The following is a 72089-nucleotide window of genomic DNA, read 5'->3' as shown; positions in this document are numbered from 1 at the left end:
GGTTACAAAACATGATCATCTCATACAATAAAATTTAGAATCATGTCTTGACCATATCACATCACAACATGCCCTGCAAAAACAAGTTAGACGTCCTCTACTTTGTTGTTGCAAGTTTTACGTGGCTGCTACGGGCTTAGTAAGAACTGTTCTTATCTACGCATCAAAACCACAACGATAGTTTGTCAAGTTGGTGCTGTTTTAACCTTCGCAAGGACCGGGCGTAGCCACACTTGGTTCAACTAAAGTTGGAGAAACTGACACCCGCCAGCCACCTGTGTGCAAAGCACATCGGTAGAACCAGTCTCGCGTAAGCGTACGCATAATGTCGGTCCGGGCCGCTTCATCCAACAATACCGCCGAACCAAAGTATGACATGCTGGTAAGCAGTATGACTTATATCGCCCACAACTCACTTGTGTTCTACTCGTGCACAACATCAACGCATAAAACCTAGGCTCGGATACCACTGTTGGGGAACGTAGTAATTTCAAAAAAATTCGTACGCACACGCAAGATCATGGTGATGCATAGCACCGAGAGGGGAGAGTGTTGTCTACGTACCCTCGTAGATCAGAAGCGGAAGCGTTAGCACAACACGGTTGATGTAGTCGTACGTCTTCACGGCCCGACTGATCAAGCACCGAAACTACGGCACCTCCGAGTTCTAGCACACGTTCAGCTCGATGATGATCCCCAGACTCCGATCCAGCAGAATGTCGGGGAAGAGTTCCGTCAGCACGACGGCGTGCTGACGATCTTGATGTTCTACTGTCGCAGGGCTTCGCCTAAGCACCGCTACAATATTATCGAGGATTATGGTGGAGGAGGGCACCGCACACGGCTAATAGATCTCAAGGATCAATTGTTGTGTCTAGAGGTGCCCCCCAGCCCCCGTATATAAAGGAGCAAGGGGGAGGGCCGGCCGGCCAGGAGGAGGCGCGCCAGGGAGGAGTCCTACTCCTACCGGGAGTAAGACTCCCTCCTTTCCTTGTCCAACTAGGAGAGGGGGAAGGAAGGGAGAGAGGAGAGAAAGGAAAGGGGGCGCCGCCCTCCCTCCTTGTCCAATTCGGACTAGAGGGGGAGGGGCATGCAGCCTGCCCTGGCCGCCCCTCCTCTGCTCCACTTTGGGCCCATGAGGCCCATTAACCCCCGGGGGGTTCCGGTAACCCCCGGTACTCCGTTTTATATCCGATAACTCCCGAAACCATTCCTGTGTCCGAATATAGTCATCCAATATATCAATCTTTATGTCTCGACTATTTCGAGACTCCTCGGTATGTCCGTGATCACATCCGGGACTCCGAACAACCTTCAGTACATCAAAATATATAAACTCATAATGAAACTATCATCGTAACGTTAAGCGTGCGGACCCTACGGGTTCGAGAACAATGTAGACATGACCGAGACACGCTCCGGTCAATAACCAATAGCAGAACCTGGATGCTCATATTGGCTCCTACATATTCTACGAAGATCTTTTATCGGTCATACCGCATAACAACATACGTTGTTCCCTTTGTCATCGGTATGTTACTTGATTTGATCGTCGGTATCTCAATACCTAGTTCAATCTCGTTACCGCCAACTCTCTTTACTCGTTTCATAATACATCATCCCGCAACTAACTTATTAGTTGCAATGCTTGCAAGGCTTATGTGATGTGCATTACCGAGAGGGCCCAGAGATACCTCTCCGTCAATCGGAGTGACAAATCCTAATCTCAAAATACGCCAACCCAACAAGTACCTTCAGAGACACCTGTAGAGCACCTTTATAATCACCCAGTTACGTTGTGACGTTTGGTAGCACACAAAGTGTTCCTCCGGTAAACGGGAGTGCATAATCTCATAGTCATAGGAACATGTATAAGTCATGAAGAAAGCAATAGCAACAAACTAAACGATGAAGTGCTAAGCTAACAAAATGGGTCAAGTCAATCACATCATTCTCCTAATGATGTGATCCCGTTAATCAAATGACAACTCATGTCTATGGTTAGGAAACATAACCATCTTTGATCAACGAGCTAGTCAAGTAGAGGCATACTAGTGACACTCTGTTTGTCTATGTATTCACACATGTATTATGTTTCCAGTTAATACAATTCTAGCATGAATAATAAACATTTATCATGATACAAGGAAATAAATAATAACTTTATTATTGCCTCTAGGGCATATTTCCTTCAGAAATTTGGCAAATGGATGTCAAAACTGCATTCCTGAATAGATTTCTGGAAGAAGAGTTGTATATGATGCAACCAGAAGGTTTTGTTGATCCAAAGGGAGCTAACAAAGTGTGCAAGCTCCAGCGATCCATTTATGGACTGGTGCAAGCCTCTCGGAGTTGGAATAAACGCTTTGATAGTGTGATCAAAGCATTTGGTTTTATACAGACTTTTGGAGAAGCCTGTATTTACAAGAAGGTGAGTGGGAGCTCTGTAGCATTTCTGATATTATATGTGGATGACATATTATTGATTGGAAATAATATAGAATTTCTGGATAGCATAAAGGGATACATGAATAAGAGTTTTTCAATGAAAGACCTCGGTGAAGCTGCTTACATATTGGGCATTAAGATCTATAGAGATAGATCAAGACGCTTAATTGGACTTTCACAAAGCACATACCTTGACAAAGTTTTGAAGAAGTTCAAAATGGATCATGCAAAGAAAGGGTTCTTGCCTGTGTTACAAGGTGTGAAGTTGAGTAAGGCTCAATGTCCGACCACTGCAGAAGATAGAGAGAAAATGAAAGATGTTCCCTATGCTTCAGCCATTGTCTCTATCATGTATGCAATGCTGTGTACCAGACCTGATATGTGCCTTGCTATAAGTCTAGCAGGGAGGTACCAAAGTAATCCAGGAGTGGATCACTGGACAGCAGTCAAGAACATCCTGAAGTACCTGAAAAGAACTAAGGATATGTTTCTCGTATATGGAGGTGACAAAGAGCTCATCGTAAATGGTTACGTTGATGCAAGCTTTGACACTGATCCGGATGATTCTAAATCGCAAACCAGATACGTGTTTACATTAAACGGTGGAGCTGTCAGTTGGTGCAGTTCTAAACAAAGCGTCGTGGCGGGATCTACATGTGAAGCGGAGTACATAGCTACTTCGTAAGCAGCAAATGAAGGAGTCTGGATGAAGGAGTTCATATCCGATCTAGGTGTCATACCTAGTGCATCGGGTCCAATGAAAACCTTTTGTGACAATACTGGTACAATTGCCTTGGCAAAGGAATCCAGATATCACAAGAGAACCAAGCACATCAAGAGACGCTTCAATTCCATTCGGGATTTAGTCCAAGTGGGAGACATAGAAATTTGCAAGATACATACGGATCTGAATGTTGCAGACCCGCTGACTAAGCCTCTTCCACGAGCAAAACATAATCAGCACCAAGGCTCCACGGGTATTAGAACCATTACTGTGTAATCTAGATTATTGACTCTAGTGCAAGTGGGAGACTGAAGGAAATATGCCCTAGAGGCAATAATAAAGTTATTATTTATTTCCTTGTATCATGATAAATGTTTATTATTCATGCTAGAATTGTATTAACCGGAAACATAATACATGTGTGAATACATAGACAAACAGAGTGTCACTAGTATGCCTCTACTTGACTAGCCCGTTGATCAAAGATGGTTATGTTTCCTAACCATAGACATGAGTTGTTATTTGGTTAACGGGATAACATCATTAGGAGAATGATGTGATTGACTTGACCCATTCCATTAGCTTAGCACTTGATCGTTTAGTTTGTTGCTATTGCTTTCTTCATAACTTATATATGTTCCTATGACTATGAGATTATGCACTCCCGTTTACCGGAGGAACACTTTGTGTGCTACCAAACGTCACAATGTAATTGGGTGATTATAAAGGTGCTCTACAGGTGTCTCCGAAGGTATTTGTTGGGTTGGCGTATTTCGAGATTAGGATTTGTCACTCCGATTGTCGGAGAGGAATCTCTGGGCCCTCTCGGTAATGCACATCACTCAAGCCTTGCAAGCATTGCAACTAATAAGTTAGTTGGGGGATGATGTATTACGGAACGAGTAAAGAGACTTGTCGGTAACGAGATTGAACTAGGTATTGAGATACCGACGATCGAATCTCGGGCAAGTAACATACCGATGACAAAAGGAACAACGTATATTGTTATGCGGTCTGACCGATAAAGATCTTCGTAGAATATGTAGGAGCCAATATGACCATCCAGGTTCCGCTGTTGGTTATTGACCTGAGACGTGTCTCGGTCATGTCTACATAGTTCTCGAACCCGTAGGGTCCGCACGCTTAAAGTTCGGTGACGATCATAATTAGGGTTTTTGTGTTTTGATGTACCGAAGGTTGTTCGGTGTCCCGGATGTGATCACGGACATGACGAGGAGTCTCAAAATGGTCGAGACATAAAGATTGATATATTGGAAGACTATATTTGGATATCGGAAACGTTCCGGGTGAAATCGGGATTTTACCGGAGTACCGGGGGGTTACCGACCCCCCCCCCCGGGGGGTTATAGGGCCTACATGGGCCCTAAGGGAGAAGAGGAGGGCCGGCCAGGGCAGGCCGCGCGCCCCCTCCCCCCTAGTCCGAATAGGACAAGGAAGGGGGGCGGAGCCCCCCTTTCCTCTTTCTCCCTTCCCCCTTCCTTTTCCAACAAGGCAAGAGGGGGGAGTCCTACTCCCGGTGGGAGTAGGACTCTTCCAGGCGCACCCCTTGGGCCGGCCGCACCTCCCCCTCTCCCTCCTTTATATACGGGGGCAAGGGGGCACCCCATGACACATAAGTTGATCTTCGTGATCGTTCCTTAGCCGTGTGCGGTGCCCCCTTCCACCATATTCCACCTCGGTCATATCGTAGCGGTGCTTAGGCGAAGCCCTGCGTCGGTAGAACATCATCACCGTCATCACGCCGTCGTGCTGACGAAACTCTCTCTCAACACTTTGCTGGATCGGAGCTCGAGGGACGTCACCGAGTTGAACGTGTGCAGAACTCGGAGGTGTCGTACGTTCGGTACTTGGATCGGTCGGATCGGGATGACGTACGACTACTTCCTCTACGTTGTGTCAACGCTTCCGTTGCCGGTCTACGAGGGTACGTAGACAACACTCTCCCCTCTCGTTGCTATGCATCACCATGATCTTGCGTGTGCGTAGGAATTTTTTTGAAATTACTACGTTCCCCAACACAAAAAACCTAGACATAATCATTCATTCCACCTATTCTTTAGGGACATCTCCGCAAACTCACAGGCATACCCGTAAAGGAAAGGCAAGGAAAAATAGAGACAGAGATTTGTCAGTAACTATAACTTTCGCTGGATTACTTTTTTTGTTATTGGCAGCAAGAACCAAAGCCCATTCAACAATAATAACGCTCACTGGATTACGTGCTTATTCTCTTCTTTCTCCATAGATAAGATGTATCAGTAATTATATAATGTAATAATTCAACCATAACGCAAATGAAAATCAGGGGGTTTTTGAACATATAGCATCCATATAATTAACTCCATCGGTGCTCAACTTTTCGTCAATCAAAACTTACTCCTTGTTGAAAATTTGTACCACAACAAAACTATCTTTTCTACCCTGATGGGTAAGAAAGAACACAAATCACTGGATCAATCACGATTGACCTATTCTCAAATCCCATTGAGACCTCATGTGGAAACAATGGAGATTTCATCTAGAGAAAAAAGATCAATGAAGAACATTACTCCGAACTAATTATCTACATCAGTTCCCACCTACTTAGTCTTCCAAATCCCTATTTATGAAAAATCCGCAGAAAGGAAAACAAAATTTTCATATCTCAGCGGCCATAAACAACATGATGTATGAGCTTTTCCTAAGACATTAAGTATCATGCCAATTATCTCGACCTCTTTAATGAAATCAATGTGTTAAATGGTAGAGCAGGGAAGTTTGGCATTTAGGGTACTCTCATACATGTTGATCAATTGAGGCCTTCGGGTAGACATGCAGAACTAATGGATGACTAACTCAGACGCCGGCTAACGGATAATGGTTAGCATGGGTTTTCTTAAAACCACAATCATGGACACTTCCACTAATTCAGCAAAACATGAGGTTGGTGGATCACTGCCGTGTCAGCAATAACGTACAAAAGAAGTCTGTGCAAACTTCTGAATATTGCATAATATATATATGTGCCATATATGTACTGCAGAAAATATTAATTTAGAAAAAGTATGAATTTGATATGTACCTTAATTGCAGAAACCATCTTTTCTATGCAGTCTCGTTAAAGAGGGGGTTGGGACGGAATGCCGATGGTTGCGGAAGCGGCGCCGGATCAATACCATCACCCGTCGGAGCACAACTACATACGCCGGACCTGACCTAGCCAAGGAAAAGGTCCTAGAGTTTGGGGCCGCAGTCCACCATGCCTGAGCGGAGTTAGAGGAGAGGCATGTAGTGGGGAGATGTGGGAGCGGTTGCGCCAACAGGGCGTCCAGGAGGAGGGTTGTGCATTGGATGAGGTGGAGAATGTCAGACAATTCTTTTCACCAAAGAGAAGTGAAGAAGTTGGGAGAGTGTGGTTTCCCGAAGGCTCGTAAGCACATGTGTACCTCCACGTAACTTCCCACATGATACTAAGAAAAATCAAAAAAGGAAAAACATTGATCGCTACATGCTTTAATATTATGAAGAAAGAGGAACAATCAACAACACTACTCTGAACTAATTATGTACATCAGTTCCACTTATTTAATCTTCCAAATCCCTATTCTTGCAAAATCCGCATAAAAGGTAAACCAAACTTTTCATATCTCGGCGACCATAAACAACATGATGCATGAGCTTTTCCTAATACATTAGGGATTAAGCCAATTACCTCAAACTCTTTAGGGCTCATTCGGTTTGGAGGATTTCATAACATAAGAATTAGGACTAGTATAGGAATTTTATAGGATGGCACTTGCCATCCTAAGGAATTGACTCGCCTCGTTCCTACATGCAAAATGAGCTTTGAGTGGATGTGTAATTTCCTCCAAAACACAGGAAATGAATAGTATTCCTACGAAATTCCTGTACACATTTCCTACAAACCGAACGCATCTATAGAAAATTTTCCTCCGGGATCCTTGTTCATATGTGTTTCCTATGAAAATCCTCCAAACCGAATAGGCCCTTAGTGAAATCAACATGTGCTAAAAAGTAGAGCAGGGAAGTTTGGGATGTAGGGTACTCACGTACATGTTGATCAATTGGGGCCTTTGGGTCGACGTGTATAACTAATGGGTGACAAACTCAAATGACGCCAGATAACTGCCATCTTAGCAATAACGTACAAAAGAAATTCGCGGAACTAACTTATGAACATTGCATAATATATATGTGCATATACTGCAAACAAAAAACAAATTAGAAACGGTGTATATTTGATATGTACCTGAATTGCAGAAACCATGTTTTCTACGCAGTGTCGTTAAGGATGGGGTCCGGAGGGAACGCCGGTGGTCGTGAAAGTGGCGCTGGATCAGCAACATCACTCGTCGGAGCGCAACTACATCTGCAAAGGCTGACCGAGCCCAGGAAACGGGCCCACGGTCCACTGTGGCCGAGTGGAGTTGGAGGAGAGGCATTTAGTGGGGAGATTGGAGAGCGGTTGCGCCAGCGAGGCAGCCATGCGGCCACAGCGTAGCAGGCGGAGGGTTGTGCGTTGGCTGAGGGGAATAATGTCGTGCAGTTTTTTTTACCGGGGTGAAGTGAAGAGGTCGGCGAGTGTGGCTTCCCGACGGCTCGTAACTAAGCAGAGTAAAGTAAGCACCTGTGTCCCTCTATGTAACTTCCCACAAGAAAATAAAGAAATAAAATAAAAACGAGAAAAACCACGCGCTTTAATATTCCGAAGAAAAAGGAACAATCAAGAACATTACACTGAACTCATTATGTACATCCGTTCCCACCTACTTAGGGGATGTTTGTTTTCAGTGACTTTTTTGTGTAGGGACTAGAAAAAGTCCCTCTTAGAGATTTTTTTTACCAAACGGGGGGACTTTTTAGGGACTAAACTAGACATTTGGGACTAAATGAAGAAGACTCTCAAGGAGAGTCTTTTTGAGACTTTTTGGGACTTTTCCAACAATGCCCCTCCATGCACCCATTGGCCCACCACCCCGTGGTGTTGTTTGATTATTATTTTCCTATATACTAGGGGCAATATGGTCATTTAATAATCTCTAGGAAGGGACTAGGGACTTTTTAGTCTCTGGAAACAAATATGAAGAGACTTTTTAGGGACTAGGGACTTTTTAGTTGGGACTAAAAAAAAGCTTAGGACTAGAGAACCAAACTCCACCTTAGTCTCCTAAATCCCTATTCTTGCAAAATCCGTAAAAAAGGAAAACCAAAATTTTCATATCTCAGCAGCCATAAACAACATGACGTATGAGTTTTTCCTAATATATCAGGGATGCCAATTACTTCAAACTATTTAATGAAACCAATATGCTAAAAAGTAGGGCAGAGAAGTTTGGAATGTAGGGTACTCTCGCGTACATGTTGATCAATTGCGGCCTTGGCGCAGACGTGCAGAACTAATGGGTGACCAATGCCGGTTAACTGATGATGGCTAGCACGGATTTTTTTTCAAACCACAATCACGGACTCTTCCATGCATTTTAGCAAACCATGAGGATGGTGGATTACCGCCATCTCAGCATTAACCTACATTTTCTTGCGCAACTAACTTCTTAAATTTGCATAATACATATGTGCCACATATGAACTGCAAAAACATCAAATTAGAAAAAGTATGCATTGGATATGTACCTTAATTGCAGAAACCATCTTTTCTATGTTGTCTCGTTAAGAAGGGGGTTGGGAGGGAATGCCAACATTCGCGGAAGCGGCGCCGTATCAGTACCATCACTCGTCGGACCGCGACTACATCTGCCGAGGCAAACCAAGCGTGTTGTGGTCTACCATGGCCGAGCGGAGTTGGAGGAGAGGCGTGTAGAGGGGAGGTGGGGAGGGCGGAGCAGACGAAGGGTTGTGCGTTGGCCGAGGCGAGAGAATGTCAAGCAATCTTTTTAGTACCGAGAAGAAATGGAGAGGCAGGTGAGACTGGTCTCCGGAAGTCTTGTAACCTAGCCGGCTAAAGTAAGCATCTATGTCTCTCCACGCAACTTCCACTGGTAGAAAAAGAGGCTTCCGTCCAGCCCCATTAGTCGCGAAACTGTAGGAACCGCGACTAATGAAGTCTTTAGTCGCGGTTCGGCAGACGAACCGCGACCAAAGGCTTGGGCCAGGGCGCTCGGTGGCCAGCTGGTGCACGTGAGGGGCTTTAGTCGCGGTTGGCCAGGCCAACCGCGACTAAAGGTGCCCAAAGGCCTTTAGTCGCGGTTGGCCTGGCCAACCGCGACTAAAGCTCCTCCCCTATATATACCAGTTCAGCGCACTCACTTAGCCATTTGGTGCCACTTCTCTTCACAAGGGGGTGTAGGTTTGCTTTTGGTTCCTCTTATGCACACAAGGTGTTTGATGAAATGCCCAACAGCGTGAAACAAACATGATATGAAGTGTTGGAGCCACACTTGAGGTTCCTCCTCGATCGCGGTTAGCAACTTGAACCTTTCATGCATGTGTGTCATTGATAAAATATGCATGTGTGTTGTTCATTGTTTAATTTCTATTGTTTATAGCTAGTTACTTTAACAAATGCATGATGGTTAATTATATATTTTATATTATAATAATGCAGATGAATCGGCAATGGATGTACGGTAACCGACTCTCCCGCGAGTTCACTACGGGTTTGAAAGATTTCCTCGTAGTGGCTAATGCGAACAAGCAGAAGGGTTTTGTTATCTGTCCATGTGTTTGAGCAGTATGAAGGTCCCGTCTGGATGCCTGAGCAGTATGAAGGTCCCGTCTGGATTCTCGTCCAATATAAAGGGAATAATAAACATGGCGGAGAAAAAGTTCCAAAACCTGAAGTCTCACGACTGCCACGTGATTATGACGCAATTGCTTCCGATTGCTTTGAGGGGGCTCCTGCCGGAAAATGTTCGAGTAGCCATTGTGAAGCTATGTGCATTCCTCAATGCAATCTCTCAGAAGGTAATCAATCCAGAAGATCTACCACGGTTACAGAACGATGTGATCCAATGTCTTGTCAGTTTCGAATTGGTGTTCCCGCCATCCTTCTTCAATATTATGACGCACCTCTTGATTCACCTAGTCGAAGAGATTTTCATTCTCGGTCCTGTATTTCTACACAATATGTTCCCCTTCGAGAGGTTCATGGGAGTATTAAAGAAATATGTTCGTAACCGTGCTAGGCCAGAAGGAAGCATCGCCAAGGGCTATGGAAATGAGGAGGTAATTGAGTTTTGTGTTGACTTTGTTCCTGACCTTAAGCCGATTGGTCTTCCTCGATCGCGGCACGAGGGGAGACTAAGTGGAAAAGGCACGATCGGGAGGAAATCAACGACATGTATGGACGGCCATTCTCTGACTGAAGCACACCACACTGTACTGACCAATTCCAGCTTGGTGGCTCCGTACTTTGAGAAACACAAGAATATTTTACGCTCGGACAACCCGGGGAAGCCTGAATCCTGGATTAGGAAGGCCCACATGGAGACTTTCGGCAGTTGGTTGAGAAAACATTTAATGAATGACAATGATGTTGTAGATCAGCTGTACATGTTGGCCAAGACACCATCTTTGACTATAACGACTTCCCAAGGGTACGAGATAAATGGGAATACATTTTACACGATCGCCCAAGATAAAAAGAGCACCAACCAAAACAGTGGTGTCCGCTTTGATGCAGCAACCGAGAATGGGCAAAAGGTCACATATTATGGTTACATAGAGGAGATATGGGAACTTGACTATGGACCCTCCTTTAAGGTCCCTTTGTTCCGGTGCAAATGGTTCAAGCTAACAGGAGGTGGGGTAAAGGTGGACCAGCAATACGGAATGACAATGGTGGATTTCAACAATCTTGGTTACCTTGACGAACCATTCGTCCTAGCGAAAGATGTCGCTCAGGTTTTCTATGTGAAGGACATGAGTAGCAAACCGAGGAAACGGAAAGATAAGAAAACGATCAGTACATCATGCGATGATCCAAAGCGCCACATTGTTCTTTCAGGGAAAAGAAACATCGTGGGAGTGGAGGACAAGACAGACATGTCAGAAGATTATAATATGTTTGCTGAAATTCCGCCCTTCAAAGTGAACACCGACCCAAGCATTAAGTTAAATGATGAGGATGCTCCATGGATACGGCACAATCGTAAGCAAGCAGGGACACAAGAGAAGAAATGATATGTAATAATTTATTGTACCAAACTTTGTTGAATGAATCATGTGAATTATATTACCCGTGATGTGTTTGGTGTCCATTTTCGAATGATTCGAGATACCACTGATGATACATGAAATTTGGAGTGATTTAGTCATACTCCTGCCTAGGCGTATAAAATTTTGAATTGAATTAGTTTTATTTTTCTGAATTTTTGATATATTATTTGTATTTTTAACATTTTGAATTGAATTAGTTTTATTTTTCTTAATTTTTTGATATATTATTTGTATTTTTAGAATTTTGAATTGAATTAGTTTTATTTTTCTGAATTTTTTGATATAATATTTGTGTTTTTAACATATTGAATTGAATTAGTTTTATTTTTCTGAATTTTTTGATATATTATTTGTGTTTTTAACATATTGAATTGAATTAGTTTTATTTTTCTGAATTTTTTGATATATTATTTGTATTTTTAACATTTTGAATTGAATTAGTTTTATTTTTCTTAATTTTTTGATATATTATTTGTATTTTTAGAATTTTGAATTGAATTAGTTTTATTTTTCTGAATTTTTTGATATAATATTTGTGTTTTTAACATATTGAATTGAATTAGTTTTATTTTTCTGAATTTTTCGATATATTATTTGTATTTTTAACATTTTGAAAAAGAAAAAGTATTTTAAGAATAGCTTTAGTCGCGGTTGGCCTGCCCAACCGCGACTAAAGGTCGTTGCGCGCGGGAACAAAAACCCGCCAAAAAAGCCCTTTAGTCGCGGGTCGCCTCCCCAACCGCGACTAAAGGTTACCCTTTAGTCGCGGGTCGCCTCCCCAACCGCGACTAAAGGTACCCTTTAGTCGCGGGTCGCCTCCCCAACCGCGACTAAAGGGGGGGGCTATAAATACAAGGGCCCGAACCCCTTCTCGTCTTCTCCGAATCAACACCGCCGCCGTCGCCCTCGCCCTCGACGCCGCCCGCCGTCGCCCTCGCCCTCGACGCCGCCCGCCGCCCCCGACGCCGCCCGCCGTCGCCCGCCGCCCCCTCTCGCCCACGTACGGCGCCCGCCGCCCCCTCTCGCCCTCGTACGCCGCCCGCCGGCCTCCCTCGCCCACCGCGCCGCCTCTCGCCCGCCCTCAACGCGGCCGGCCGGCCTCGCTGCCCTCAACGCCGCCGGCCGGCCTCGCCGCCCTCAACGCCGCCCCCCAATCCACCTCGGGCCGGCCTCGCCGCCCTCAACGCTGCTCTACAGAGAGCGATCGAGATCGTGGAGAGAGAGAGAGAGAATTTTTTTTTTGTTCTTTTTAATTTTAACTAGTTAATTAGTTTAACAAAAACGGTAAAATAACTTAAAACTTGATAATTAACAAAAAAACCGTAAAATTTGATAATTAACAAAAAAACGTATATACGGAGAGGGGGCGGCGAGGGGGGCGGCGATGCGCGTGGTGTTTTTTTAGGGATCGAGAGGGGACGGCGAGGGTTATAAATGTGTGTTGTCCTCGCCTCCCTCTCCGTGACGCCGTCGTCTGCCGCCCCGTCTCGCGCTCTACCGCAACACCCTCTCCCACCCCTTCCTTGCCCCCTCCTTTTGCCACCGCCCTTTCGCCACCGCCACCGCCACCGCCCCCCTTCTTCACTTAATTAATTTGTTTTTACTACATGTTTTCAGGACTGACATAATGGCGGACGATAGAGCTGACCCGATTATGGACAACTATGATCCGGACGGTGAAGTACATATGTTCGGCATCATAAACGGCGATATTCTATATGTGCCGACCGGACAAGAAGAAGATGATATCTCTTCTTATCTGAACCTTGACGGTGAAGATGAAGGGCGCCGTCAGCAAGATGATGCCGAACAAACGTCGATAAACGACGATCTTCAAATGGAAGTAGCAACCACCTCCGGCGTCGAGGTATATATATATACATTGAGCCTCTGGTGATACAAACTAACTGATTTGAATAAATATGTGTGGACTAACGCGCGCGACTCTCTTTCTTATTTTAGCCCTCGGCCGGATCGTCGAAACAATCGAGTACGTCGTCAAAGCGTGGCGCAACCAAGACGATGAAACAAGGAGAAACATGCACCATCGAGGTTGTCGACAGTGCAACCGGCAGGCCGCTGGAGCCCCGCAAGAACGCCACCAAGTTTGTCAACCAATGCGGAGCCATTGTTAGAGACAACGTCTCGATCACCGTCCAGGAGTGGAATAAGCCAAAGAAGGCACGAATTGCTGGTTTCACTTTTGTCGATAAGAGAACAAAAAAAGATTGCTTCAAAAAGCTTATGGAACATTTCGTTCTACCTCCGGAATACAACAAATTCGATGAGGAGGGTAACAAGATTGAGGAAAACAAGGAGAGGAGGAGGCTAGTCAAACAGTTCGCTCTTCATAAGATGGCCGACGCATTCCGGAAATTCAAGCAAAATCTAGCCCATGACTTTGTCAAGCAGAACAAGACTCCGGATTTCAAAGGACAATATGAGAAACTGAAACATGATTGGCCAGAATTTGTGAAGCAAAAGAAATCGGAGCAGTTCATTCAAATATCGAACAAAAATAAGGAAAATGCGGCTAAGAAGGAGTACAATCATATTATGGGGCCAGGAGGGTATCGCCTTTGGGAGCCTAGGTGGGAGAAGATGGAGAACGAGCTGAGGGCGCGAGGAATCCGTCCAGGTACGGAGGGATGGGACCCAAGGGCCAAAAGCTAGTGGTACGGGCATGGGGGAACGCTGAACCCGGATACAGGGGACTGTGTTTACCGGGGCAAAATAATTAAACCCACCCAAGCCCTTATTGACGCAATGAGGGATGCTCAAGAGGGGAAGATCAAGTTCAACAGAGAGAACGACGCGCTGACAAAAGCCCTCGGGAATCCTGAACACGGAGGACGTGTACGAGGCATGGGGCACATTTCGTGGAAAATAGGGTTCCCCCAGAACGATGACCCGTACGGTTACAGAAGCCGGAAGAGAAAGATGGATCGGGAAGCAGATGTTGTGGCGCGGTTGGCATCGGAAATGGATGTGATGAAGAAAACCGTGAGTGTACTAGTAGCCGAACGAGATGCAGCTCGGGCGCAGCATGAAGATCATCCAGCGGATCTCAGAAGCCAGCAGCGGAGAACCAGTGTGGCTTCCACGGAGGCCCCACCGGCTGGTGCAGATGCACCGACGATCGAAATTACTGCACCGGAGCCTCTGGTGGTCGAAATTACTGCACCGGAGCCTCTGGTGGTCGAAATTACTGCACCGGAGCCTCCTCGCTACCCCGTGGACGATATAAAGGAGATGAAAGAATGTCATCTGTATTATCCTATCGGGAACATGTCCATGAAGGTAGCCATCGGCAGTGCTTTACCATGTTTACCTGGAGCACTCCACCACAACAACCCCATTCAAGATGGCTATGCTCGTGTCACGGTGGAGGACATAGTCCAAGGGTTTGAGGACCTGGAGATTGACATTGCTACACCTGAAGGGGAGAAAAGACTTGGAGATGTCAAGCGCCATTTCATTCTATGGCAAAAGAAGTTTATCAAGTTTCCAGGCGAGGCGCCAAGGACAACAAGTCCACCCCCCTACGGTGGTGGCGGTTCACCTACACCTCAGTCACGTCAGCCGACGCCCCCCAGTCCACAACGTCCGGCGGGTGATCAGACGCCGCCCCCCAGTCCTCGTCCGGCGGGTGATCAGACGCCGCCCCCCAATCCACCTCCGGCAAAGAAGCAGAAGCAGTCCTGGATTATTAACCCGGACCCTTATGTACCTAAGACCACAAAGGTACCGGAGCCATCATTGAAGCCTCTCCCCACAAGGCCTTGGGAACGTAGTGCCGAGGAAACTGTCGCGGCCGCGGCTGCTGATCATGAGAAATGGAAGGCGGACTGCAAGAAGAAAAGAGAGCCCGAGCCCAAGCCAGTATTTTCTGATGAGCAAAAGAAGTGGGCTAAGTCATTTTTGAGCACACCGTCCCAAGCCGCGAAGAATCTGCCTGACGACTATGCACGTGAACTTCGTAGGCAGGCACTCATGTTGAAGGAGAAGAAAGAGCGGGCGGAGAACCAGGAGAACAAAGCATTGGAGGAGGCCGAGAAAACGGAATTAGAAAGTAAAAAAAGCGGGAAACGAGTTGCCCAGCTCGGGGAACAAAGTAAACAATCGATTGCCCCGCTTATAGTGAAAGCCGCCGGTCCGGATGACCCCGATATCATAGCAGCTGCGGCAGCACATGGATTGACTGTAACGAGTGCCAGAGAACAAGCGGCCAACTTAGGTATTACTCTTCATGAACTGTTAGGCCTTGATGAGGCGCCAGTGAAGGAGGTAGTAATTACATATGTGAAGAATGGGCCTCTCGTCGAGCCTGCGCAGGAAGAGGATCTACCTCCACAAATGAAAGGTCTGCTGAAATGGTACAAGGGTTACATAAAAAATAAAAACGCCAAAGAATATATTTATGCGGAAGTTAGATATGAGCATCACTTCAAACATTACTATGTACAAATTCATCTGAGTGAATTGTTCCAGCTTTTCAATCTGCGCGAGCTCGACAAATCTATCATCAGTTGCTACGTTCTGTAAGTGATTTATTTCTACCCCATCTCGTTCATATTGCCTGCACTATATATATGTCCTAACTATATTGTTGTGTCCGCTATTATACATGCAGAATGAAGATTAAGGAATGCAGAGTAAGGAACATCCATGATGTTGGGTTCATTGACCCACACATCGTTAATGGATATGTGTTGGAGCATCACCCCGCCGACATGGAGGCAGACCTGTGGCAGTTTCTTACAAAGCAGGAACTCAAAAGTGATATTCTATTTCCTTACCATTTTGGGTGAGTGTTTCTGTCTTGAGCACATTCTCTTTTGTTTACTCCATGCATGGTATGTGGCCGGCTAATCGATGAGTTATGCATGACGTATTGTGCATGTATCGTGTCCGCAGGTTCCACTGGATTCTGCTAGTAATTAAAGTTGACACCTCAGAATGTCTCGTCCACGACTCTCTGAATAAGGATCCAAAGCTTTGGGTCGACATGAGAAGAATGCTGCAGAAGTAATTATTTTCATTCATTTGCGCTCTATATCGATCGGCCTATTTCGTTCATTTCCTAATATCAAGTAACTAATAACTCTCTTGTTCATTTAATTTTCTTTGCCTCGTAGGGTTTGGAGACGGTTCGTAGATACAAAGGTCGGTGAATTCAAAAAAGAGCTAGAATTCAAAAGGGCAAAGGCTAAGAATGGTGAGGATATTCAGCCAGCGGGGACCAATCTATGTGCATACTATGTCTGTGAGATGATCCGGAGATACACCTCTGAGCGGGTTCCAAGTGATACCAATGCTCAGAGGAATAACCTCCGGATGATGCTTAGTCCAGAAGCTCGCTTCCGACCACTTCAAGAGGAACTAGCTGGACGGTTCAGGAGGGAAGTCCTCCATCCTAAAGGAGAACACCATTACGAGGACGTAGAACTTTATATGCATTAAATTATGTATGGAAACTTGTTCAAAATTGTATATGGTCATCCGATGATATTGAATATATATTGTATATTCCTCTTGAATTCTTTTTGGTTCTAATTTCAAATTTGTTTGAAATTGTACATTCATATGCATGTATGTAGTACCGTAGAATATGTGAAACTCCTTCAAAATTAAAATAAAGCACAAAAGAAATAAAACAATACAAATTAAACAGAAAACAGGTTTAGGGGGGGGGGGCTAAAACCCTAAACCTGCGGCGGCCTTTAGTCGCGATTGGCCAGAAGAACCGCGACTAAAGGTCCTCCGCCCCGATGGCCGCCTGGCGCCCACGTGGACGGGCCTTTAGTCGCGGTTCTTAAGCAACCGCGACTAAAGGGTGGGGCCTTTAGTCGCGCCCGTTCGGTCGCGGTTGCGCAACCGCGACTAATGGCAGTTGCGAACCGCAACCAAAGGCCCTTTTTCCACCAGTGTTCTCACATGATAGTAAACAAAAATTCTGAAAAGGAATAAAAATCAATTGCATAAACTCTATCCCTTCCTTATCCTTTTAGAGATTGTATTGGAGCATTGATAATTCCAATACTCTGTCAACTATCAACGCTACACAATAATTGAAAATCCGAAGATTTTGCCATAAAACAATATGAGCTGAGAAGAGGACACCTAAGAGTATCTATACTCGGGTGTCACGAACCGGCCTTAAAGGTCCGGGTGGACAGCCCGGTCATTGGCCGGTCAAGAAAATTACCTAGACGGACTCCACATACCGGCTCTAAACATTCGGATTGACCGTCATGTCATATCCAACCCAAATCTAAGGCAGGTATGAGGAGGCCCGGGCGTGTCCGCCACGTCGGACAAGATAGCCCTATCCCACCATAAATTGCACCAAATCCCTCAAGTCCACCAAACCCTCCATCCTCCTCCCGCGCGTGCGTTCACCATTTCCCATGTCTGAGCCATCATCGTCCTCCACCCTTGCTCCCCCATCCTCGCCGTTGGCTCCCATCCGCCACCCTAGATGTCAACCAGCCCGTCCCACACTACCGCCACGGAGGCTAAATCGGTATCGTACGTGGGTCTCCCGTCCTTGGCTCCAGCATGAAAGCCGGAGAATGTCACCTGCAGGGACCGATGAAGGAGGCAGCAGGAGAAAGATGCGGTGTCACAAGGAGCGGATGTGGACCCCCCCCCCCCCCCCGAACCCCGTCCATCCAATAGCTGACAAGGAGCACTCCGACCTGGCCCGGATAGAGGATGATCCGACGCCCGGTTGGGAGGGCATTTCATAGTGTTTTCCACCAACGTTGACGGCGGCGGATGATGTCTTTCGCTCGCCCCCAGCTCTAACGGGCGCAAACAAGCACAGGAATCGGCGGCACCAGGTCTGCCCACTCCTGTTCGATGAAATGACACAGCATGACTCAATATCTTTTTTGCTCAATTTTGATCATTACTTTGCATATGTCATTGCAATTAGTTGCGCAAACCTTAGTTTATTTGAAATCATGATAATTTTAGGAGAATATAATGCCAGAGACGATCAATGATAATCAGGAATCGGCCCAAATGAACTATGAGTTGGAGGATCCAAATTGCCCTACGTTCGAAGTTTGTAGAACGTCAAACCCCAATCCCAACAAGAAAAAGAAGGCGAAGGTGCCCAAGGCAAGAGGTCCAACATTCACAACTATTAATGATATATTGCTGGTTAAATCTTGGTTGGCCATAATCTTGGACCCCATATGTGGCACATAGCAAGAGGGCAATGGATAGTGGGAGAAGATCCAGAAGTATTATCATGAACACAAACACTATGTGGAGCCACATCCAATTGTCACCACCCGTAATGTGGCATCTCTCCAGCATCGATGGGAGATCATTCAAGGGGAAGTGAACAAGTACGTCGGCTACTATGCACAAGTGCTTGGTTGTCCTCAAAGTAGGATGGGAGTGGCAACACACGTAAGTTTAATTATTTCATTTGGTTACCATTTTAGTTGCTTTTTTTGTTGCATTCTCATTGTTATACATGCATTGTTAGCTAGACGGTGGTGGTGGCCACTATGTATCAAGAAATGGAGAAGAAACCATTTGGTTTAGCCATTGTTGGGTGATATTGGATGGTAAACCAAAGTGGACATAGTTTGCGGAAGATCTCAAGGCTGGCAAGAGCAAGAATTATGGGTCAAGCTTCCACCAATCAATTAGGTTGGACGAAAAGAAGAAATTGTAGCGAAGAATGGAAGAGCCACCATGCCAAAGAATAACCGGCAAGTGATTGGAAACAAGTGAGAGAAGGTGAGGGCCTCCCATGATGCCGCGGGGACAAACATGTCCTCCACATGTACATGCATTTTATCGTAAGGGGGAACAAGAAATAGGAGAGGTACAAGCTCAAGTTGGATGTGCTTAAGGAGAGGATGGATTAGGACTAGGAGAGGGCGAGCAATAAACTACAAATTGAGAGGAAGAACATCGAGTTGTAGAGAAAGAGGCGGCGATCAAATGGGAGCTCGAGAAGGCCCAAACATTTGGAGAGACAGAGCTTGGGAATGAGACATTGCATCTTGCTCGAGACACGGAGGATGCGAAGATAATGTTGACGCGCGAAAGCCTCTTGGATGAGCAAGTAAAGACGTGGCTTGTGGGGATGGAAAGCAGAGGCAAGGATGCAGGTAGAACAGGCGGCAAGGATGGCCGCGGAGCAGACAACATGATGAGCGATCCATCACACTTGGACTTGAATTTCATTTTGCCATGTCCAGATTGTTGAACTATGATATTTTGCTTTGTTGAATTGTGATGAATTTGTGCTCTATGATCCACGTACATGGATTGCATAGATTTGAGAATCCACATTTGAGATGTGTGGGTGTCCGGCAGGCCAATGAGGGGTCGTCCAGCGCTGTCCATGGAGGTGCCCAGATGCTTTCACGCGCGTTTAGGGGCCTGATTTGCCAGGTCCTGTAGATGTTCTTATTGGACACTTCTTTGTTAAAAACCACTAAATGAAGTATGTTCACCGAATATACAACTTGAAGCCTGAACTCATCTACACCCTATAAACAACAAATCAAAATAAATACTATAAAAATTCAGATTTTTTGTGTGGCGAACGATGATTGACCGTGTGATGTCCCTGCCAAGTTTTAGGGCATTCGGATATGTGAGTAGCTCTCAGCAAAAAAAACAAAATCATGTCCGAACTGTACAAAACAACAAATTTTGTCATGAACACAAAATTTGTTCTTTTTGCCGAGAGCTACTCAGATGTTTAAATGCTCTAAAATTTGGCACGGACATCACGCACTCAAGCAACTTTCACCACTGAAAAGTTATTTTTTTTCAATTTTTTTAGTATTTTTAGCGAATTTACTGTTGACTCCTGGGCTCACGTGAGCCCGGGAGCCAAAACGCCTCGTCCAACGCATTACTCAATTGAAGCATGGAGAACGCCTCTCTGATCCGCCATGATATCATGGAAAATGAATCATGGACATGTGGGCTGCATTATTTATACCGAACAATAGAGAACAGATCAGGTCCAGATTCTTAGTTTGTTAGGCCAACTCCAACGCGCGACCCCAAATGGTTCAGCCGCATCCGTTTGGGGGTAACAGAAACTATAGCCACTGCGATAGCGATACTAATAGCAGAACAAATAGCCGGAGACGGAGATCTGCCTGCTGCTGAGCCCGTTCGTGACCCGCGTCCGCCTCGCTCCTGCGTCCGCATCCACACGGAGAGCTCATATGCACAGCTTCAAGTGCCAGGAAGCTCCCTGCCGCGCAGGAGCTGCTGGACTGGCCCATGTACAGGTTCACATTTGAGAAAAAAACAGAAAAAAAATCGTCACAAGACAATAAAATCCATGAATTCAGAAAAGTTCATGAACTTGAAAAATGTTCATTAAGTTTTTAAAAAAGTTCATCAAATTTGAAAAAAATCACTGATTTTGATAAAAAAAATTAACGATTTTGAAAAAATATTCGCTGAATTTTAAAAAAGTTCATCAACGTTGCAGAATTTTCTGTTATAATACATCGATTTAAAAAAAGTTCATCAATTTTAACAAATTTGAAAAGGTCATCATTTAAAAAATCACCAATTTTGAAGAAAGATCATGTAGTTTAAGTAAAGAAAAAAACCATTTTTTTTAGCTAAATGGGTCAGCCCAGCTTGGTGAGCTCCAGGCGCCCGTTTGCAAAATACATAGTAACGGACGTCTGAGCTTCAAATAGAATATGCCGTCCACACAGGCCTGACGTGGCGTGCCAGGCAGGCACACATGCCTGCCTCTAGACTGCCCAGTCACGGCCCTAGCTAGGCCATGAAGGCTCAACCCATTAAGCCACGTGTTGTGATGGCCTGTGACGGGCCAGGCACACGGGCTATCGGGTCGGCATGCCAAAACTGGCCCATTTGGCCAAGATCGATTGGAAGCGGTGGATATTCTCCCTCATAGATTATCTTTACTAGAAGAACGCCCGTGCGTTGCAACGGGGCCACATTAACTTTAAGAGTTCAATATCAGTTATGTTAATATTACATTTAATATTCTTATACATATCAAATGACATTGGTTATGGTATTTGAAGATTGATTACCATCCGTTAGTTGGGTTATCAAAGAAAAAATTAATTATCATATGTAGAAAAAGGAACTACATTGCACATGCTTACACCTCATCTACTCGTGAGAATATATAGAATTGAAGCAAACAAAATCGTATACAGAACACACCATCACTGTTTGATACTCCTGCATGCATTAGTGAAATAAGCACACAAGTTATAAAACCAACTTAATACAAAACATAAGATGAAAAATTCTTAATATAGAACATACGAAAAGGTCCCCACGCCAACACTTTGTGCCCTAAAAACAACCACAAGCGGTCCTGCATCATGATTTATTCGGTACATGTACAATCGTGCATCTGCTCCAGCTCATCAGAAACACAGACAATCATTATGCATATTTTTCGTAAGGTAGCTCAATATGGAACAACCTTGATTGAAACATCATTTCACTATAAATTTAAAGAAAATATAAGATTGGGTCATACACTAAAATACGTGCACATGAACTACCAAAGGCCATGCTAAAATAATATTAGATCTGATAATTTTGGGATATCCTCACAGGAAGTGATATCAAATAGAAACTTCATCATTTAAATACTCATCGACAATTTTGAGAAATCCTTACAAGAAGAAAGAGAAGATAGAAACTTGATCAATCTAAATACTCCTATAATGACCTCAACACCCTTAAAGTATATATGGACACCTGTGCCACACCGTGTCGATCGCGCCCGCCACTGCCGTTGCGCTCGCCGCAGCCCCCGCACCACTGTGATCCGCGCGATGCACACCCTGGCCACGCGCCACACTCTCGCTAGCTGCGCTCGCCCCGTCTGCTGCCGCCTATCCCTTCGCTCTCCCCGCAGTCATGCCCCTGCCTCGCGCCCCCTCCTGTCACAGCCATCTTCTGTCGGCTGCCCCCTCAGCCACGCCGGCCGCTTGCCTCGCCTGCTGCGTGCTGCTTCCTGCTTCCTGCTGCTATGCGCTGCTCTACCGCTGGTACGCTGTTGCGTCATGTCCTCGACACTGCCGTGGACAAACATGGCGGAGGGATTGTCAATGGAGTACGAGGAGGAGGTGGCGGAGAAGGTGTGGAGAGGCAGAAGGTCTGGGTGGCGTCAGCTGGTTGTGGTGGAGGTGTTTATGCGAGAAGGAGCTGGAGCGAAAGGAGATGTCACAATTGGAAAGAATCGCAAAAAAAATCATAACCTGGAGATCTTATTTCAAAAAAATGATAATATCGATGGAGGGGTGATTTCCTTCTATAGGTGGAAAACATAGGAAATATTGGTTGTTATCAAGAAAGATAAAAATTTAGGAAAGTTAGGTTTTTGAACTGATTTTTCTATGCAAATGAGGTTTTATTGTTTGGTAACGTGATATTAGTACCTACCCGTTTGTGACGTGTCTGGTTAAAAAAGTTTGCAATGCTAAGAAACTATTTATTGGGAGGAAAGTTTGTGACGTGTCTGTTATTTGTTTCCTAAAATAAATTTCACTAATGAGAGAAATCGATTAATTTAGATAAGTTAAGAAAGTTAGATTAAAATATATTATTTGTTTCCTGAAAATCTGTTATTTGTTTTTTAAGACAAATTGAACCAATAAAAAGAATCGATTGATTTGCATAATTTAAGGAAGTTAGATCCGTGATTTGTTATACATTAAAAAAGTTTTGGTTGTAATAAAGAGTGAAGAAAAAAATAAATCGATGGACTAGGATGGGAGGGGAGATGAAAAAAAACCAACAAAAATAAACTGAGACACAATTTCGCAATAGAGTGAGCGGAAGGTAGTCACAATTTCGCACAGGAGGCTTCTCACCTGTGAGAGCGATGGGGATTCGAACCCACGACCTCCTACAAATGCGGCAATGCGCTAGCCACTACGACACAAAGCCTATTGTGAAAGATTTGCAGGACAAATTCAAAGAGACTACCGATAGCAGCAAAAAGTAAACCATATCGCGAAATTCCAGAAAACTAGTCGACTAGGGATCAAACACAAGACCTCACTCACATAACCACGTCCATAACAAATGTACTACCTAAGGTTATGTGTCTAAAAGGGGCAGCCAGGTACATACGATCTATTATAGGCGGCAGATTAAAACTTTTTAAGAAGATTCAAACGTAATTTTTAAAAAGGAAAAACTTTTTGGAACACAAACATTATTTGGGAAGAATAAAAAGGAAAATAAAATTGAGTTTGAGAACATTTTTCGAAATTATGAAATAGTTCTTGTAAATGCAAACATTTTTTGACAAATAATAACAAAATTGAAAAAGTGAACATCTTTCAAAATTACAAATTATTTTTTTACAAAACTAGAGCATGTTTTGAATTTGCGAATTAATTTTAAAATCATGAATATTTTTCGAATTTGTAAATAAATTTTGAAAACTGTAGCATTTTTTGAATATGTGACAAACATTTTTTGAAATGCGTGGACATTTTGTAATTTGTGAACAAAAACTAAACATGCAAACATTTTTAAAATTTGTAAACAAGTTTTGAAACATGAACATTTTTTGAATATATGAATAAATTTTGAAGAGTATTTTTTGAATTTGTGAACAAAATTTGTAATTAGGAATATTTTGTGAAATTCACAAACATTTTCCAATATGTGAACATTTTTTGAATTTGTGAACAAATTTTGGAAATGGGTACTTTTTTAAAATAATACTGTGTTTGAACATAATTTAAAGGGTGAATTTCCGAACTTTTTTGTAAACATGAACATTTGTCGAATTTGTGAACAAAATTTTAAAATCACGAACATATTCTGAATTTTTAGAACAAATTTCGAAATGGAGAATAATTCTGAAAATCCCAAACAAATTTCAAACCCGAACATTTTTTGAGTACGCGAACATAAAATTGAAAATAATAAGATTTTTTAATATGTGAACAAGTTTTCAAAACAGGAATACTTTGTCAAATCCGGTCATAATTTGATAATTTCTCATAAATTTGAACAAGAAAGTTCCAAAAATATTGAAAACAAAAACATTTTTTGAAAACATAAGCATTTTAAAAAATATTGAACGTTTTTTAAAAGTATAAACTTTTTTTAAGTTTTCGGACAATTTTCAGAACATGAAACTCTTTAAAGAAAGAAAAATAAACTTGAAAAATATGAAATAAAAAAAAAGAAAAAAGAGAGAAGAAAAATAGACAGAAAAATGAAAAACCAAAAACCAAAACACCTAAAACCTAAAGGAGAACAGGAAAGCTGGTTCAGGGAAACCAGAAAAAACCGGCTGGAAAACTCTAGAAGGTTCCCAAAACCGGAAAACGATACAACAACTGAAAGGGCCCGGCTCAGGTGATCGCTCGATAGCCGGTCTCTGTGTGAATGGTCGACATTTCGACGCAAAGTGCGTCCAATAGGAAATTTCTCTATGGAGCTTACTCCTATAATATTGTTTGGAAAAGGAGGTTTGAAACTAGGCCCCTACATCAAGAAAATGTAGACAACCATTCTTATTAATTATTATGCAGAGTACAGAACAAAAGCAACCACGGTTGAATCGTTATAAGACATAAAAATAACATGTATAGAACGCATAAACGTCATGATACCATCGTCAAGACAGTCTGGACAAAGGTCTCATCGTGATTGCCGAGACCAGCCAATGAAGAACAACATAACATCAAGTAGAAAACATCGACAACAAGTAACGACGCAATTCCTTTGCCACTAAGCCCGGCTAATAAAGGTCAGGACAAGAATTTTCACTCCGGGCATGAAACGGTGCTCAAATCGACATCTTGGTAACGGATCGTCCGACGGTTGCATCCGCTAGTACTCCATGTGGGTCAAAATGGCACTAGCAAATTGGGGATGTGTCCCTCCCTTAGAGCATGAGGTGGATAAGGCAAGGTGGGTATGGGTATGTATGAATGTATCCCTTATCCTTTTATAGGTGATTTTATTATTATTGAAGCATCGATAATTCCGGAAAAAAAATTATGAGACCAGGTCTTACGGGTTAGTAGGTGAGACCCATCCTGATGGATGACACGTGGCATTCATGCTTTGTGATTTGTGAATGCCACGTGTCATCCATCAGAATCGGTCTCATCCGAATTCTATGAGACCTGGTCTCATATAATTTTTTTTCCAATAATTCCAGTACTCTAGTACCAACCGTCCACGCTGAGCAATAATGGAAAACCGGGACATTGTATCACGCCACAGTATGAACTGGGACGAGGACGCCTACCTGGACACAATCCCATTTCCCACCATGCAAGAAGCAACAGCCACGAAATGAACAGCGTTCACACATTATTCAATGGAAGCGTGACACACGCCTCTCCGACTCACCATTGACTCAGATCTCGGGACCCAACCCGCCTCTACATCACAGCATCGCAAACGAATCATATCACATGTGGAGCGCATTATTTATACTGAATTGTAGCCAACAGATCTGCTCAACGACTACATATATCCAATCCCAATAGAGGAACAGACAGAGCTATCCCAATAGCAGAAACCATGGCCGGCGAAGGGGATCTGAAGCTGCTGGGGCTGCTGGTGAGCCCGTTCGTGACCCGCGTCCGCCTGGCGCTGCACATCAAGGGCCTGAGCTACGAGTACATCGAGACGGACGTGCTGGACAAGGGCGAGCTCCTCCTCCGCTACAACCCGGTCCACAAGAAGGTGCCCGTGCTCATCCACAACGGCGTGCCGCTCTGCGAGTCGCAGATCATCGTGCAGTACGTCGACGAGGTCTGGGCCGCCGCCGGCGCGCCCATCCTCCCCGCCGACGCCTACCAGCGCGCCACCGCCCGCTTCTGGGCCGCCTACGTCGACGACAAGGTGCGTGTCTCTCTGCCAGTGTGTATTTTCCTGCTCTGAAATGCGGGCGCCGGAGTGACGGTGTCGGTCGACCTCTTCTTCTTGCTCTGCTCTGCAGCTGTTCCCGGCCTGGCTGGGCATCCTCCTGGCCCCGACCGAGGCGGCGAGGGCGGAGAAGGTGGGCGAGACGCTCGCGGCGCTCGCGCAGCTGGAGGTGGCCGCGGCGGAGTGCCTGGACGGCGGCAAGAGGCCCTTCTTCGCCGGCGACTCCATCGGGTTCCTCGACCTCGCCGTCGGGTGCAACATGTTCTGGATGGAGGCGCTGCGCAGGATGTTCGGCGTGACGTTCCTCGACGCGGGGAAGACCCCGCTGCTGGTGGCGTGGGCGGAGCGGTTCGCGGGCACCGAGGCGGCGACGGCGGTGGTGCCGGACCCGGACGCCGCGGTGGCGTTCGCCAGGAAGCTTCAGGCCAAATATGGTTCCGCGCCGCCTGCCAACTAGACTGGCTTCAGTTCAGTTCAGTTCAGTTCACTCCAAGTAGTAGCAGTGCTCATCGTGGAACTGTGTCGCGAATCGGGTGTGTACTTTGGAACATGTAGCACTTGGCTACTCGTGTAATAAAGCCATGGAGAGAAATCATGGATTATCTTTTTTACGTGAAGAGGTGGAATTATCTCGCCCGGCTCCATTGATGCCAACCCATCTCCCTATAGACAGCGATTGCACAAGAGCCGGTGCCCATCAAGAGATAAGAGAAGGATGTTCCACCGAGCTCTCTCAGAGCTCAGGCACTCTCGGCCGTTGGATCGGTTCGCTTGATGGAATGACCTCGTCCGTCGGATCAAAGAAAAGTTACTGCTGAAATGAATAGTTACCCCGTTTCGTGCCACCGCCTGTAAAATTGGATGGCCGCCGAGGGCATTTTCGTCATTTCACTCGTAGGGGGTATAAATCACATTGGCTCCTCTGGAGATGACCTAGCTGCCGCCTCCTCCCGCACTCACGCCCCCTCCCCTCTTCCCAGCCGCGGCTCCCCACCCTCTTCCTCTCGCCCCCACGCCGCCATCTCTGCCTCCTCCCCCCTCCGGCCGCCACCTCTGGCTCCTCCCCTTTCGCCGCTCGTCCTCCTCCTCCCGCTTCTCATCCCCGTCGCGCCTCCCTCCTCCTCCCCACGGAATCACAGGCGGCCCTCCCTTGTGCTAGCCGCTCTCGGTGATGAAGGGCGGCGGAGCCAGGAGCAGCAGCGGCGGGTTGATGCGGATGCGGCTGCGGCTCCCTAGTGCTCCTCTCGTGCTCCCTCTTCTCATCGACGGCTTCTTCGGCTCCCTCCTCTTGGCCAAGGTAACATAGCCGGTGGCGGTGGCGATGGATGTGGGGATCCTGAACTTCACCCTGTAGAGAGGATCGACGACGGCATGGGGTGGTTGCCCCAGCTGTTGTTGTTGCTTGGGGCTCAGGGTCGGTGTCGGCGTGCTGATCTTACACTAGTGCAGAACCGGGCAATAGCACCGGTTCGTAAGGCCCTTTAGTGCCGGTTCCATAATCGGCACTAAAGTGTGGGCACTAAAGCCCCCCCCCTTTAGTACCGGTTCAGCACGAACCGGTGCTAAAGGGCAACCACGTGGCACGAGCCAGCTCCGGGGGCTGGGAGCCCTTTAGTACCGGTTGGTAACCGGTACTAAAATGTTTGGGGGGTTTTTGGTTTTATGATTTCTTTTTCATTTAATTTTATGTTTTCCATTTTAATTCTTTTTCGTTTGCTGGTATTTTACGATACTACACATTGTACACGTTATGCATATATATATATAAATAGAATTTCTAGTAGAACCAATCATATATATATCATCAATGTCTCACAAACCACCATATTAATTCACACATACACACATGTATAGCTATATACAATTTCTCCTACATATGCATGTTGCCTTCGGAGCCAGTGGCATTAGCCTAATTGGCGGAGCACGATGACAATTGGAAGTGGTTCATGACCTGGTCGATGGGGGCGGTAGCGGGTAATAGTATTCTCCCTTCGGATTTATGAACTGGTCGAGCAAAAATCCCGCTATTTCCTCTTGAAGTGCTTCTACGCGCTCCGTTTCTAGGAGCTTGTCCCGCACCTCTGTGAATTGTTAAGAAGGAGATCAATATGCATGTGTATTAGTTGTGTGACTAGATATCGATAATGCTGTAAAAATTGTGAATAGTGTTCTGACAAGCGTACCCATTCCTGTCTTTGAGATCTGCTCTTTTCGGACGCCATCATGTGAATGTTCTCGCAAACGCAGAATGCACTCAGATCAGTCCCCTGCGCCTGCTTCAGGGCCTTAATTACGAGAATGAAATTTAATTTGATCAGATAATAATTAATCAAGCATGATAATTAAAGCATGATAATATCTTCAACTCATTTAAAACATATGATGATCACCAGATGCCTGCTTATATAAATATATATACCTCGCCGGTCTTTGTTGTTTCAGGATCAACATGTTCTTCGTCATCGTCATAATCGTAGTTCATGACTTCATCAATTCGGTCGTCGCGATCGAATATCATATCAGCCTCTCCGGTGTTGTTTAGAAATTCGGAGCCATCATTATCTTCTTCATTCTGATCATCATCTGGCCCGCATATCATATCGAACATGGTTTGTTCTCCCTCTCCGTCGGTATTGTCCGCCATAGCTTTTATTTAACTATGCCAAAAAAATATAAAACAATTTAGTATTCAAATTACATCGTCTCGAATAATAGATATAATCTCTAATACATCGTCTCGAATAATATATAATATTGAATACTACATCACTGGCTAGGTAGCTAATTAAAAATCGAATACTACAGAAGAATCTAGGACACTCGCGGTTCCTGCAGCGCGGGCGGTGGACACCCAAAGAGAAGGAACCCTCACAGGATCATAGCTGAAGTGAGATCCCTAAAGAAACTGCCAGGTACTGGAGAACCTGCCGCCCTCTAACGCAACCATGTAGCGATGGACGTGCTCGTCCTCCTCCCTGACACGGCGACATACCACCTCCGGCGGGGCCGGCTCCCTCCGCACCGAAACTGGCCCACGCGAACGCCACCAAATGAGATCAGGGTCGACAACGGGACCCCGGGCCGGGTTCCTCATCAAGCGGCGCGCCCCTCCAGGCAGCACCTCCCAGTGCCAGCCCGGCAGAGCCCAGTCCCGAACATGGGTCAGTCGGACGTCGTCGCGGACGAGTCGACGGCGAGGATGCGGGCCGGGCATCGTCGAGAACAAATACTAGCTATATGCCCGCAAAAATTAACATTTTTTTAATGATTGGATTTTGATAACTAAAATTTCTAACATTTCTATATAACACTAATTATGCTATCATTGCATATGTCAAAATTCTATATGCTATTTCATACTAATTAAGCATCTAACACTAAAAACAGAAAACACAACTTTTATACATCCATTAAAAAACTGAAAAACAACATTATATAAAAAAATTCCATACTAATTAAACACTATTATATCCATCTAACATGCATTCATACATATATACTAGTGAAAAAATAATAATCTAAAAAATCTAAACTAATTAAACATACAAAATACATATATACTAATATGTACATGCATTAATTCATACATATGTACGTGTGTGTGTGTGTTCATCATGCTTGTGTGTGTGGGGGGGGGGGGGCTCGGGGAGGGGCGGCGCCCATGGTGGCCGCCGGGGGCAAGGGAGAGGGGTTAGAGGGGGAGAGCTCACAACGGGGCGACGGCGACGGCGAGGCGACGGCCGGGGGCGGCAACGGGCCGGGGCGTGACGCGGGGGCGGCGACGCGGGGACGACGCGACAGGGACGGGCCCGGGGCGGCGACGGAGACGAGGGCGGCGTCAGGGACAGGGGCGGCGACGGGGACGGCGTCGATCGATCGGGGCGCGCGGGCGGTGCTTCAATGGGGAAACAGAGGAAGAAACAGAGGGAGAATGAAATTTTCATAGGTGTTGTATATATAGAAGACACCTTTAGTACCGGTTGGAGCCACCAATCGGTACTAAAGGCCAGTGCGGTCGCTCCTCGGCTAGCGAGGTGGGACTAAACTTGCGCACCGCACTTGCGCCAGCGTACCCCCTTTAGTACCGGTTCGTGGCACCAACCGGTACTAAAGGAGGGCCTTTAGTATCGGTTGGAGCCACCAATCGATACTAAAGGCCTGTTTTGGCCAGGCCAAGTGGCGGGAACCGCACCCCCTTTAGTACCGGTTGGTGGCTCCAACCAGTACTAAAGGCCCTCCTTTAGTACCGGTTGGTGCCACGAACCGGTACTAAAGGGGGTGCGCTGGCGCAAGTGCGGTGCACAAGTTTAGTCCCACCTCGCTAGCCGAGGGGCGACCGCACTTGTTTATAAACCCCCGTGCGGTAGCTCTCTCGAGCTCCTCTCCAAAGAAGGCCTACTGGACCTACATGTTCTCTGCTGCCCTGTTGGCCTACTGGGCCTTTGCGGGCCTGCATCCTGGCCCAACAACAGGTTGGGTTTCTAGTCATATGCAGGCCGCTCTGGCCTAGTAGGCGGGCTTTATTTTTTAATTTTTTTGCTTTGTTTATTTTTGAGTTATTTTTTTTGTGTATTTAGAGTTTCTTTGTGAATATTTTTGCTTTAGGTACAAAAAATTACAAACTTTCTGTTAGTGCCCGTAGTTTTCAAATTTGAATAGTTTAAATTTTGAATTATTTGAAATTAGTGTGAATCACTAGTTTGTGAATAACTTAACTTTAAAAATCCCTTGTCAGATACACCATTCTCTCCCTTCCATTGCAGCAATTCCAGTGTGGTGCCCAGCTTTTTCTTGTCACCTACGCAATTCGGGTACAACAATTTTTTGTGATCCTCTAACATGCGCTGCAACTTCTTCTTCTCCAAATCACTTGCGCAGTTTCTCTTTGCATCGGCAATGGCCCGACCTAGATCATTAACGGGCTCATCTGATGCCTCTTCTTCAGCTTCTTCCCACATTGCCGGCTCGGCTTCTTCCCGCATTACCGGCTAAGCTTCTTCCCCCATTGCTGTATCATCGTATTCAGGGAACCCATGGCCAGGATAGCTGTCGTCGTCCTATTCTTCTTCATTGTCTTCCATCATAACCCCTCTTTCTCCGTGCTTGGTCCAAACATTATAGTGGGGCATGAAACCGGACTTAAACAGGTGGACGTGAATGGTTCTTGACGTAGAGTAATTGTGACCATTCTTACAGCCAGCACATGGACAAGGCATAAAACCATCCGCCCGCTTGTTTGCCTCAGCCGCAAGCAGAAAAGTATGCACGCCATCAACAATTTCACGGTCATTTAGCTCTCTAAACAATTAGGTAAATGACCGAAAAACAACAAATGATATCAGGACATGTTGGAAATTGATGACGTCGCTTTGAATGCTGCATACTGAACACAAAAGAAGTCCGGAGTTCAAATAAGTTATTAAAAATAAAAAAAGAGGTGCAATGCTGGTTAATTTGCTTCAAGCCATTCGAAATAGTGTAGACTGCACTGCACATAGCTCAGTGCAATCTATGATATTCCGCAAGGCTTGAAGCTAATCAACATGCAGGTGAGCATTGCAACTCTTCGTCATTGTCTGTGCACTCACGGCTTATAAACCGCTCATACTGCCTCTCTCTTGGCGAGGTGGGACTAAAAATCAGCTTACTAAGAAACTCTAGTACCGGTTCAGGGCATGAACCGGTACTAAAGGTCTTCGTGGGGGCCCCAGCCTGACCATAGCCTCACACAGCCTCATTAGTACCGGTTCGTGGCATGAACTGGTACTAAAGGTTGTCCACGAACCGGTACTAATGATGCCCGCCCGCCTAGCCGTTGGAACCGGCACTAATGGTCACATTAGTGCCGGCTCAAATTCAAGCCGGCACTAATGTGCTTCACATTTGACCCTTTTTCTACTAGTGTTAGCACCCCTGACCTTCCTCGTGCAAACCCTAGGCTTCCAGCATGGATTGGTGGTGGCGGCGAAGGGAGGAGGCGTGGACTGGGACGGGGTTGGGTGAAGGGGAGGCTACACATGGTGAGGGGTGGCAAAGATCTCATCCTCTCCATACTCCAGCTTCCACTACACACTGGGAGCCTCTTCTTTCTTTCTCTTATCTCTATTTTACTTTGTGCTTACTCTGTTGTGCTTGATTGCTTGCTACTTGAATTGAACATCAATGAATGCCACTATGGCAGCAGGGAGTAGTAGCAGTAGGTCAGCTCTGTCCCAATTGCAAATTTCTTTGTTATTGTGTACTGTTATAAGCAATGAATCTTTTGGATGACCTTGGTGATTTCAGAATCTGAAGTGCCATATTTAGTTGCACTGAGAGAGAGAGAGAGAGGGAGAGAGGGAGAGAGAGTGTGTGTGGGTGATGTTAACCACAGTTTCCTTTTGTTATCCAGATTGGAATTGGCCGGAAGAATGATGTAGACTTAATAGTCGACTGTTCTATTTGTTGTTAATGCCAGTTCCACACATATATGTCGTTGATCTAGCTATTAGCATTATGGTGGCATACTTATGTATGTTATTTCTATTTGCAATGTTGCCCATTGGATGGCAGTGATTGTGTTGCTTGCACTGTGCTTGGGGTTCATATATTTTGCCTGAATGTTGTCGTGCCCCTCCAGAGTTACTTATCCGTGTCGTTGACCGCCTCTGTTATGATAGTTCTTTAACAAAGTGGTCACATTCCACAGGAAGAAGAACCCGTAGTACTATGAAATTTCCGCCAAGAGAAACTACAACTTTGAGAAGCACTTCCTTTACCTTGCATGGAAGCTGGTTAGGTCATTGTCTCTCTCCCACATTGCTTTCTTCGGAATTGGCTGGCCTACCTTGTGGGTATCCATCTCAGGTGCTCTTCTTCGCCGTCCACTCGAATTCGATGTACCACATGCCCTGCAGTTAGCAATCTTTCTATCTTTTTAGGAGTCTTGATGTGTTATTTTCTTCGAAATGGATGATTTGTTTATGCGTGTTTGATAATCTGCTTTGAAATGTATGACTTACTGCTTATTAGATTGGATTATACATGTTTGATTCTCTGCTTTGAACTGTACGAGTACCTGCTTATTAGCCCTGGAAAATGAATGGCTTCGATGGGTGCATGTGTGGTCAAGGGATGGTTTGGTTCATGCATCGTACTTACACTGTGTTATTTGTTGTTGATTTGTAGCACAAGCTGACATTGTTTAACATCTTAGGTGGATGTGCTTGGCCAGAAGAAGGAATGGACGCCATCAACCTCGCCCGCTTCTACACAACGTAGGTATAGCGAATCGTCCTCCCTTCTAAGTTGTTTCCATATAATTGGATGAACACCCGCAGTTCAGTTTGGGCTTGGGCAGTGTGTGTTCTTCTCGAATGCTTACTCTTGATGCTTCATGTGATTCAACATCGATATTTTGTTCCTATTGATTTACATGTTATACTAATGAAACTTTAGTTATCAAGGGAGTATAATATCTTGGAAGCTTAGTGTTGTAATTGAATGTCCTTCTGCGTTTAAGCTAAAAATGTTCATCTGCATTGATTCATTTTTAGTTGAGGATGAAGGAGCAACATGCTCATAGTATTTGCATGAGGATAAGTTTGTTTTGTCGTCACATGCTCATTCAGCATCAGATGGTCTATTTTAGCATTGTTGGTTCATATTGTTTAAGGATGTGTCTATTTTGCCAGTACTGATATATCCTTAAGCTCCTATCTGATTAAGGATGTGTTTCTCTTGGTACTGCATGTCCATGCTAATTGAGCTTTCTTGGCAGGCGAAGAGTCCTCTCGCGCCCTGGACTTTAATTTAGTTACCTCTCGTTCGTGCCACCACGTGTAATTCCAGTGACCCGCCGAGGGCACTGTAGCTGGCCGGTCGGAAGCCATTCTTTTTAGGGCGATGATGATTAATCATGACTGAAATAAATGTGCCTTTGAGCAATTGAGGCACTTGTGGGTATCAAGTTGGATCCTCCCTGTTGTCTCTAGAATCCTTTTTGATCTTGTGATACATGTTGTCCTGTCCTTGGATGGTCATTCTTGTTGAGTGATAACCAGGGCAGCTCCACTGTGTAAACAGATTGATCTGGTGATAAGAGATGACGGGGGTAGGTTATATGATTAAGAAAAGGAGAATCTGAGCCCACTATGCAATGAACCTTGAACCCTTTTATTTGTATTTAAAGGTGTTGCTTATTTATGCTCCAGTGTTTATAGTTGTCTTATGCAAAGATTTCTTGTCTCTCATACCTTTATTGCATTTAAGTTGTTCTTGATATTTTATTGTTTGTTGTTGGTCCTTGATTTAATCTGGTTAAGTAAGTTGCACTTTGTTATACTAGAAAGACTCGCTCCCAGCAAGTTAATGGTTGAATGGCTTATTTTAATTCAGTGTGATACTATTACTTTTATTTTTCCACAAGTTACCGGTTGCAGCTATTTTTTCTTACATGCTACAAATAATGATGCTACATGATTTTTTGAGTGTTATTTGGAGATAATGTTGGATTGTTCATGTAAAGGGTGTCTGAGGTAGCATGTCCCATGTTGTTGTCTGCATCCATAGACACCTTTTCGACTGCTGTGATTAAGTTGTTGGGTTAATCCGAGCCATTGAGCGGCTATTTCATTTTGTTTTCTTTAGTTTGTGCTGAAGCTTTCCCCAATTCTGTCTGTCACCCCTGCATTTTTTGGATCACACACCAGACTAAATGTAGTGAATTTTGAAGGATGTGTGTTTTGTTGGCTTTGTAATTTATTTCCTTGCTAAGTAAGCATTTGGGGTTATTTTGTTTTGTTGCTAACTTCTGGACGACGGGCGCGCGGGCGGATCTATGGACGGCATCACCACAACCATATTCTGATGGTCTAATCTCGAGGTGAAAATACTCTCTTTGTCTCTCATTTATGTTAGTTGAATAGTTACTTGATTTGATGTTGGTTAGCGTACTGCATGCTATTTCTAATTTTTGTTAGTCCCATTCGCAACTACAACTTGCATGATAAGGACAATCGGATAATTCTAATTTCTATTTTTTGTTAGTCCCATGGATGGTGACAATCTTTTACTATTTCTTGTTGTATGCTATCGTATAGTGCCTCCCTACTTGCTCAAAATCAAATGTACATCTATGAGAAGGTACAAATTAAGGTCAGTACGATGGAAGTAGATTGGCATGTTTGCAGAAAAAATAGCCATGTAAGTTCAAAAGAACGTCTTTAACTATTGCTGCTACATGCTTTGTATATTTCCTCTCTAGTTCCTTCAAAATCGGAGAGGGCCAAGGTCTCCATCGTTGATTTTGAAGGAAGCAGAGAGGAAATAAAATGTATATAGCAGGAATATGTTAAAATATGTTCTTTTGAACTTACATGTTGACAACGTCCTTGGTTGCAAGTAAATAGTTAACCCGATCCTTGCATTCCCCACCAGAAAAGAAAAATAAAGCCATCCTAGCAGATGTGGTAAAAACCGCAGTCAACTTATGGCGAAAGAGCTTACAATGTAAACAAAAGGAAGAATCACCCTAGATTCAAGCAGCTTCAAATGGGGAGGCAGAATAGTAAGAATACAAAACAAGAAAATAATGCAGCCCGAGACTACAACGTTCAGGGGCATAGCAGAACAACCTCTGCCTCAACCACCTCTTTGAAAGTGCATTTTGGAGCAAGAGCTATGATTGGAAAAAATGGGAGCATTGTAGCATAAATACTTACATACACTAATTACAATGTTAGTCACTTCAGACCCTTAGATAGCCTAAAAGGAGTAGTTTTAGTTTTTTTTTATATAGAACAAAAGATTTATCTGCAAATAGCAAAAGAACTATATGATAAATCTGCCCCCATCAACACCAAAGAAAAAAGAAGGTACCAAACAACTTAAGAAAGACAACAAAACATTCTTGGAATCTAGCTAGATATGAGCATCTATTGGATAGGAACAAACAAACTTCCCATGCAAAAACAGCCAAGGTAGCCAACAAACCTAAAAGGTCATCAAAAAAATCTACTCTATTGGAGCCTAGCTAGATCTAGACATCTCTTAAACCCAATTTGCAGGAACCTGGCTAGACATAAATATATGAGCAAGTCCTAAAATACAAAAGTGCCTGAGTTCTGAGGAGCCAGGTGAGGTGCTTCATTTCTTCTTTGCCTCGCGTGGGGGCGAGGGAGGAGACGAAGAGGAGCCGCCGGAGTCCACCAGAGCCGCGCCGGCGACGAAGGCAATGCCCAACCCGAAACCCTAGCCACGGCTGAGGGTCACAAGCGAGCGCGAGACGCCCTCATCCTCTCTCTCTCCCCTACAAGGACTCGCCTATTGCCTGCAAGTCGCCGCCGCCGACGGGACGGACGCAGGAGAGGAAGAGGAGCGACGCGACTATCCGCTGGGGGCAGAGGAGAGAGGCGTAGGGGAGGAGGAGGCCGACCCCCTGGGCCACGCCGCCCGCTCCGCGTCCCATACGCCGCCGCCTTTACCTCGCCTCGCCATTCCTCCTTCCCTCCCATGGGAGGCGGGGCCGGGGCGGGGCATTAGGGTTTGGCGGCGCCAAATCGGGGGGATGGAAGGAGGAGAGGGAGGCGCGGGTGGGGAGGAGGCCGGGCGGCGGCGAGGAAGGAGGAGAGGGAGGCGCGGGTGGATAGGAGGCCGGGCTGCGGCGGGTGGGAAGGAGGCCGGGCGGCAGCGGGGAAGGAGGAGAGGGAGGCGCGGGTGGGGAGGAGGAGGCGGAGCGAGCGGGAGAGGAGCTGGCTAGGGTTTCACCACGGGCGGAGCCGGCCTTTTATACCCCGTGCGAGTGAAACGACGAAAATGCCATGGCGAGTAAATAGTTTGGCATGCTCCAGTTTATGGAGTACTCTTGAGCGAAATACTTGTTGTTGGCCATTCAGTTAGTGAAATTGAAGTAAGATCTGCAATTGAGACACCAAAAATGTTATTTACCGTGAGCGCTTTCAATCTGCCGGATTCTCTTGGTTACTTAAATTTGTTATTATGTTTGTATATATTATAATTTACACTTTGTGGACAGCATGCCCGTATACGTCCTGTATATACATCCAAATGAATGGGATGGATAGGATCGGGGCTATGGCAGTTGTTGCCATGGTAATCACTCCATTTTAACATTTGTGTGTTATTGTGGGTCTTCGTTGGGAGGAATGTGAGCAACGATTTGATGCTGATATAAAAAACTTTGAATTGAATCAAATTTAATTCTTTTTGCCTGTCCTGCAAAATATAGCTCAAAAACTTTCTCCTTTTTTGCTTTCAAAGGACGAAGCACATCTCAAATTAGTGAGTTGCTTTGTACAATTCATATTTCTTGAACTATATGCAGTTTACAACTTTATCTCTTTGATTTGTCATCAGTTCACTAAGAATGTAAGTAAAATAATACCTCAGGGTTATATCGTGTTGGCGACCGAGTGTGATGAGCCAAAGCCGCTTGACGAATTGTTGGTGTGCCATTTCTGCGGGTTCTTTATTTGATGCCACTTTAGTAATTAAAACAATGATGGCTCTGATGCCTATGTTGCTTCTTTGCTTCAAACTATAACATGTGTTTTTAGTTCCAACGGTTTTGCATTATGAAAGTCACTCACGGGATTTTCTAGCTTTAAATTGTTACTCTGTTTCTCTGTGTCTGCTCTTCTGTGCCCCATCGGGATCGCCACTCACGCGCTGACTATTGTATTGGCAGCCCGCATAGAAACTATGGGAAACAAAACTAAAACTACTGCGGAATTCTTTTTATTATTTGCTGCCTATACAGAACAAATACTATTGAGTTTTGGCTAATCTCTCGATGGTTTCTAAACGGTAATCTTGCCTGACCATTGACTTTTTGAGTTCTGTCTTAAAAGAGTATTGTGCACCAATGAGAGAATCTATTATGATATAATGATATGTTGAGTGATCTTCCTTTTCCTCTTAAAAGTACAGATTTGAAAAAAATCTGTACTGGTTCAGTGTTTTGTCTAATTAGAAATAACTCTAATCAATAACCATTACGAAGCCACCTAATTAGAAATGACTCTAATCAATAACCATTACAAAGCCTCTGTGTGTGTGACCGCTGATCTTTCCATTTTCTTAGCTTGCAGGTCGCTGCTAGAGCCGGACAAGGTCATGACTTGCCTTACCTGGTGAGGTACTGGCTAGGAAGAGTGCAAGCCGCCACCACCACGTACCAGATGGTGCCGTTAAGGACATCGTACTGCTGATGATCTACAGGTCCATTTCTCCTTCTCCCTCTCTCACATATGTCAAGCTCAATTCCTTATCATTTTGCACAATGGAGGTCCCTTGAAAGCCACTTGACCGAAATCCCGTGTCTTGTGATATGCATTTCATACAGTTGCTTTCCTTTGAAATTTTTCTGCTTTGTATTTGTCTATGGATATGAACAAATATGATTATGATTTCTGCGTTGCATATGGCTGCTTTCCATTGATGATAAATGGTGAACAACTATGGTGTTTTTCCAGCTTAACTACAGAAAGTTGAAATGTGCCTAGCTCGAACTCACTTGTCACTCCAGCGTCTTCCTTTATACTTCATATATGGTTCTGGTATGTCCTTTATACTCAGTACATTCATGTCTGGTTTTGAGATCTGCTAAATTTAATGTTGCGCCACATGCAAGATAGATTATCTCCATATATTATTACTTTTGACTGACAAGAAGTTCAGATATTGTTGCTCTGTACTGATTATACTGAAATTATTTCTCTCTTATTGCTTTGGATTCTGAAATGTATTTCTGACCCTAATACGAAAACAATTTTTTTTGTAAATAATGCATAACATAGTTTTTCTGTCGATAAACAATTTTTTGATGTATAAGCACTACCAAATCAGATTACCAGACTAAGAAATCTACCGCTCGCTCCAGTTTAGCTGTAGTTCTGGATCAGGATTTTAATCTAAAACTACTTGAGGCGACAACAAAATACATATACGAATCTGTAATTTGTAGATCACTGTGATAGCTGTAGCATAGTCGAGATGTTGTTGTGTCACTATGGGTATTTATAAATGAAGAAAAATGATAAATCTAACTGGTCGGAGGAGGTAAGCCAGAAGCGAGAATTTGAGCAAGCCATGCCGCAACTGCATTAGGAAGGCTTGCATCACCATTATTTTAAGGAAGTTTAATCCACATATGTTTTGGGCATCTAATTTAAAATTATTGGCTGCATGGAAGTGGCACCTTTTAGTTCTTTGTGCTGCTACAAAAATAATCATGGTTGGGCTGTACATTTGACTGGCAACCTAAGTTGATTTTAGTATTTTTCTTCTTGGTAAGCTTTCAGTTATATTAGCAAAAATGGTGCTTGAAGGTTTCAAATATATCACATCAGAACTATTCCAAGATTGCTATTGAAATCTTCCTTCTGGAAGTACTTGAAGGAAGATTCTTGCCCAGTTCAGCCGCTTTAATATTCTTGAAGGACACATCAAAGATTTCTGGGTGATGCAAATTTATATGAATTACACATGGTATTTACTTTCAGAAATCTGGATAGTCTAAGAACGTTGGCAAGTTGTGATGGTTATCAAAGTAGTTAACTAATCCTACTTAGTATTAGCTCTTGCCAATCACATTGTATACGTATAGTCTGTAGTTCTCTATTGGCGGCGGAAGACGAGGTGTGCGCTGAGGATCCCAACGAGGAAGAGGTGAGCCGTCGCGACATCGAAGCTCTCGCACCGCTGCTCCCCATCGAGCTTGCGCGTGCGCTGGATCCGGTGGCCAATACAACCCGTCCATTTGCCGGCACCTCCAAGCAACGCCTACAGCAGCGGGTGAGACACCCTACTCGGCAGTTTGTTCTTTGCATCCTTTGAAACGAATCGACACACTACTGAACTTTATATCTGGTCTGCTGTCCTGAAAAATAATACTATCTACAAAGTTATCTCTGTCCAAAAGATCACAGAGATTCCAGATGATATGAAAGCAATTTACAAGTATGTGAAATATGACCACCCCATGCTTTAATTTAAAAAGGTGTTAGTTTTCACATGTGTAACCTTTTCTATATCATTGAACCAGGACTCTTTAGGAGATCAAGTAGAAAATTGTTGTTGACATGGCTGTCGGTCGTGGCTACTACATTAATCAAAGCCAGGGCCTTAATTATCCTGTAGGTTGACTATACCTTGGTTTTAGTAGCTCTTTTGTTGATAACTATCATACTTGCATAGCTGGTTGATTGATTTGATTATAACCAAACTGCACCGACATAATTTTAAGATCGTGATTATTCAAATGAAAAATGATGGAAGAAATATATGTACCAAAGTCGCATCTGTTGAGATCATGAGTAGGCACAATTGCTCCTTCGAATTATTGTGATGTTGTAGTCCTCTTTAGTCTTATAAATTATGTATTGTGGTGCTCCACCTCCTTTTCTCTTCCTGCCAGGACATATACTCTGCATGGGAAGTTGTGTGCTTGCTACGAGCTTAAGACGCATCGGCATCCGCTACACCTTTCGATGTACTTCTGTTGTTATGATGTATCTCTTGCTTTTGGTATATTGTAGTGAACTTATTGTTGTGCACAACCATTTGTATGCTATGAATGGGGTCTTTATGCCTTTGTGATCAAATAGAATCTATTAAAGGGCGGCTGCTCTGCTCTTTGTTATTTTGGATTCCGACTTGCTTCTGTTATATTAAACATCTATCCTCTATAATGAATGTATTGTTGTGAACCTTCTATCCTCTGTAATGAATGTATAGTTGTGACCCTATTGACATGGGCTATTACTATTCCTTGCTTGGGTCTTTATGCTGTCCAATCAAATAGCAATCTATCATAGGCAGCTACTTTGCTCTTTTTTATTTTGGATCTGGCATTATGTCATTATTTAGAATTAGGCATGCTGCACCTATGGGATGGACCAGACAATGCGCCAAGATATGTTGGCAACAGTTACATTATCTATAAAGACGATCTCATGTTTGATTACTCTTGCAAAGACTCGTACTTTGTTTACATATGGATAATGTGTCGAGCCAGACACCACCAGTCAGCATCAAAATAAGAATATGGCGCCAGAATCTGGATTACTACTAACTTAGCATTACCTGTTTGAACAAAACATTGAGACCGGCACCCTTGCACCAAGGCGCGGTCCGATCTAGTGGCCATGAGCCGAGCCTCCCTTCTCACCTCACCAGCCAATTGCCGAGCTTCCCTTCTCACCTCCACTTCTTCAACACCACACACCAGCCAGTACAGCACATGCACAGCTTTAACAACAGGACGAGTACTCCCTCCGTCACATAAATACAAAAGCGTTTTTGAGGATTATGGAAATGAGGGAGTGTATAACAAAGAGCTAGCACAGTGACTCGCACGTTTGGGGCTAGATTTTTTTTCTACATACTATTATGCATTCCTTAATTTTTTGACATGCTCTTCAATAACTTTTTTTACCATTAAGAACGTGCTGATGTAAAGTTAGGATGATAGTATACTATAAAATGATCGATCACAGACAACAAATGATACAACTGTTAGAGCATGCTTTAAACTAACCTTAGAGCGTCTCTAACCGATCATTTAAAAGGTGTTGCAGGAGTTAAAAACGGTTTTGCTCCTCTAAACCGCACCTAGACGATCCTTATCGGTGTTAGAGAAGTAAAAAAAATTACTCCTCGGTTGTCCGGACTCTTATATATACTCGGCCGCCTACATGTGGAGTTAATAAAAATTCTCCCTCACCACCGCGTGGCACCCTCCCCACCCCACATCGCATTGTCGGTAGTGTTGCCTCCAGTGACCACCCTTTGCCTCCAGCGACACCCCGCTGCCTCTACCACCCGCATGCCCCATTTCCGAGATGCTCATCGTTTGCTGCGCTACCAAGGAGGATGAGGAGTTCATCGGTGTGCCGGTGATCAATATGTTGGTCAATGAGGAGAAGAACATGAAGGACATCCAGATTGTACGAGACGGAGTTCTTCTGGAAGTGAGACACCGAGAAGAAGGAGGAGGTGAAGGAAGAGGACGAGTCTGGCCCCTCAACGTTGATCAATCTCGAGCAGGACGAGGAGGAGAAGGAGTTTACCTGCGATCAAGAAGAGACCCTGGCGTATTGGAACTCCGCCAACACCGACTATGCGTCGGATGAGTAGAGCAGTAGTGATATTTTATGTTTGATCAAGTAGTAGGACAAACTTTTATGTTTAGGATTTAAATCTAAGCAATCTTTGGATGTTTGTTTGAATTGATCTATGCAATTTGCTTTTTTTTTTGTTTTGTTTTAGGGCATCTATAGGAGTTGGAGGTCTTTTGTGTTGTAAAAACCTAGTTTGTGGTGTTGCAAAATTTGCTCCAACCACCTTTTTGGCCCTATTACAAGGCACCTATTGGAGATGATCTAGGTACTCCCGTTTCTTTTTACCCCCCATATAAGATTTGGCTGAAGTCAAACTTCATAAACTTTGACCCATTTATATTAAAAATGTCAACATCTAAAATATTAAAGTTATATAATACAAAAAATGATTCCATGATGCATCTAATAATATTGATATGGTACATTTTTTCCCCTATAAACATGGTTAAACTTTATGAAGTTTGACTTCCGTCAAATCTTATATGCGAAGTAAAAAAGAAATATAGGCAGTATTAAGGATACAAATAATCATTTAACATGGCACACAATATAGGGAGTATTAACCGTGACGGCTTCTAAAAAAAACAACAAAAATCATTTAACCCTATTTTGATTAGATTGAGATTTCCCTTTTTTTTGTTTCTTGAGTTATGTTTCAAATTTTGTTTTAAAACTGGTATGGCCGCCTTTGCCTCTCCCGTTGCGAATTATGGGCCCGAGGGATACAGAATTGCACAGACGGACCACCCGTGCTAATTCTGAGCAAGCCCAAAGTGTAGCCCATTTTTAAAGCCCAATGTCCATCTACAGCCTCCCTGGCCATGATTTGCGGAGAACAGGATCCCTCTCACTGTCAGGAAATAGAAAACAGAATTCCAAAAATGTACTCCCTCCATTTCAGAATGTAGTGCTTCCTCTATCCCCGTGCTTCAACTTTAACCGTAAATTTAACTATCAAAACCGATTGCGGCGGGAGCAAAAATTATATTAGTGAATTCGCATTCGAAAAAAGTTTTTAATTATATAACTTTTTCTTCCGCCGTAATCGGTCTTGTTCGTTAAATTTGTGGTCAAAGTTCGACCTCGGAAAGAATGGACGCACTATATTTTGGAATGGAGGGAGTACTGCCATCAGACATGGACTCGTCTCATCTGTCTCATGGCTGCTGGTTCATCTTCTGGTCGAGCAACGGTGAAATCGCCACCGGTCAGCACGCCACCACCCGTGGCCGTGGGACACCGTCTCTCTCGCGAACAATCGGGGTGGACGTACGGGACGGTGCTGCCACTGCCCGGTAACTGCATCTGCGGCAGCAGCCAGCAGCAAAAGCGACGTCGCCAGCAATTAAAATACTACCACCAACCGCCCCTTGATGCAATGCCAGCCTAGACTCACCTCCAGGTCCTACAGATGCCTCCGTTGTGGCTATTTCCAACATCCGGCCGCGGTGATTCGGTGATAAGTCCGCATTGGCATGGTAATTTCAGAGCATATATATGAAGAGATGATTAGTACTATCAAGAACATTTGAAGCGCAGATAGACACCAAGAAATCAGGCCGAGAAATCAATTCTTGATCAATGGTCAGCTTTATATCTTGAAAACATTTTCACCACTTCACTGATTTTCCTGCAGCTCCCTAAGTGGCCCGAAATCAATGGTGCCAAGGAGGCCTGGAAATCCGTACATTACAGCCGTCATATATCATATAATCCACCCCACATATGAACACAATCGCCTGCAGGCTAGCTAGCTGCGGCGCGGTTGGGGGATAAAGAACGAAACAAAATAGGGAGCAATTCTCATGGCTACCGCGCTAAGCTAGTTGCCTAGCTAGTGCTACATGCGGGCGGCTCGATCTCCCGCAGCCGGCCGTCCTACTGCGGCTGGTGGGCGTCGGAGGAGGAGAGCACGAAGCGCGAGGCGAAGGAGTAGTGGTGGCAGAGGTGGCCGGCGCCGGAGACGTCGTCGTCCAGCGCGGAGCCGAAGCCGTCGCGGTCGAAGTTGCGCGCGTAGCTGAGGGGGTCGTACTGGCGGCACCGGGACGACGCGCCCGTGGGAGCCGCCGTGCACACCAACATCTTGCTCCGCCTCCGCAGCCGCCGCACCAGCCGGGCCAGCGCCAGCCCGAATCCGGCCGGGCCACGCCGGCCCGACGTTGACGACGAGGATGCATTGCCCGGATTCCCCATCTCGATCGACCGCTCCTGATCCGGTTGATTCCGGGAGAATGTAGTTTTGGTGGTTGGAGGCGTAGGTGGGAGATTCCGTGGTGTTGGTGGTGCCGATTTATAATTGTCCAGCTGATCCGGCAGTGAGGGCTTGTGCCGTTGTGGGGAGTGGGGTGGTGGTGAGTGGTGACGGCGGGGAGCGGTTTCGCGTCTCCCATGTGGTTCGGACGTACGAGCGCGTATAGAAAAGTACACTCTACTGGAGCGAGTGTAGAGTAGGTGTGGTTGTTTCTTGGTTTATTATTGTATGATTATAAACTAATCAAAGTGGCTTCAACTACAAAAATGAGCCACGAGCCTCCTCTTTGCATCTACTCTAGTGTAGTCTAGTGGTGAGCAGGTCTCTAGTGAGCTGCTTTCACGTTTGCAAAAAAGAATTGCGGAGTAAGTGATGAACCTAGTTAACAAGTGTAGCCAACACCGATGATTAGAGAGTAGTTAGCTTGATGAGCACCAGGAATCAAGGGATGCTGTGTGTGCGAGCAGCAGGCAGGCCTCCAGCAAAGGATCTATAATTAAGCATTTAGGGCATTTTTAAGGCGGACCTGCAAACCTCCCACAATCGTTCGAACCGCGCCGTGCATACCGCGGAAGCCACCTAGCACGATCCGGACGTACTTTCTCCCGCAAAACAGAGACAAACATGGGGGAGTTTTGCGGGAGTCCGGACATCTACATGACCAATAAAAAGCCGCCGCGTACTGCCTGTACTTTGCATCCGCCCACGATGGCTAGTATTTAGCGGAATGCGTTGTGCTAATTACAGCGGATAGCTAGCATTTTGGTGGAAGGTAATACTGGATAATGTATTTCATTTGGCGGAAGGTGCTGATTAATATTTCTTATTATGCACATTAGCCAGTCATTTGGCGGAAGGTTGGCTCCCACCATTGCATGCCATGCTTAGATTTGGTAGAAGGTGCTCATATCATTTGACGGAAGGCAATTTTCGGCCATTGCATGGCATACTTAAATTTGGCGGAAGGTTGGTTTTCGCCATGGTGGTGTGCTTAGTAGCCTTGCTTAGTGATTTTAGTAGGCAGTGGCGGAGCTAGCATTTGACAACAGGGTGGGCCGCTTTTAAAAAAAAATTGACAACAAATTTGACATGTGAACGATCTAACTAATTATCAATAACACATAGAAATAGATCAATACGATCTTACAAACACACTAAAACTCTCAGTTTTGCATGAAAGAAGACTACATAGACATACTACATACTACATACTACATACCTTGAGAAGTTCAAAGAAGACTATGTTTCTGGCCTACGCTTCTGCATGGCCATGAAAGTATCAATTATGTCATCTTCATTCACCTTAGAGAAAATATCCCGCTCAATGTATGTGACCAGGCAATCATCCAAAAGACTATCACCCATCTTATTTCTAACTTGTTTTTGACTAAACTCATGGCAGAAAATGCTCTCTCAACATTTGCCGTTGCCACTGGTAGAATCAATACCAATTTTAGAAGTAAGTACACGAAATTATGAACTATATGCCTCCCTGTTTGAACAAGCTTAACTGAGAGATCAACAAGATTTCCAAGGCCTTGAAAGTTCTCATCTTTTCTCATGTCACCAATATAGTTACCAAGTTGTAGTTCAAGGTGTATCAAGTCAGCACTTGAAAAGTCTTCTGGATAGAACTCAGCAAGTTTGCATACCTTGTGTGCATCAAAAGCAGCAAATGAGTTGGCAGGATTCAAAGCAGACATACAAGATAGCAACTCCATATTGATCTCGTCAAACCGATTTTCAAGCTCTTGACTAATTTGATCAATTACTCCAAGAAATACTTCTCTTCTAAAGTGATCATCATTTGTTTGGGGTCGAACAAACCGTGTTGATCTTCCATAAGGCACATAATTATCCTCCATTGTAGGAACTTGAATGCTATGCTTGTTACAAAATAATGTGACTCTTTGAAGAAATGCATCCCACCCATTAGACCTCAGTTCTTGTATTCTATCTTTTGCCAATCTAACCATTGCCATTGCAGAAAGAATGTCTTGGTCTCTTCTTTGCAAACAATCAGACAAATCACTTGTGTATCCAAGAATGACAAGCATCAAGTGGGCATTGAAAATAAAGTCAAATGACTCGAACACTCCAACAATAGTATGGATTTTTGGCCAATCACTCCTTTGTGATGCATCTTGTCCAAGAGTGATGATTACATCACGAATTGTGGGGTACATAGCAACAATGTTGAGAACAGTTTTGTAATGAGAGCCCCACCTAGTATCACCAGGCCTAGGTAACCCCATCTCTTGATTCAGACCACTCCCAGTTTGTAACTCACCACATTCAAGTAGTTTCATGATATTATGAAGTCTAGCATCTCTAAGCATGTCATGACGCTTACAAGAAACTCCAATAATGTTCAACAATAAAGACACTAGATCAAAAAACCATACACAGTCATCATTTCCCTTGGCAATAGCAACAAGAACTAGTTGGAGTTGATGTGCAAAACAATGGATGTAATAGGCAGAAGGTGACTCTTTCATGATCAATGTTTTCAGTCCTTTAATTTCTCCTCTCATGTTACTAGCCCCATCATAACCTTGCCCACGAATTTGAGTTATAGTCAAACCATGATTGGCAAGTAAAGTTTGAATTGCTTCCTTAAGTGACAATGCAGTGGTGTCACTTACATGAACAACTCCAAGAAAGTGCTCACTTGGCCTTCCTACTTTATCAACAAAACGCAAACATAGAGCTAGTTGTTCTTTATGTGATACATCACTAGACTCATCAGCTAGAATAGCATAATGATCATCACCAACTTGTTCAATAATTTGATTTCTAGTATGTACTGCACAACATTGAATAATCTGATTTTGTATCTGGTGAGAAGTCAATTTGCAATTACCTGGTGCATTCTTCAATACATACTTATTCACCTCCTCACTATTTGTTGCAAGCCACTTCAATAGCTCAATGAAGTTTCCCCTGTTGCTAGATTGTTCACTTTCATCATGCCCACGAAATGCCAATCCTTGATGAAGAAGAAACTGCAAGCATCTAAGTGAATACTTCAACCTCATCCTATAAAGACGTAGATCCTCACTATCCACCTTCACAAGAAGATCATTAATTGTTGCACGGGGATTCACAAATAAGTCATATTTCTCTTGAGCTGCATTGTGCACACTTGTTACACCACCAACATGCTTATCAAGAGCATCATCTCTATTCCAATTTCTCCAACCACCATCAGTAAATGCATTAGTTCCCTTCCCACTAGTTTTTTCTCTCTTTGAACAAGAAGCATACAAAGCAAAATGCAGCTTTCTCCTTGATACTATATTCAAGCCAACTATGTTTATGAAGCCAAAAAGGACTGAATGATCGAAACCTATTCCCAATTCTTCTTGCTTCAAAGTTATGTGCATAAGGTTTGAATGCAGCCTTAAGGATATATGCTCTCCGAACTGCGTCTTGATCATTGACAGGATAACTTGCAATGGGTGGCCTTTCCCCGGGATCATGTTTAAGACGGCTAAAATCATAAACCGGCGGTGGCGTTGAGACATCTTCAAGTCGAACCATTGGTTCTGGAGTTTGCTCAACCGTGACATTTGACATAGACACCCCTGTTTCTTGAGTTTGCTCTTGAACCACAAATTCTCTGGTTTGCTCTTCGGCCACATCCGCGGTCCCATGCACATCCGGCGTACTAGCTTTCTTCCTTGTCTTCTGAGCATGTCTCGTAAAAAGGGAAGCAATGTTTCCTGCCCTCTTCATTCTTCAAAAATTCTGCAAAATTTATGTGTATGTGTAAATGTGTTCATCAGTTCACCGTTCATCTACTAGTTTGTTAACAAACATTCCAAGTTTCCAACAACATACATGATACTGATACACTACTTTGTTAACATGAAAAAATTATGTCAGAGAGCATCTATGTAATATATAAGCATTGCATCTCCTTTCCATTCCCTGTCAAACAAACAAACAAATTTAACTGAAATAGGCCGCTGGGGATTGAGGATTTGGGGCCAGTACCTCTCTCTCTCTCTCGGAAGGGAGTGCAGGAGAATGGGACTGGGCGCCGTGGCGACTGGCCGACCCCGACTACTCGGCTAGCAGGGGCAGGGCGGCTGTGTAGGGGTTGCTCCTGGTTCGGGAGCGCTGCTGTGCAGGGCGACCGGGCGACGGGAGGAGCAGGCATGCCGCGGCCCGCAGCGGCGCAGCCGTCAGGGGCGGCTGGGCGAGGTGGTGCGCCGTGCGCAGGCAGCAGCTAGCCGGGGCGGGTGGGCGTCAGCCGTCAGGGAGGTCCGAGATCCAGCGGTGGGCCGGCGACGGCGAGGGGCGACTTGGCTGGCGGCGGATCGAACTCAACCAGATGTGGCGGCCATGCGTGGTTGCAGAGGAGAGATGACTGAGAGGAGAGGATGTGCCGTGTTCGTTTGGTTTCAGCTCGCACTTGTTGATGGGCTTATTTTTTTGTCTCGGCCCGTCTCTGAAAATGCCATCCTATATAGGCCAGGCCGAAATCTCAGGGTGGAGCGCGGCCCACCCTGTCCACCCTGTGGCTCCGCCACTGTTAGTAGGTTCATATAGCCAGATGTTTTGAATATATGCGACTACAGTTGGATGCCCGCTTCCTGCATCTGTGTTCATGGACTGGTCCCATCTCTGTCCACGAACGGATGCGAAAAAAAATTACGGATCGCAGTTAAAAATGCCCTTACTAAGAAGGGTTTACAATTTAAAAACGCAGCAGGGACCCATGAATAAAGAGCCCTGCTATACAGAGGGTGCTTGGATACGTTTTAGTCGCATGACTAAAAGTAGTGGGACTAAAACTTGCTAGCCTCACCCATGCTTGGATCCAAATACTAAAGAGACTAAAATCAAGTTATTGAGCATTTATTATCCTCCAAACCCTCCAATCCAAAACTCGCATGTGTTCAAAAAAAGGAATTAAATGAGAAGAGAGAGAGCTAATACATATTTTAGTAGGTTTCCTATGACTAAATTTTTTTAGCGTCAAGACTAGTCCTAGCCTTTTTTTAGTCAGAGGTTTTTGGAACTTTAGCCTTTAAAAGAGACTATTTTTAATCAAACTAAAAATAGTGTCTTGGATCCCAGCATGTTCAGAATAGTGTGCCTGCCGGCGATGTGTGCACGACAAATGCAATCAATTCCATCTATTACATGGCAACAGCAGGCAGCAAACCGCTAGATGCTCATCGTGCAATAGTCGTGCACATATTCGTCGTCTGCAAAGCAGTTCCGATGAATGAACTAGGCGTACGTCGGCACGTAGGGACGGCGTGCAGAAGCATCTCGAAGCCTCGACCTTTCGGGCGTACCGAGGTGGAGATGGGGTGAAGAAGGGAGAAAAGAGTACGGCGGTCGGCAGTTGGCAGTGGGGCGGTGCGTGCGAGCGAGCGCCCGCGGGCCGCTGCATTCGCGCGCGCGCGTCCTGGAAAAGGGTGGCAAAGGAGTCAAGCGCACTGCCCACGTCGGCCCGATCGATGCAGACGGACCGGACCGGACGTGGCGGCCACGAGCTCCAACACGCCAACCTCGTACCCGAGGGACCAGGGTTCACTCCAACTTGAGGTCAAGATCGAGACGGATGCTGGACTGTCAAGCCAAGGTACTAGCAGTAGCAGGTCACTACACTTCACCCGGCAACTGATGAGGAGGTCCTTAACTTGATTTCGTTTCTTTCATGTGCGCTACGGTGCTTAACCGGCCCGACACATGCGGTTTGATTTTTTTTTATTTTCTTATTCTGCTGGGCTAGCTAGTTTTTGTCCACTGTAAATACTGTTTTTTTTTTCGTACCGGACGCATGCAGTTCGACTGATAAATGAATTCATGTGTGCTTTCCTTATTATACCAGTGCTGGCCTAGCTAGTTTTTGTCGTTGGAGAGAATAATCAAACGGTCGAGGGATCAATAAGGCACACAAACGGTCGGGAGTCGAGCGATCAATAGGCACACAACGGTCGGGAGACAAACAGCATAGGGTATCTCACTAGCGGCAAAAATCACTGGTCTGACATGTGGACAAAACAATATTATAAAATAAACCGTTTGCGAAAAATTTCATTCGGCTGACCTTTTTATGTAGCATCCGACAGCTAGGCGTCACACTACACTATGCAGCGCCTGATGACATACACTACACGCCTGGCCATTGTCGCATCCCGGACTGCCTGAAAAATGCTAAGTCAGTGTGTAACACCTGAGAGTTAGGCACTACACTATACAGTGTAGTATCCAGCGTCTATGCGTTGCACTAGTGGCCGCTTTAAGATGCAGTGGCAAATAGTGCTGCCACTAGTGCAATGCCTAGATGCTAGGCGCTACACTGTATATCTCTAGGACGTTACGCATTGACTTAGCATTTTTTAGCCAGCATAGGGTGTGACATTGGCCAGGTGTGTAGTGCCTGAGAGCCAGACGCTGCACAGTGTTGTGTGGCGCCTAGCTATCAGGCGCTACACAAAAGGGTTAGCCGGATGAAAAACTTTCGCCAACGGTTCATTTTGTGATATTGTTTCATTCACAGGTCAAATTTGTCATTTTTGCCGTCACTAACTATAACTGTGCTCTAGTTTGTCTGTTTGTCCGGTGTTGTTCTAAGGGCATTTCCAACGGTAGCCATATTCGTCTTTGTTAAATTTTAATCGCCAAATAACTATGTGATTCCCTTTTAAAAACTATGATTAGTAGCTTTTTGTTTGACAGAAGGCAATTAATCCATATGCTAGCGTAGTTTTCGCCAAAGCTAGCCTTCTTGGCAAGAATTAATAAAGGACTGTAATAGAAAGCTAAACACCTTGTTAAATGCTAATCATATGGCAAGAAGTAACCTTCCGTCAAGTGTCTAAATATATTTACAAAACTTTCGTTAAGTGTCCAAATACTAATCACTTTGCCAAATGATAACCATATGACGAGAAATAACCTTCCGTCAAATACCCAAATATATTTGCAAAGCTTCCGCCAAATGCCCAAATACTAATAATGATCGGGCTTTTAACATGCTAGGCTTCCACCAATTAACAACAATAGTCAACGGCCTTTCGCCATCCGCCGGATGAAGAGGTGGGATACGTGGCGACTTTTGGCTTTTCATGAGGATATTCGGACTCCTGCAAAATTTCTCACGTTTGTCTTCGATTTGCATGAAAAAACACATCCAGACCGCTCGGCGGATCGATACGGAACCGCGTTGGACGTTGGATGACACAACACGTCCGGATGTATGTAGGCAGTTTGAGAATCGACATTGAAGATGGCCTAAAGGAGAAACGGGGGCGTGGTAATTTTGGAAAAAAAGATAAGGGCTCCTTTGATTCATAGGATAGGAAAAGTGGAGGAATAGGAAAAATGGAGGATTGGCATGCCCTGTCCATATGAATCCTATGGGAATGGAAAACACAGGATTTGGCACAAGTGCGTGTTTGATGGGAGCATAGGAAAAACATAGGAACTCAAGGCATTATAATATTACTATTTTGAAGGCTGTGCATTCAAACAAGTAGCCGTTGGTCACTAAACTAGCCGTTAGGTTGCACCCGTACATATACAAGCTCTGCACTTCATACAGCTCTAAGAACAAGTTTCGATTCATATGCACCAGAACGTTACAAGCAAGTCTTTGCTATAGCTGAAGTTTTGCTGAAGTTTTTCTCGTACTTGCTTGACCGTCTCTGAAATCTGAGGTTAGTTCTTCTAATGTACATATTCCCTTTGCTGCACTTGCTTGGTTGTCTCTCAAATCTCAACTTAGTTCACCTACTGTACATGTTTCCTTTGCTGTCGCTGGCCATCCGAAATCTAGAAAATCGACAGCACCATGTCTGTTTTAGTTTCGTGGTTACAATTTTCAACCCACCCAGCCACCCCATAGCATCATGTCAGCAACAACCATCACCATCAGAGGCTATATTCTTTTTTGGTTTCTGCATGCTGTAACTTATTCAAACATATACGTAGAGGTAAAATGCAAGAAAGAATCAAATCAGGTGTCCTAATATCATCACCCAGTTCAATGATCTGCACTAAGCTGTATCAGTTATCTGCCAAAAAAATCCAGAGTAACACTAAGTGACTAGCATGCCAGAATTAGTCCTTGTTGATCGACCAATAAATTACTAGTACAAGTTTTAACTATACAAATTAAGTAGTTTACATTTAAACTTGTGAAGTCATGATAACTCAGTAATTTTCCACAGGCTTGTTTTCATAGCGTCCAATGGATCCTAGCTACTGTCGCAGATCAAAGAGTGAGGATGAGTTTGCTCTTTTTGTTCTTCGTACTTTAGGAGAACACTCATATTCCTCAAGGAGACCTATGCACACTTCAATACTCACAGGCGCACCGCGTGTAAATGAAATTTTAAATGGACATGAAGACCTATGCAAAAGGCACTTTAGAATGGAGACTGATATATTTCAAGATTTGGTTCAGAAATTGCGCGAGAATGATCGCCTTGTTGATGGAAGAGATATCTCAGTAGAAGAACAAGTGGCTATATTTTTGTATGCATTATCTAAGAATGCAACAAATGATACTTTGGCAGATTGGTTTCAGCATAGTGGACAAACAATCAATTACTATTTTGGTGAAGTGCTCAGTGCAATTACTGAACTCTATTCTGTATACATACGTCCACCTTCCCTACACCCGCATCCAATCTTGAGTAAAGAAAAGTTCTACCCTTTCTTTATGGTATGTATAAATGCTTATGATCAAGTTAGAGTAACATAATTTCAAAATTTTACAGAGAAGATTATATGGCTTATGTACTTGTATTTATGCAGGATTGCATCGGCGCTATAGATGGTACACATATTCCATTGAAACTACCTGCTGATGAGCAAGAACCATATCGCAATAGGAAGCAAACATTGTCGCAAAATGTTATGGTAGCATGTGATTTTGATCTGAAGTTTGTGCATGTGCATGCTGGTTGGGAGAGATCGGCTTCAGATGCAAGAGTCCTACAGGATGCACTTAACCATGGTTTTCAAGTACCCCCCGGAAAATTTTACCTTGTAGATGCTGGTTATGCAAACACACCACAATTTTTGGCTCCATATCGTGGTACTAGGTACCACTTACAAGAACAAGGGAGAGCTCGCCAAAGGCCAAGAAATTACAAGGAATTATTCAACCTACGACATGCACAACTCCGAAACCATATCGAGAGGATTATTGGTATACTAAAAATGAGATTTCCGATATTGAGAGTGGCTTCACATTACTCGGTGACCAAACAAATTGACATATCAGTTGCTAGTTGTGTGCTGCACAATTTCATACGTTTGCATGATGGAGATTTTTCATGGCCTGAGAATACTACTGTGGAGATTGATCAAGAACAATTTGTTGATGTGCCAAGTGGAGACCACAACTATCACAATGATATACATGCTTTTAATTACTCTAGAGAAGCTGGGAATCAAAAACGAGATTATATAGCACAGCAAATGTGGGCACAATATGTATCACGAAGATCTCAGAATATGTAATATTTTATCCAAGTTCTGCTACCATTCATGTACTTGAAATATGAGATGCAAGTTGTAATACCATTCTTGGACTTCATGCTTATGATCAAGCTAGTTTTGCTGCATGCCTAACCAAAAGTCTCAAGGCATACCTACCAAAATATACTAAACCATCATGGTCAGTTCTATGACCAATTTAACTAGACAAAAGTATATGACACCCACAGACCAAAAGCTTCCCTAAAATATGACCTCTGATCATAGTGGATCACCACCAGTCCACCACAATGGCTAATTTTGATCATTTGTTTGGGCACGTGCAATCTCTCTTTTAAGCCAAGCCAACCGTAGTTCATTAGTAGAGTAGGACAAGAAAACTTCCCTGTTCTCCTTACATTTGAAGATATCTGATGCCATCAGCATATCTCCTAGTTGTAGACCTTCCAAGCCTTCACTTGCTGTGATACACTTGTTGATGCTGTAGGGGTCCTCTAACTTCTTCTCCTCAATGGCAGCAAATTTATCAATTTCTTCCTTCTTCAGTTTTAAATACTTCTCACGGAAGTCATCAGTAGCACTACGCTTCTGTTTTTTCCCACGCCTAGTGTCATGTTTCTCCATTTGTGTGGATCTTGGAGGGGCTTGCACATGCTGAATAGGTGTAGATAGATGCGGGGGAGAATCCAAGTTGGTTTCCTCAAGTTCTTCATCTAAAGTAAACCGCATGTCCGACTCACCGGTAACCGGCATAGTAGGTGATGGTGATTGATCGAGATCAGCCATCTGTGTCAACTGTGACAAGGGAACTGGTGCATACTTCCTCTTGCTAGTATAATGGTCCATGCCTTGGCGAGTTCTCCCTTCAGCATAACGACCTAGAGAATAGTTACAAAGACTTGCTTAGAACAATCAAACATTATATACAAAGTTTAGGCTGCAAGGTAAAATAGCTACAATGGAATTGTGAATATTATGTTGAAGTCACCTTCATAGAGTGGAGCTAATTCTTCATAAAAGGGAAATGATCTTTCTTTCCATTGGAGAGCATCCTTGCTGTTCGTACGAGCAGTAAAGCTTGCCCAAACACTATCAGGTGCGTCTACCATTTTTCTGTCCTTATCCCATCCAAAGCCACTTACATCCAACAACTTTTTCACAGTACGATAGTCTCTCTTTAGATCTTGCTCCTTCTGTTTGACTTGGTTGAGAGTAAATGACTGATCAAACTTTTGATTGAGTTGATGAAGAATATTATTCCATGCCTCCTTGCTCCAAGCATTCTGTGTCCGAAAACCAGGCACATCGTGATCTTTTAGGAGTTTAATAAGGTACAGCTTCATTTGGTGACTCCATTTGGCTCGAGAGTTACCTTTTGTGATTCCTAGATATTCAACATAATTGTACAAATTTAGTTTCTAAATCAATAACAGATCAAAAAATAAAATAAAATTGCATATCTAAGTTTATCAGTGTCACCGTAACATCAGAACTTACCTATTTCTGGATGAAGACCTGTAGTCCCACCATCAACTTCAAGATCAATTGCACCATTTGATTGCAGATGATGGCCTTGTCGCTCAGACAAGCAACGTCGATCAGCCATCTACATGCATCATATTGTTGGCATACAATTTTTACAGGGCACAAATGATATTTGTTCAGAATAGAATCCTTGAAAAGGGAAATTTTAGTGCCTTGTGAAGACAAAAAAAATTATCACGTGATGATCCAATAGCTATGAAGAAAATAAGCTCATGCTGCTCATACAGTGCCAAAGAACCAGAGGAAAAGTAAAAATATGGGTACCATCAGGACACAGTCGTGCAACTCAATTGCTAAATAAACGAGCTAGACATTAGCAAATACATAGTGAATTAAGAATTTAGTCAAATCTGAGACCTCTTATTTTTTTACCTAATAGCTGCAAAGAAAATCCCCAAATCCTGAAATAACAAGCTCGATCTAAAAAATCAGAGAGAATCTACAGCAGGTTGCAAACTAATACTAAGCAAATCAATCTAATCTATGTGTATAATACCTACAAATTCATGGGAAATCATGGGAAGCAAAGGAGGACCGGATCTGGCTTTTGGAGTTGCCTCGTACCTTGTTGCTGGACTTCCTATACATAGGAATAGAAGCAAGGAGGCCGGCCGAGGAGCTGACCAGCTGAGCAGAAGGCCAGGCAGCAGGCCGAGGACCTGGGCAGAAGGCCGGGTGGCCGGCCGGCCGTGGCGGCGCAGCACGACTAGGTCGATGCTGAAGAAACTGGGGGGCGGTGCTTCTGTTTGCGATGTGTCTTGTGAGAAGTTACGCGAGCGTTTATTTACCGCGAAAACTAAGCGCGCGGTGAGCGAGCGCGCGCGCTTTTTTTCCTGCCAGGATTCTTTCCAAGAGCTTCGACCTCTTGGAAACTTTCCTGTGAAATAGAGAAGGGGAAATTCATAGGATTGATTCCTAAGGTTTCTATTCCTGTAAATCAAACGATTACCAGAGGAAAAAATCCATAGGATTAGAATCCTATGAAAATCCTACAAAAATCCCATGAATCAAAGGAGCTCTAAGAGTAGTTGCTGTCGGATCCAACCGAGTGGCAGTTTTTCCTAGAAGCAGAGCCACGTTCCTTCCTCGTCGGACACAGTTGACCGGTCACACGGCATGCCCATGGCACATCGCCTCCGGCCGCCAGGGAATGAATATACATGCCGGATCCATGCGGCCGCACGCTCCGATCTTGAACATTCTCGGCCTCGTCAGACCAGCCATGTGCAAACAGAAACAGTGGGAGCACACATGGTTTTAGAGCCCCGCGACATGCGCGCAGGCACATCGCACCATCCGTCGTTGCTCATGGCTGAGGACACTAGATGACCCGTTGTGCCAATGACGCAAAGGGCGAGTGGGAGCCAAGAATAATAAAAATATTTAGAGACTATAAAATCTTGAAGCAAAAATAGATATTTCAGCATGTTGTCGATACATAGCATTATATATTACTCCCTCCGTTCCTAAATACTTGTCTTTCTAGAGATTTCAACAAGTGACTACATACGGAGCAAAATGAGTGAATCTACATTCTAAAATATGTCTATATACATCCGTATGTGGTAACCATTTGAAATTCCTAGAAAGACAAATATTTAGGAACGGAGGGAGTACATTGCATGTTACATTTATAGGCCAAAACAAAGGCATGAGATCAATTCATGATAAGATCAATTCAAACCATTTACATTGCTTTGAAAAAGCAGGATACATAGATAGAGATGCATCATATAAATAGCTCTGGTCATTTAGCTTATTGTGACTAAGATATGCAGTCATGGAACTCAGGTAGAGTGATCGCTGCATGCGCCAGCAAACATGGTCAAGGTTTGCTTGCAAGGGGGTGAGGCGGCTCGATCTACTGAGGATCCACCTAAGGAACTGACGTGCTAACAAATGTATACCATTGCGCCTCAAGCAAAGAACAGAACATTGTTAGATTAGGCGGTGGCTGCAGCTGGGCACAAGAAGGACCAACATCTGGGTGGATTGTTGTTCATGGTCTCACCAAAGACATATTGTATGGATTTGTTTCATATTACTTTTCTGTTCCAAAGTAATGAAAGAACCTAGAAGATATAGAAGCAACCTTGAATATGAACTAAAAGATAATGAACAAAGGATGTACTACACACACAAAATGTAACTTACCAGTTGCGCCCATGGCGCAAGAAGCCAATTAGAATTGTGAATTATGTGCATATTGTAGGGCATTGGTGACCATTATATATGAGTACCTTAAACCGATTGAAAGAGAAGGAAAGGTAAGGTTGTTTACATTGATACATATAGTTCAGATGGACAATCCACAAGGAAAGACAAAAACAAAATTTGAAACATTCACAAAAGCATTGCAAACTTTGCTCGAGGAATTTGTAGATCTGAAGGAATCCATCGCCCAAGTATAATATAAAGGGCAACATATCCTTTTTCTTCTTCAGTGCGAATGTTGTTTCATTAATCCTGTTTTGTTCATGCAAGGAACAAAGTACAGTGGCGACAACCGCAGGAAAACAGAACATCGGCACTGGCTCATAGCAAAGATGGAACAAAGAAATTACATGCGAGAATAAAAGAAACAAAACTCAAAATTACCGGCATGTTGAGAGTGAATTACAGTGGGAATACCACCAACAAAATACAGAGCTAGCATGATATTAGTGCCTCATGGGATCAGATAATGAATCATTGGCATCAAAAGAACCTACTACTACTTTACATGAAACAAAAAATATATGATTACAGTGAGCACATCATGAGATGAAGTTTTGATGTTCAGGAAACACACTGTAGCTATGTATATACAACTGCTACTTTACAACCTATCTTACATAGGATCGTTCTAATCTAAGTGAAAACATGTCTATGAGGCATCATAAAATTACTGAAAAAAATAATTTTGTTGTTTTCGGTTGGTTATTTTGGATCTGTCACAATTTACTGAAATAATGATTTTGTTGTACAGTCCATTGACCATGTTTTCTAACATAAGTGTTCCAATTTAGAGTAGATCATGCTTGCACTTTTCTTCAAGGGAACACTAATTGTCCCTCTAATTCTCACAACCATGCATATGTATAACTCATATGTGAGTCGCATGGGATGAGATCATTAAAGGGCATAATATAGTATCTATGGACATGTGACTAATTAATAGGCACTCGATATGAAGAACCTGAAACAAGAAACAGAAACCGAAGCAGAAGATTGTCAAAGAATAGGAACAGTTAAGAAAAATATAGCCGCACTTTATTTATCCAAATCAAGTGAAAATAACCAATATGCACTACATGTGTGAGATAGTATTATCTGATATACTACCTCTGTTTGTTTTTATAAGACGTTTTAGACTTTCAGACACTGTTCAAAAACAACACAAAGCAAGTTGTCTGAACGTCTTATAAAAACAAACGGAGGGAGTAATAGATAAGCTAGCGCACACTGTCAGAAGCATAAAGCAGTAACAAAAAAATTGATTCATCAGCACCAGTGTACCATCTAAAAGTGCATTATTGTCTAGTACCTTCATTTTGTGCATAGTTTGGTGCATCCTCAACACCAAAAGCAAAAGAAACGCCTTCTGATCCGTCTCTAAAGTAAGAAAGTTTACTACCATAGAGATGTAGAAAGAGAAGGTCCATGTATGTAACTGAGAGTTGGATCATGTCCTAAACTGGGCACCGTCTACCAAAATCAATAGTCAAAACCAGCGAGCAACATGCTAGAGAAAAATCATAAGAAAGTTGATGTTTGAGGCTACTACACGCAAATATAGGGTGAGGAATTATCACCTATGCTACAGTGGAGTCCAATGACCCCCTTCAAAAAAATACAGATCAATCATCACCACCACAATTTTTCTGCAGGTATGAACAAGAAAAAATACAGAGAAGAAAAATGAGAATGTATGGCTTTTTATCTGTATTATTACTTAGCCAGTTTGTACTTGTCTAAAAAATAACAGAACATGTTATTATGCAGTGGAAAATGATAATTTTTTAAGACGCTGTGTCTGTGTGGAGCATACCTCAATTTGGTCCTGCAGCACTTTGATGTAGTCTACATCAATATCCATCGTGCCTGAAGTATTTGTTTGCTGCATATCCAAGAAAAATCTTATTAATATGTCTGTATTACACGACTTCTAGAGAATTACTGCACAAATGCAATTCTGAAATCTGAAATAACTAAGGTCCAAGTCAACGACAACTACGACGGTTCTGAATTTCCGTGGGCAACACTTCCAGTTTGGATTAGAATCGTCAGTTTTAGTTGCACAAATTGAGTTTTCCTCCCTCCCTCCCTATCTCTCTTCTTTAAAAGAACCTTAAGTATTTTCACATGCTTTGTAAAAGAATAGATACCTCAAATGGTATAAACATCGTATCACCATCCACTTTAACTAATATTCTTAAATGACTGGGAAAACAACAAATGTGCAGCCGGCTACCCTTGCAGAATAATTCTTGCAGTGCATACAAAGAGCAGTAAAGCTCTGGTGACCGTTGCATAATAGTTTTTTGAATCTTTCTTATCTAGCACAAGAGCAAGCTTATGAATGTTCACTACGACTTCCTCTACTTTGCACATTGATATGGCTACATCTATTCGTTTAAATCTAAACCCTAAGATATCTAGAAGGAGATTATGACCTCCTTGACCTGAATTTGGGAGGCAGATGTTCCAAGCTGACCTGACCTTGTGTAGCACCAAGTGAAAGAATCGAGACCAAATGAAAAATAGAGATGAAGATGCAATCCGTACCTACCTTATGAATCATGCCCTCTTACGTGAGGACGCAGGGCCTTAACATAGAACCAACCTTGTCGGCGCTGACAGACAACGGGCACATGCGTCGTTCGGTTTCCTGTGATCACGAGCGAGCGCCATCTGCACAGGGGCGTGAGGAGGTCCTTGATGCTATGGACGTTGACAAAGGACGCAGGGCGCTACTCCTGCAGTACGGCCCGGTGCTCGGCGTCAACCCTTGGGTAGAACCACAAGATGTTGTTCTGCAGCACGGTCAAGTACGACGCCAAACATGCCTTGCTGTTCATGTGCACCTGCTGACAGACACAATAACCAATAATCAATAGTTTTGTTGATATGAGCACTCAAAATATTTGAAAGCAAACACGTGAACAAATAATAGGACAGAGCCATCAGAAATAGCTTGTTCTCACTGCGAACTGTAGAACAATGTGTAACCTTAGTAGCCTTAGAATATTGTAAATAAACGAAGATCTGTAATTATAAGAGGAATCTTGTAACCAGAAAGAAGTCCAATTTAATAGCCAACGTAAAATATTATTGCTAAGCATACTAAAGGAAGGAAAACATCTGATTTATCATTAACAGTCTCTTAGCAAAACAACCAGAAAAGCAAAGTACTCTGCAAATTGTGGTATGTGTTCATTAGCCCCAGTAAAATGACTTGCTCACTTAGAATCCTTCGCATAAAGTCATGAACCATAGTTCGATACATTTTTATTTGTCTCATACACCTCTCCTCATTTAATAAATGGATCCGGCTCTGAAAAATATATTACTAATGGTTAACAGAAAAGTAGAGTAGTCCCTTTGGAAAGAGCAAAAGGGAATAAAAGCACGGCTAAAATATATACTATTCATGCCCTGTCTCAACAATTTCTGTATCTCATCAGAACTAAAACCTGATACACATCTAATCAGAACTAAAACCCAAACACTCGATCAATGCCAGCATTTAAAATCCGAACACCCTACAATCCTGTAATGCAATAACAAAGAAAATCTGAATTGTGCCAAGTACTACTTATGTTTGTCCACCTTCATTCTTCAGCATGTCCTCTCTTCTGCCTCCCTGTCCTACAATACAAAAACCAAGAAATAGAGCAATTAATCATAGCAATAAGACCAGAAAGATTGGGTCAGTTGAACTAATAGTAAGTAGGAGACACGACGAAGATCAATAATTTACAGACATCTTTTGCAAACATGCAACGATAGCACCATTGCAGTACTGCTGCAAGTATTGATCACTAATCACAATATCATGACAGAATGTTTATGTGGCCATTCTTATCCCAAGTTATGCCACCTTCTTCTATGTGGCATGTTCTAATGCAAGTATGGACCAAGAATATGTCCTAATTACTTGTTAGCACTGCAAGATAATTAGAGAACATGCAAGTATGGGCCAGCAAATCGATTATATGTGCAGACACAAAAGAGAAAGTAGATACCCAGCCACTACCAGAATTAACGTAGTTGCCGACGGCCACATCTATGCCGACGGCCCCCGTAGGCATAGATTGATATATCCCGACGGCCTAGGGTAGGCCGTAGGCATAGAAATGCCGTCGGCATATGTTGATCTACGCCGACGGGGGCCGTCGGCATACTAGTGCCGTCGGGACCTCTGGAGGTACGCCTACGGGGGCCGTCGGCATAGATGATGCCGTCGGCTTAGATGAGGCCCGCCTACCCGGTAAGAGGCGACCGTTTGACGGTGTAGGAACTATGCCGACGGGGCTAACGGCGGCTGTCGGCATTGAAATCAAACAGGAAAAAGAGAAAAAAAATGAGACAAAAACTATGCCTACGGCTTAGCCGTAGGCATAGGGCTACCACGTGGAGCCTATGCCTACGGCTAGGCCGTCGGCATAGCTGGCATAGATATATTGACATCCCCGATCCTAGACGCCTCCACGTCATCGATCTACGTGCATCGCCACGTCATCGATCCACAACCGTGTGCACAGCTATGCCTACGGCCATACCGTAGGCATACATCAGATCGGTGTGCGCAGATATGCCTACGGCATTACCGTAGGCATACCTGTATTTTTTTTAGTTTACCGTGGCAGAGATATGCCGACGGCATAGCCGTCGGTGTAGGCCTGGCGCATGCCCTCTGCCACGTCATCAATCTGCGTGCATCGCCACGTCATCGATCCATGACCATGTGCACAACTATGCCTACGGCCTTACCGTAGGCATACCTCAGATCTGTGTGTGCAGCTATGCCTACAGCCTTACCGTAGGCATACCTGTATTTTTTTAGTATTTTTTTACAATACAAATGTGCCTTGTCTAAACAGAAATCATACCCCAATGGTATATCGATTCCCCCCTCATGGACGTCGCTGCCGCCGTGTCACGGAGGGGGGAACTGGTCGACATCAGAGCGAATCTGGTTAGAGGGTGGCCTTCGGGGCGTAGCTATGCCACCGAAACATCGCATGGCTCCTGATGCATGTGTGAAAGTTTTGTGGCATGCGTAGACACCCGTCTTGGGGCTCCGTGGTGTGGCCTCCCTTCCGCGGACGGCAGCGTCGTCGTCACTTGGAGTGGGAATCGTGCGGGTCTGGTAGAACCGAAGGGAATCTAATGGTGGGTTGTGTGCAGACTGTGTTCGGGGATGTTGCTATGGGCAGACCTGTCGCAACCACGTGGAAAAGACCACTGGTCAAAGCCCGTCCGGCAAAAGTCAAAGGGCTAGATCTCCTGTTCAACTGGGATTCGGGGTGGCCTTCGGGGCGTGGCTATGCCACCGAAACATCGCACGGCTCCTGATGCATGTGTGAAAGTGTTGTGGCATGTGTAGACACCCGTCTTGGGGCTCCGTGGTGTGGCCCCCCTCCACGGACGGCAGTGCCGCCGTCACTTGGAGGGGGGAATCGTGCGGGTGCGGTAGAACCGGAGGGAATCTAGTGGTGGGTTGTGTCCAGACCGTGTTCGGGGATGTTGTTGTGGGCAGACCTGTCGCAACCAGGTGGAAGAGACCACTGGTCAAAGCCTGTCCGGCAAAAGTCAAAGGGCTAGATCTCCTGGTCAACTGGGATTCGGGGTGGCCTTCGAGGCGTAGCTATGCCACCGAAACATCGCACGGCTCCTGATGCATGTGTGGAAGTGTTGTGGCATGCGTACACGCCCGTCTTGGGGCTCCGTGGTGTGCCCCCGCCTCCACGGACGGCAGCGCCGCCATCACTTGGAGGGGGAATCGTGCGGGTGTGGTAGAACCGGAGGGAATCTAGTGGTAGGTTGGGTCCAGACCGTGTTCGAGGATGTTGCTATGGGCAGACCTATCGCAACCAGGTGGAAGAGACCACTGGTCAAAGCCCGTCCGGCAAAAGTCAAAGGGCTAGATCTCCTGGTCAACTGGGATTTGGGGTGGCCTTCGAGGCGTAGCTATGCCACCGAAACATCCCACGGCTCCTGATGCATGTGTGGAAGTGTTGTGGCATGCGTAGACGCCCGTCTTGGGGCTCCGTGGTGTGCCCCCCCTCCACGGACGGCAGCGCCGCCGTCACTTGGAGGGGGGAATCGTGCGGGTGTGGTAGAACCGAAGGGAATCTAGTGGTGGGTTGGGTCCAGACCGTGTTCGAGGATGTTGCTATGGGCAGACCTATCGCAACCAGGTGGAAGAGACCACTGGTCAAAGCCCGTCCGGCAAAAGTCAAAGGGCTAGATCTCCTGGTCAACTGGGATTCGGGGTGGCCTTCGGGGCGTAGCTATGCCACCGAAACATCGCACGGCTCCTGATGCATGTGTGGAAGTGTTGTGGCATGCGTAGACGCCCGTCTTGGGGCTCCGTGGTGTGCCCCCCCCCTCCACGGACGGCAGCGCCGCCGTCACTTTGAGGAGGGAATCGTGCGGGTGGGGTAGAACCGGAGGGAATCTAGTGGTGGGTTGGGTCCAGACCGTGTTCGAGGATGTTGCTATGGGCAGACCTATCGCAACCAGGTGGAAGAGACCACTGGTCAAAGCCCGCCCGACAAAAGTCAAAGGGCTAGATCTCCTGGTCAATTGGGATTCGGGGTGGCCTTTGAGGCGTAGCTATGCCACCGAAACATCCCACGGCTCCTGATGCATGTGTGAAAGTGTTGTGGCATGCGTACACGCCCGTCTTGGGGCTCCGTGGTGTGCCCCCGCCTCCACGGACGGCAACACCGCCGTCACTTGGAGGGGGGGGGGAATCGTGCGGGTGCGGTAGAACCGGAGGGAATCTAGTGGTGGGTTGGGTCCAGACCGTGTTCGAGGATGTTGCTATGGGCAGACCTATCGCAACCAAGTGGAAGAGACCACTGGTCAAAGCCCGTCCGGCAAAAGTCAAAGGGCTAGATCTCATGGTCAACTGGGATTTGGGGTGGCCTTCGAGGCGTAGCTATGCCACCGAAACATCCCACGGCTCCTGATGCATGTGTGGAAGTGTTGTGGCATGCGTAGACGCTCGTCTTGGGGCTCCGTGGTGTGCCCCCCCCTCCACGGACGGCAGCGCCGCCGTCACTTGGAGGGGGGAATCGTGCGGGTGTTGTAGAACCGAAGGGAATCTAGTGGTGGGTTGGGTCCAGACCGTGTTCGAGGATGTTGCTATGGGCAGACCTATCGCAACCAGGTGGAAGAGACCACTGGTCAAAGCCCGTCCGGCAAAAGTCAAAGGGCTAGATCTCCTGGTCAACTGGGATTCGGGGTGGCCTTCGGGGCGTAGCTATGCCACCGAAACATCGCACGGCTCCTGATGCATGTGTGGAAGTGTTGTGGCATGCGTAGACGCCCGTCTTGGGGCTCCGTGGTGTGCCCCCCCCCCTCCACGGACGGCAGCGCCACCGTGACTTGGAGGAGGGAATCGTGCGGGTGGGGTAGAACCGGAGGGAATCTAGTGGTGGGTTGGGTCCAGACCATGTTCGAGGATGTTGCTATGGGCAGACCTATCGCAACCAGGTGGAAGAGACCACTGGTTAAAGCCCGCCCGGCAAAAGTCAAAGGGCTAGATCTCCTGGTCAACTAGGATTCGGGGTGGCCTTCGAGGCGTAGCAATGCCACCGAAACATCCCACGGCTCCTGATGCATGTGTGAAAGTGTTGTGGCATGCGTAGACGCCCGTCTTGGGGCTCCGTGGTGTGGCCCCCCTTCACGGACGGCAACACCGCCGTCACTTGGAGGGGGGGGGGAATCGTGCGGGTGCGGTAGAACCGGAGGGAATCTAGTTGTGGGTTGTGTCCAGACCGTGTTCGGGGATGTTGCTGTGGGCAGACCTGTCACAACCAGGTGGAAGAGACCACTCGTCAAAGCCCGTCCGGCAAAAGTCAAAGGGCTAGATCTCCTGGTCAACTGGGATTCGGGGTGGCCTTCGGGGCGTAGCTATGCCACCAAAACATCGCACGGCTCCTGATGCATGTGTGGAAGTGTTGTGGCATGCGTAGACGCCCGTGTTGGGGCTCCGTGGTGTGGGCCCCCCCTCCACGGACGGCAGCGCCGCCGTCACTTGGAGGGGGGAATCGTGCGGGTGTGGTAGAACCGGAGGGAATCTAGTGGTGGGTTGGGTCCAGACCGTGTTCGAGGATGTTGCTATGGGCAGACCTGTCGCAACCAGGTGGAAGAGACCACTGGTCAAAGCCCGTCCGGCAAAAGTCAAAGGGCTAGATCTCCTGGTCAACTGGGATTCGGGGTGGCCTTCGGGGCGTAGCTATGCCACCGAAACATCGCACTGCTCCTGATGCATGTGTGGAAGTGTTGTGGCATGCGTAGACGCCCGTCTTGGGGCTCCGTGGTGTGCCCCCCCCTCCACGGACGGCAGCGCCGCCGTCACTTGGAGGAGGGAATCGTGCGGGTGTGGTAGAACCGGAGGGAATCTAGTGGTGGGTTGGGTCCAGACCGTGTTCGAGGATGTTGCTATGGGCAGACCTATCGCAACCAGGTGGAAGAGACCACTGGTCAAAGCCCGCCCTACAAAAGTCAAAGGGCTAGATCTCCTGGTCAACTGGGATTCGGGGTGGCCTTCGAGGCGTAGCTATGCCACCGAAACATCCCACGGCTCCTGATGCATGTGTGAAAGTGTTGTGGCATGCGTAGACGCCCGTCTTGGGGCTCCGTGGTGTGGCCCCCCTCCACGGACGACAACACCGCCGTCACTTGGAGGGGGGGGGATCGTGCGGGTGCGGTAGAACCAGAGGGAATCTAGTGGTGGGTTGTGTCCAGACCGTGTTCGGGGATGTTGCTGTGGGCAGACCTGTCGCAACCAGGTGGAAGATACCACTCGTCAAAGCCCGTCCGGCAAAAGTCAAAGGGCTAGATCTCTTGGTCAACTGGGATTCGGGGTGGCCTTCGGGTCAAAGCCCGTCCGGCAAAATTTAAATTTTCTTTTCTCCAGATTTTCTCTTATTTTAATCTTTCCTCCCTCGCGTACAGATTTTTCAACTTATGAAATTAATGTCTATTATGTCCATAGTTTACTGTTATATCTACATTTTATTTTTCATGTGTTCCAAGACTTGGCTACATGAATTTGAGCATTTGCATACAGGTGAACAAAGCTGGCATTATTACCACAATTTTCTTCAAATATACTTATATGATATAGTCCTTTCATGCAAAGCTGGTATTATTACCACAATTTTCGTCAAAAAAAAGGTACTCGCAAAAAAAAGTCCTCGCAAAAAAAAACCCCCTCGTGCCTTATCCACCCTCTCGATCCACTCCCGTCGCTCGACCGCTCGCACCTCCACCCTCTCGATCCACCCCCGCCGCCGCCGTGTTCTTCGCCGCCGCCGCCCCCTTCTGCGCCGGCGCCGCCCCGGCCCGGGCCCGCACCGGCACCGGCCGTCCCCGCCCCGCCCCGCACCGGCGCCGGCCGTCCCCGCCCTGCCCGCATCGGCGCCGGCCCGTCCCCGCCCCGCCCCGCCCCGCACCGGTGTCGGCCGTCCCCGCCCCGCCCCGCCCCGCACCTGTGTCGGCCGTCCCCGCCCGCCGCGCATCGCCGCCGGCAGTCCCGCCCGCCCCGCATCGCCCGGCCGTCCCCACCCCTTTCCCTGCCCCGTCGTCCCCACCCCCTTCCCGCCCCGCGGCTGCTCACTGACGTGGCCTTGGCCGCGGCTCCGGCGGTCCGGCGCCCCTTTGCCGGCCCTCTGCCACTGGTGAGCACCGGCTCCGGCGGTCCGGCGTCCTCTGCTGCCGTTTGTTCGCCAAGCAAGAGGACAGAAGTTAAATGCAATTTATTCATTCAAAACCATGGACTGGTTCGAGATGAGTCCTGATAAGTGTGGTGGTTGCATCCATCTCACTGGATTTAATTCAAACTGGAGAGGGCACAAATCTGACTCATCTCTTGTCAAATCCTTGGTTAAATGCATAGAAATCTAGTCTGTAACTGTCAATGGGCGTTGATTATATATCAGATTAGACAAGCGATCCACGAGTAGAAGGGATTAGTTACAAATTCCATGTTCTGTGGGAACAGAAATCACAATTAACTTTGCCACTCTGCTATGCAATTTTTTGATGTGCATAGAGCTATAGGGGTTCCCGCTGAGTCCCGACGGTTGCATCCATCTCATTAGAGTTAGGCTCAATTCACATGGGTCTTTGTCTAACTATTTAGATTGCAGCCACCAAATTTCATTCTAGTGACATTTCAATTATTGTTTGTCGATCCCTTGGACTGTCTATCTTACTTTTGTTCACATACATTCTGTTGGCAGTGAACAATCCTAAAAAGAGTGCACCTACACTGAACGAGACATTTTTGGGTCTCCTATATCCGACTGAGAACTACAAAGTGTAAGTCCTTTCACAGTTTTGGTTATCACCTGTCCCAAGTCAAACTTCTTTTAGTCTTGACCAAGTATTTTGATTAATATGCTACTATCAAAAACATCAAGTATATATAGTGTGAAAATATGTTTTATGATAGAACTAATGAAACTAATTTGGTGTTGTAGATGTTAATGTATTTTTATATAATTTTTGTCAAACTTCTTAAAGTTTGACTTAGGACAAAGCTTGAACTTAATGTGATTTGGACAGGAGGGAGTAGGTTTCTTAAAGTTTATTCTGTTTTCAATGCAGGTTTGTGGAACATGGGCAAGGGGAAGGCTGACGGCGTGGGTTTCCTACGCAAGTTCGTCAACATGCCTAGTCGGAGTGGTCGAGCACGTAATCCTCCCCCCCCCCCCCCGACTACCTGATGATGACTCCTCACAGGGAGGTCGAGGGAGAGGTGCCCCCAGAGGAGGAGGGGGCGGGGGGAGAGCCCCTAGAGGGCGAGGGGTGGGGGGAGAGCCACTACAGGGGGTCGCGGCCAGAAACAGTGCACCCTCACCGACTTAGGGGTGTTGCCTTCGAGGCCCTCCTCTAGTGAGGTACCCTCCTCTAGTGAGGTACGCTCTGATGAGGAGGAAGAGGACGAGGAGGCTCGGGAGGAGGAGGAGGAAGTTGGGGAGGGGGACGAGGAGGAGGAGGTGGGGGAGGGGAACGAGGAGGAGGAGGCAGAGGAGGAGGGTGGTGGCGGGGATGATGGTGGTGGCAGGGGTGATGGTGGTGGCGAGGAGGGGGTTGGCAACAAGGGATGGCTGCGTGGTAACGCAAAGGTACCAAAGCAGATTCCTGCTACCGAGGAGCAGAAGTGGCTCATCGAGCCCACGGGGAAAGAGTAAGTGCCACTTTATAATAATTTCATTATTTTGCTTGTCACATGCTTATATTTCTCTTTATTTTGCTTGTCACATGCTAATATTTCATTGTTTTGCAGCAACTGGATATATCCTAAAGGGGCCCGTATTCCCAACGGCCTCATCACCGTCTTGCTGAAGGTATACTGGCCGGGGCTGTACTGTCCGGATCCAGTCAGGCACCCAGACCGCCTGGTTTTGGCCACGTGCTGGGACCACTGGGTAGCGGCCCCCCACGCGGACTATGAGACCCATGCTAAGGCCGTGATCACTAACTTTTGGGTGAGTTCTCTTCAGAAGCACAAGTCCATTCTGGTTTCATGAATGATTTAACTCATGGCTTCTTCCATTCTGATTTCATGAATGATTGTAGAAATACTATCGAGTTCTTCCGGAGCACAAGGCCATTGCCGACCAGATCGTGCTTTGCCAAGCCAAGAGTAAGGCCCGCCAGATGCAGTACGAGGTGCGTTGGGTGGCCATCTCGACATACTATCACGACGCTCTTGGTGTGAAGATGACCAAGGAAGAAGCGCGGAGGACAGACATTACCTTGCAGAGGCACCAGTACTTGGCGGTAAGTATAAAAGATTTTTATTTCCGATGTTTGTGGTACATTTCATCATTTCGTGTTGACATGTCAGTATGCTTTCATTATGTAGGTGTGTCCAAATTGGTGTTATGGAAAAGACGAGTCCTGGGCAGCATTGGTGGATCTGTGGTGTGATAACGATGGAGCTTGGGCGGCTACGAGCATTAGAAACAAGGCTAACAGAGGCAGGGAGGGAATACATGCTCAGGGAAACCGAAACCACTTTCTTCACAAGACACTTGAGGTATATCTATGTACATTAAACATTTTCTTCTTCTTTTTACCATCACTTTCTTATGTATGACTAACCTCTGTTTGGTTGTTTGGTGGTGCAGGAGGAGAAACTGAAGCGGCCGCTCTCACACATGGAGGCGTGGGAGATCGCCCATACACGAAAGAAGCCCAAGCCTGGCGAGGCCAAGTACTACGGCAAGACCGCGGAGTATAAGAAGGCCTACTCTGAGGGGTATCTGAGTTTACATCCTGACACACCTGACCCCATTGCGGCGGATCTGGACGAGAGGGTGGTGGTGAGCATGGGGAAGAAGCACGGTCGGTCGCCGTTTCTGGATGCTGTGATCACTCCTTCTATCTCCTACACACAGCTCCGAGCTACCAACCCGAGCCTGTGCCAGCGCACGAGCACGTCCATGACCAGTGCGCAGTCACAGTCCCTCATTGCTGAGCGGAACTCTGTAAGTATTTTCCCTCTTATCTTCATTGCTCACTTTATTTTCCGCATTGAGATGTTTTGTGAGTTCCATCATGTCATACCGTAGGCCTACTTGGAGTACACACGTCAGGAGACCATGACGTGGCACGAGAGCCTTCATGCATACCATCAGCAGAGGGATCGCACGTTGCAACACTTCCTTGAGGAAATGGCGGCCGGCAGGGTTCCTCAATTGCAACCAGCACCATCTCCTCCACCACAACCAGTGCTTCTTACTTTTGAGGAGTTTCTGACACAGAACCCTGGCCCCTCGCCGATTAGTACATCTCAAACTATTCATCCAAAGCATATTGTTTATTCAACACAATCATATATCCCCTTAACATGTCTTTTTAACATCCAGGGAACTGGTGGATCTACCGTTGGTGGTGGTGCTGGTCTTGGCATCACTCCCGAGTCACGGAGCCCGGTCACTCCTATCCACGGAGGCGGCGGCGGTCTTGGCGGTAGCGCTGCCGCTAGCAGTGATGACCTAGGCTTCAGCGGACTTGGCGGTGATGACCTTGGCGGTGGTGGTGGATGTCCTAGCGCTTAAGCCTTTGGGTGACAGTGGTGGTGATCATAAACTTGTGGTGGTGGTCTTTTAGATGACTTGTGGTGGTGGTCTTTTAGATGACTTGTGGTGGTGGTCTTTTGGTGGTGGTGGTCTTTTAGATGACTTGTGATCTTTTAGATGACTTGTGTGCTTCTTTAGATGCTTATGTTTGCGATGATGGTTATGTTTGTCATGATACTTATATTGTTGTGATGGTGTTTGTTGTGAGGATGATACTTATATATGTTCTGTATGTCTATTTCATCATATATATATGCTGTGAATTTGAATTGAAAGCAAACAGAAAAAAGGAAAAAAAATTAGACGCAAACTATGCCTACGGCTTAGCCGTAGGCATAGGGTTACCATGTGCTACCAGAGGACGACACGTGGAGGCTATGCCTACAGTTAGGCCGTCGGCATATATCTAAACTATGCCTACAGTTTGGCTGTCGGCATAGCCTGAAACATATGCCTACGGAAGAGCCGTAGGCATAGCTTTAGATATATGCCGACAGCCATGCTGTAGGCATAGCCGTGCCCACCGAGCTAGTAGACACCGCCACGTGGCAGGGATATGCCTACGGCCTAGCCGTAGGCATCGCCGTGCCCACAGAGCTAGTGAACGCAGCCACGTGGCAGGGCTATGCCTACGGCGTAGCCGTAGGCATAGTTTCAAATCTATGCCGACGGCTACACCGTAGGCATAGCTCTGCCACGTGGCGTCTCCTCTATGGGCAGCACTTGACGGCGGCCACCGTTAGCGTGGAATGTTGCCGACGGCCCTGGCCGTCGGCATAGATGTACGGACACCGTCGGCAAATCATCTATGCCGACGGCATCCCGAGATACGCCGACGTATATTATGCCGACGACCCTATGCCTACGGGGGCCGTCGGCATAGGCCTATCCCGACGGGAATCAGGGCTATGCCTACGGCCTGAGCCGTAGGCATAGGGGTTTATTCTGGTAGTGAGCCAATTAGCTAAAACTGTAAAAAAAACAAGCAGTTAAATACCTGACTATACTTGCACTGAAACTATTGCAGCATAAGTAGCTATGGAAGGAGAGAAGCCGGAGGAGGGGAAGGATCATGGAGACGCACTGTTGCAGCTGGAGTTGAAACGGCGCAG

The 72089-nt window shown here is 45.4% G+C and overlaps 4 protein-coding genes and 1 long non-coding RNA gene across 5 annotated transcripts; 2 read left to right on the top strand and 3 right to left on the bottom strand.

Annotated features, from left to right (window-relative positions):
- Positions 1 to 25832: 25832 nt before the first annotated feature.
- Positions 25833 to 26892, top strand: LOC123149203 (probable glutathione S-transferase GSTU6). Its single transcript, XM_044568789.1, has 2 exons — positions 25833 to 26251; positions 26349 to 26892. Exons 1-2 carry the CDS (start codon positions 25928 to 25930, stop codon positions 26730 to 26732), a joined length of 708 nt encoding a protein of 235 aa, XP_044424724.1. The 5' UTR covers positions 25833 to 25927; the 3' UTR covers positions 26733 to 26892.
- Positions 26893 to 43967: 17075 nt separating this feature from the next.
- Positions 43968 to 44670, bottom strand: LOC123154599 (uncharacterized). Its single transcript, XM_044573286.1, has one exon. The coding sequence runs from the start codon at positions 44587 to 44589 to the stop codon at positions 44275 to 44277; it is 315 nt and encodes a 104-aa protein (XP_044429221.1). The 5' UTR covers positions 44590 to 44670; the 3' UTR covers positions 43968 to 44274.
- Positions 44671 to 45945: 1275 nt separating this feature from the next.
- Positions 45946 to 49012, bottom strand: LOC123153706 (zinc finger MYM-type protein 1-like). Its single transcript, XM_044572694.1, has 2 exons — positions 48647 to 49012; positions 45946 to 48397 (listed from the first exon to the last, which is right to left on the bottom strand). The coding sequence occupies exon 2, from the start codon at positions 48343 to 48345 to the stop codon at positions 45946 to 45948; it is 2400 nt and encodes a 799-aa protein (XP_044428629.1). The 5' UTR covers positions 48346 to 48397; positions 48647 to 49012.
- Positions 49013 to 52227: 3215 nt separating this feature from the next.
- Positions 52228 to 54246, top strand: LOC123154598 (putative nuclease HARBI1). The gene is made up of 3 exons (XM_044573285.1): positions 52228 to 52329; positions 52843 to 53339; positions 53432 to 54246. Exons 2-3 carry the CDS (start codon positions 52863 to 52865, stop codon positions 54140 to 54142), a joined length of 1188 nt encoding a protein of 395 aa, XP_044429220.1. The 5' UTR covers positions 52228 to 52329; positions 52843 to 52862; the 3' UTR covers positions 54143 to 54246.
- A 5236-nt stretch (positions 54247 to 59482) lies between these two features.
- LOC123154597 (uncharacterized) lies at positions 59483 to 60678 on the bottom strand. Its single transcript, XR_006476937.1, has 3 exons — positions 60435 to 60678; positions 59694 to 59762; positions 59483 to 59526 (listed from the first exon to the last, which is right to left on the bottom strand). It is a non-coding gene; the product is annotated as an uncharacterized lncRNA (long non-coding RNA).
- Between the last annotated feature and the right edge of the window lie 11411 nt (positions 60679 to 72089).

Source organism: Triticum aestivum, chromosome 7A (assembly GCF_018294505.1).
Source record: "Triticum aestivum cultivar Chinese Spring chromosome 7A, IWGSC CS RefSeq v2.1, whole genome shotgun sequence".
Taxonomy (NCBI): domain Eukaryota; kingdom Viridiplantae; phylum Streptophyta; class Magnoliopsida; order Poales; family Poaceae; genus Triticum; species Triticum aestivum.
The sequence above is the reverse complement of the archived record's forward strand: the minus strand, read 5'-3'. Positions and strand labels throughout refer to the sequence as shown.

Bases quoted from the DNA above. Each gene is read 5' to 3' on its own strand.
- LOC123149203 (XM_044568789.1), top strand. From the start codon at position 25,928: ATGGCCGGCGAAGGGGATCTGAAGCTGCTGGGGCTGCTGGTGAGCCCG. The intron at 26,252-26,348 runs GTGCGTGTCTCT...TCTGCTCTGCAG, and splicing joins CCGCCTACGTCGACGACAAG to CTGTTCCCGGCCTGGCTGGG.
- LOC123154599 (XM_044573286.1), bottom strand. From the start codon at position 44,589: ATGGGGAATCCGGGCAATGCATCCTCGTCGTCAACGTCGGGCCGGCGT.
- LOC123153706 (XM_044572694.1), bottom strand. From the start codon at position 48,345: ATGCTCAGAAGACAAGGAAGAAAGCTAGTACGCCGGATGTGCATGGGA.
- LOC123154598 (XM_044573285.1), top strand. From the start codon at position 52,863: ATGGATCCTAGCTACTGTCGCAGATCAAAGAGTGAGGATGAGTTTGCT. The intron at 53,340-53,431 runs GTATGTATAAAT...GTATTTATGCAG, and splicing joins AGTTCTACCCTTTCTTTATG to GATTGCATCGGCGCTATAGA.